General features: G+C 36.1%; 1 protein-coding gene and 2 long non-coding RNA genes across 4 annotated transcripts; all 3 read right to left on the bottom strand.

Annotated features, from left to right (window-relative positions):
• Positions 1–40,250: 40,250 nt before the first annotated feature.
• On the bottom strand, positions 40,251–41,258 carry LOC145795102 (uncharacterized). The gene is made up of 2 exons (XR_014335330.1): positions 40,531–41,258; positions 40,251–40,479 (listed from the first exon to the last, which is right to left on the bottom strand). It is a non-coding gene; the product is annotated as an uncharacterized LOC145795102 (long non-coding RNA).
• A 2,747-nt stretch (positions 41,259–44,005) lies between these two features.
• On the bottom strand, positions 44,006–56,216 carry LOC114268061 (RPM1-interacting protein 4). Of its 2 annotated transcripts, XM_028209162.2 has the most exons (5): positions 56,015–56,213; positions 52,629–52,651; positions 45,646–46,242; positions 44,881–45,072; positions 44,006–44,235 (listed from the first exon to the last, which is right to left on the bottom strand). In XM_028209162.2, the coding sequence occupies exons 1-5, from the start codon at positions 56,091–56,093 to the stop codon at positions 44,203–44,205; spliced, it is 924 nt and encodes a 307-aa protein (XP_028064963.2). In that variant the 5' UTR covers positions 56,094–56,213; the 3' UTR covers positions 44,006–44,202. The 2 variants fall into 2 exon arrangements, with proteins under 2 accessions (XP_028064963.2, XP_028064964.2); XM_028209163.2 differs by lacking the exon at positions 52,629–52,651 and having other exon boundaries at positions 56,015–56,216.
• On the bottom strand, positions 46,494–51,414 carry LOC145795101 (uncharacterized). Its single transcript, XR_014335329.1, has 2 exons — positions 48,223–51,414; positions 46,494–48,180 (listed from the first exon to the last, which is right to left on the bottom strand). It is a non-coding gene; the product is annotated as an uncharacterized LOC145795101 (long non-coding RNA).
• Positions 56,217–72,089: the final 15,873 nt, after the last annotated feature.

Below are 72,089 nucleotides of genomic sequence, written 5' to 3'. Positions count from 1 at the left end.
GCTTTTCATTTCTTTGAGAGTTGTTTCAACTGAGTGTTGTTTAAGCTTGAGAAAAAAACTCTTCCATGCTCAATGATTTAATCTCTTCGGAGGTTCATTACCAAGGCATGGCATCTCTCTCATGTCCAAAACAACTTCTTGTTTGACACTTCTCTCTATTTAGTGGACTTAATTCTCATTTTCGAACTAAAATGACTAAGGAATAGAAAGGTAATTAAAAGAGGTAATCAAATTGGAGTAAAAGTGGAACAAGATAATAAAATCAAGTTTGGGGTTCAATCGGACATTAGTTAACCCATTGAGTCTTGAAGCATTTCATACTCTTTAGTCATGAAAATGGTTCAAGATTTAAGGTCTACCACTTCTCTTGATCAATCCCATAATAGGGAAGAGGTTTGTGGGTCTTTCATTATCATTTATTGAGATTTTGTCCATTGATTCATAAGTCATCACACAATGAGTTTGCGTCCATTGATGGCTTGCAAAATCAAACCTACCCCTCCTTTGATTTGTTTGATGATAAAGAGAGGCAAGTGGACAAATATCCCCTGAAAATACTCTGTTTGTGCTCTGTTTCTTTTCTGTTGCAGCAGGAGAGAACCCAAAACTAGTGGCTGGCCGGCCACCTCTCTGTACGGTCGACCACTTTTATTGGCCAGTCGGCCACTTCTTTTCAGCCAGACAGTGTCTTTTTCCTTACAAAACAGAGCAGAGGTTGGGGTAAAACAGTTCAATTTTTTGACTGCACAATAGAACCATTCTGGCAACAGAACAGAGGCATTTTCAGGTGGAAATCCGCATTCATGCATAAGCCATTCCTCACTTCTTGGGGCCCGTTAAAATTATGTTTAATACTAGTATGTTGTACTTAAAGTAGTGAACTTGTAATACTTAATTACTTAGTTAATTAATTCGGTATTGTAACTAATTAGTTAGTTCAATTCCAAATTGTAATAATAAGCTAGTGTAGTTAATTCATTTTGGTATTGTAATAGTTAGTTAATTCGGTAATTAGCTAGGGCATGTATTCGGACCCTCTTGCATGAGGGCAAAATTGTAATAATGTGTATATCTTCTAATCTCCATTTATTTCTCCCTTTATTTACTTGCTTGTGATGGATAGCGTAGAGCATCATGTTTTAATTAGCATTTTTCATGATTTGCATCCATTTATCTCGCATGCATAGGGTTCAGTTCATCATTCTAACGGCATTGTCATTTATTACTTCCTTGAATACGTGCGCCACCGCATGCTATCAAAATGATTCACATGACATACTAGACAACTGAACCTATTAGTTGCATCTATGCATGTGTTGCATTAGTCATTTGCATTGTTAGGATCATACATTTTTCTAACTATTTCATTTCTTTTGGCTTACCTCGGTTGAATACTAGGTGAGCACTCCTTGCTTTAGCATATCACATGAGTGTGATTGTTGTCATATCAAGCATAATACCATGAGGCTAAGTGCTTAACTGATATATCTCTTGAATGCCTGTGGATGAAGGCTAATTGCTTAAGTTGAGATGATTTGATTAGTGTATATATGAGATCATTTTTTCAAGTGGTACATATTCAAAACAAATTGCAAGCAAGCATGAAATCAAAGTGTTCTAACTTTTCCAAATTAGTCTATACTTGTATGCGTCACGTAGTAAAAATTAGCCTAATAATCGAAACAAGAGCATATAATGTAAATAAGAATCACATCATGATTAATAGAGGCCGATCTTTGATCGGGTGAGTGGGGTGCTCAATTCATGACCTTCCCCTCTCATATCTAAGTTCCCGAACCAAGACACTTTGGTGATGACGGATAAGTAGCATTTGGCATGAGTCTCGGGTTTTCTAAATTTCGCAAAAACATTTAGGTGGCGACTCTGAAATCTAGCAAAGCAGTCTATTTTTGGCATTTTGATTCAAAATCTATTTTTCAAAAGATTTATTGGATTTTGACTCATTTGTGTTTATCTATTTCGCGTTGCACTTGTGAAATCAGATTCAGAACCACGGGAATCCGAACTGTATGGTTATCGTATCCGAAAAGAGCACGAAAAGCAAGCTACAACCAGCTTCAAGGTTCAAAGTGTTATTCAAAGATTGATCTTAGATCTAGCTATCACCAATTGCGGATCGCGGATGATGATATACCAAAGACTGTTTTCCGAACCCGATATGGCCATTACGAATTTGTGGTAATGTCCTTTGGATTAACCAATGCACCGGCTGTGTTCATGAGCTTGACGAATAAGATTTTTACTCCATACTTGAACCAATTCATGGTGGTGTTCATCGATGATGTTCCAGTCAATTCACTGTCTGAAAAAGAACACGAGCAACACTTAAGAGTGGTCCTCCAGGTTTTAAGAGACAACCAGCTGTACGCAAAAGCAAGTAAATGCTAGTTCTGGTTGAAGAAAGTCAAATTTTTGGAACACGTCATGTCTAAGCACGGGATTGAAGTAAACCCATCCATGGTAGAAGCAGTATTAGATTGGAAGCAACCAACCTCAGTATTCGAAGCTCGTAGTTTCTTAGGGTTGGCCAACTATTACCGACGAATTCAAGACTTTTCCAAACTGGCCAAGCTGATGACTCATCTAATGCAAAAAGGGGTAAAATACAATTGGGATAAAGCGTGTGAATGATCCTTTCAAGAACTCAAAAGGAGATTGACTAGTGCCTCAATACTCATCATTCCGGAGTGAGACGTAGGATATACAGTGTATTGCGACGCGTCTAAGGATGGGCTAGGCTGTGTGTTAATGCAAAAAAGGAAGATGATGGCTTACGGCTCTAAGCAACTGAAATCGCATGAAAGGAATTATCCGACACACGATCTAGAGTTGGCAGCGATGGTTTTTGCATTAAAGCAATGGCGTCATTATCTATATGATGAACAATTTCAGATTTTCACAGACCATAAGAGCTTGAAGTATTTGTTCATGCAGAAGGACTTGAACATAAGACAAAGACGGTGGCTAAAATATCTCAAAGATTAGCATTTTAGTCTATCTTGCCATCCTGGCAAAGCTAACGTGGTGGCAGATGCCCTGAGCCGCAAGAACCAGGGAATTATTGCTAGCCTGGCATTCAAGGAATAAAATATGATCAGAACAATTAATGAGTTTAGAGTACAGATGAAAGCTCAGAATGAGAAGGTATACCTTGGTGCTCAAATCGTTACACCCAAATTACTGAACGAGGTAATAGAGTAACAGAAGTATGTTTAGGAGGTGGTGTGCATAAAAGCGTAAATAGCAACCGACGATCCTATACCTGATTAGATGATTCACTCAGATGGAAGTTTGAGACATTATGGCAGAGTGTTTGTGCCATAAGATGAGTTGATTAGAGAAAAAGTTCTGAAAGAGTTCCATCGTTCGGTGTTCCCAGTACAGCCAGGAGGAACGAAAATGTACCAAGACTTAAAATGCCAATACTGGTGGAACGGAATAAAGAAAAATGTGACTCAATTTGTAGCCAAATGTCTTACGTATCAGCAAGTGAAGGCAGAACACCAACGACCTAGAAGGATGCTTCAGCCTTTGCCGATATCAGAATGGAAATGGGAGCATGTAACAATGGACTTCGTCACTGGATTACCTAGATCACCTAGGGGACACGATGCTATATGGGTCATAGTTGATCGTTTGATGAAAACTGTGCACTTTTTGTCATATGAAATCTCAGACACTTTGACATCACTGAGTTATCTCTACATTAAAGAAATTGTCTGACTACACGAAATTCATGTATCAATTGTGTCAGACCAAAACCCACGTTTCACCTCCCGATTTTGGGGGAGCTTACAAGAAGCATTAGGGACCGAATTATGTTTTAGTACTGCCTTTCATCCTCAAACTGACGGACAGTCGAAATGCACCATTCAGACTTTGGAAGACATGCTGAGAGCTTATGTGATGGATTTCAAAGGGAGTTGGGAGCGACACCTGCTGTTGGTGGTGTTCTCATACAACAATAGTTTCCAAGCCAGCATTGACATGGCTTCATTTGAAGCACTGTATGGTCGGCCCTGCAGATCACCAATTTGTTGGACTAAAGTTAGAGAAGCGAGCATGTTGGGCTCAGAGATCATGCAAGAAACTATAGAAAAGGTGAAACTTATTTGACAAAGATTGGTGGCAGCTCAAAATCGTCAGAAGAGTTACGTAGATAAAAGGAAAAGACCTTTAACTTTCGCTATCAGTGATCATGTTTTCATGAAAATTCAGCCCCGCCGAGGGATCATTTTTGGAAAAAAAGGACAATTGTCACCTCGTTATATCAGTACCTTCGAGATACTTCAGAAAATTGGAGAGGTTGCGTACAAATTGGCCTTAACCCCGTAGTTGGCTGGAGTACATGATGTTTTTATGCTGCAGAAGTACATAATGCACCCTTCTCACATTATCAACTGGAAAGAAATCCAACTCAACGAAGACGCTACCTTTAAGGAGGAACCAGTAGCAATTATGGACAGACAAGAAAAGAACTTGTGAGGAAAGACAATTCAACTTCTTACAATACTCTGGTGTCACTATGGTATTGAAGAGTTCACCTGGGAACGTGAAGACGCGATGCAGACAAATTATCCACAACTATTTGAGAAATGATGTATGATTTAATTTCGAGAATGAAATTTATTTAAGGGGGATAGGTTGTAGATACCCTAATTTTTGGTAATTACACGAGAAACCCTGAGCCTTAGTTAATAGCATTTTAGCCCCTAATTTCGTAAAAGTCTGCAAAATGGCCAAATAAAGAATAATTTTCCCGTAGATCATCATAATTAAATCCTACAACACCACTTTATAATTGGAAATACCCTAAAACTTGGTTTTTATTTATTTTACCTCCTCGTTTCTAAATTAAGTCATACATTTTATTTCTTCGTTCTTTCATTTATTATTTATTTCAATATTTATTATTTATTTGAACATGAATATTTACATAGGTATTATAAATATTTTTTGCGAAAAATTGGTTAAGAAAAAAAAATAGCTAGATATTTACAACTTCCTTAGTCATTAAGCTAGAGGACAAAATGTTCTTTTTAACCTAAACTCATTGCCTATAAATTGAGAGTATTGCCTCAATTCCTTGCTCACATTTCAGCAGCCAAGGAGAGGGTGAGAGAAGAAGAGTGTGACTAGAGGGAAGAAGAAAAGAAAAGGAAGAAAAGGTACTGTTGAGTCAAGGTAAGAACACATTTCTCCCTTGTCTTCTCTAATTCTTTCACCCATCTCATCCTATTGTCTAGTATGCCCTCTTATGTTGCATATTTAATGGTAAATATGGTTTTTGGTGTGTATGAAAGTGTGGGTATGATCCAGTGACTTTGTCTTGCAATTTTGTCAAACTATGCACTGCTGCAACTTCTCTCATTTAAAAGAAATATGAAAATTATTTATTCTTCAAATTTGAATTTAATATAGGATATTTAGTGTGTTTAGAGCTTGTGATAATTTTATTAGCCCCTCATTGTGTGTTTTTAAGGCTTGGATATTTTGTTTAAAAATCTGGTCCTAAGTCTCTAAAAAACAGTCCACTTCTTGCAATTTTATAAAATTCCAAAAATATCATCTCATGTTGGTTCTTCTGTCAAAATTTAGAACTATGAGTCCTCTTTCCAACAGAATTTATTTGGATGAAAATATTATAGTAAATTGAGGGGAAAGCTAGTTTTTCCAAAGGATGACAAATCTGGACAGGTGTTTGAACAGAGCTTGTAGATGAATTTCTGGATGTGCTGTGCAAATTCTGAAAATTGGAACTGAAAATAAACATGTTTTTTATTGTTTCTATGCAATTTCAGCCCCCAATATGACCTAGAAGTATTTTTACCAAAGCATTCTTTTTAACTCTGCAGTTTTGAAAAGTGCTAGAAATTGTGTCTTATTGTGTTATTTGTCTCTAAGTATTTCAAAGCATGCCTAATGTTGTTTGTTTGCTTTACCATACTTATGTATGATTATCATGGGCTATATTTTCTCTCTTATATTGTCTCATGCTCTTTTATATTACCAAATGTGACTAACTTACTTATCAAAAGATCTAATAAACAGGTAATGATAAGGGGTTGGCAATGGGTGACGTTCACACTAGTGTTTCGGAATAATTTATACATATGAATTACATGAATTATGATGGGATTAATACCAAATGAGTTAAGTCTTCCGCAAGCTGTCTAAGTGAACCCCTAGGATGACACAAATATATTCAGACTCTACGCGATGGTTTTAGGGTGTAAGCGAGCCCTTTGGTATGGTATGTGCAGAGTATAAGCGAGCCCTGGGCATGATTTGGGTGTAAGCGAGCCCACTTGATTTGTCGTCCCTTTTTACCTCAATTCTATCATTCTGTCACTTATCATGATAAAAGTGAGAAAAACCTTAAGCAGTACAGATTGGACAATAAAGAGGTCAAAAAAGTAGTAAGGAAGACTAAATTAAAAGCTTATGATGACCTATATACTAGACTAGATAGTAAAGAGGGTAAGAAGAGGATATCAAACTTGGTAAGATAAGAGAGAGGAAAACAAGATATTTTAATCAGGTTAAGTGCATCAAATGTGAGAATTCTAAAATGTTGGTGAAGGATGAAGAGATTAAGGAGAGGTGGAAAAACTATTTTGAGAAGTTGCTAAATGAGGAACATAGAGGTAGGTCAAAAGGAAAAGAAATAGTTAGTAATAAAGAAAACCATGATTATAGGTTCTATCATAGGATTAGGAACTTTGAAGCGTAGTTTGCACTTAAGAAGATGGAATTGAATAGGGCTTTAGGACTCGATGATATACCTATTGAAGTGTGAAAATGTTTGGGTAAAAAGGGGATTGTTTGATTGATTAGGTTTTGTAGTAAGATTTTGTTGACTAGGAAAATGCCAAAGGAGTGGAGGAAGTGTATTTTAGTGCCAACATATAAAAATAAAGGAGATATTCAGAATTGCAACAACTATAGAGGAATCAAGTTAATGTGTCACACAATGAAAGTGTGGGAAAGAGTGATGGAACGTCGATTGCGAGATATAACAGAGATGTTAGAGAATCAATTTGGGTTTATGTCTGGTAGGTCAACAATGGAAGCAATCTATCTTTTGAGGAGAGTAATAGAAAAAGTATAGAGAAAAGAAAAGTGACATTCATATGGTTTTTATCGATTTTGAGAAATCATCTGATAGAGTGCCTCGAGATATAATTTGGTGGGTGTTAAAGAAAAAAGGGGTGACAGAAGGTTACATTGATGTGATGAGGGATATGTATGAAAATGTGGTAACCTCTATTAGATCATCTACTGAAGAGACGAGTGAATTTTCAATTACTTTAAGATTGCACCAATAATCAACCTTCACTCCTTATGTTTTTGCTTTAGTTATGAATGAGTTGACGCACAATATTCAAAATGACGTGCCATGGTGTATGCTTTTTACAGATGATATCATGTTAGTGGATGAGACTAGAGAAGGAGTCAACATTAAGTTAGAGATTTTGAGAAAAGTACTTGAATCTAAAGTATTTAGGATAAGTAAAACTAAGACAGAGTATATAGAGTGTAATTTTAGTAATAGTCACAATGGAAGCAGAGAAGAAGCGAAGATTGAGAACCAAGAATTACCTAAGAGTGAACATTTTTGTTATTTAGGATTGATTATCACAACAACTGGGGAGATTGGAGTAGATGTGGTCCATAGAATTAAGGCGGGGTGGTTTAAGTGGAGGAGTGTATCTGAAGTATTGTACGATAAACGAGTAACCATTAGACTAAAAAGGAAGTTCTATAGAACAACCGGCGATGTTGTATGGGACAGAATGTTGGGCAACTAAAACCCAACATGTAGATAAGATGAGTATTGCTGAGATGAAGATGCGAAGGTGGATACGTGGCAAGACTAGAAAAGACAGAGTTAGGAAAAAGTATATTCGAGAATGGGTAGGAGTAGTACTAATATAAGATAAGTTGAGTGATAATAGATTGAGATGGTTTGGTCATATACAACGGAGACCAACAGAGGTAGTAGTGAAGAAATGTGATATAGTGACGATAGATGGTAGTATTAGGAGAAGGGGTAGATCTAGATTGACATGGACTAGTGCAGTAAATAGAGATATGAATCTCTTTAATTTGATTAACGAAATGGCCTTGGATAACGTTGAGTAGAGAAAAAGGATTTATACAATCAATCCCATTTGATGAGACTTAAGGCTTGGTTTGATTTGATTTAGTTTGGTTTGGTTAGATAATAAACATCGCACAAGAAAATTAAACTACAAAAGATAGCTATAAAAAAAATTTAAAAAAAATAATTTGCCTTAATAGTTAATATTACTAATTAATTTTTTTTTTAATCAATCGGTAAAAGAGTAATTACAAGAATGAAAAGTATTATATCATATAGACCACTAGCATAACAATAACTAAAAAGCCAACAATCACTGAGCCTAAGCTTGAGAAGAAACAAACAATTACTACAACCTCTATAATAAGAGATAATAAATGTTACAAATATCAAACTATTTTCCATAGAAGTTACAACATAGTGTTAGCATCATCTTTCAAGTTTCAAGTACCTTCTTTATCCATTTTATTCTTAAATGTGTCTAGTTTATCCCCTTTTAGGTCCCACCATCTAATCCTGTGATGGCCACTATCTTTTCGAGTTTGGTATTGCCCTTTAAAGCATAAATTTAGTACCGAAATCCTATGTTGAGATGCCAGGCTCTCTCCAGGAATCATCTTATAGTCGTTGCATTTTAGACGGTCCACTTTTCTTACTAGAAAGTAATCTATTTGGCTTCTAATTGATCCATTCTTGAAGGTTATCAAATGCTCCTCTCACTTCTTATACATAGTATTGGCCACCACTTGTCAGAAGCCAACGGAAAATCTAAAATACTCTCTCTAGCCTCATTTCTATCACCAAAAGCATACCCACCATGCACCCTCTCATAACCTAACTTATCTACTCCTACATGGTCATTGAAATCACTACCTATAATTAGGTTTTCTCCTACAGGTATCTCTTGTAATACCTTATTCATTTGGTCCCAAAAAACTCTCATAGTCTAATCATCTAATCCTACTTGGGGGGGCGTATGCACTAATAACGTTCATTATATTCTCTCCAATAACTAGTTTAACTTACATAATCCTATCACCTTTCCTAATGGCTGCAACTACATTTTCTGCAAGACCTTTGGCAACTATTATTCCTACCACATTCCTGTATCTATCCTTGCCACTATAATATAGCTTAAAACTAGTATCCTCTATTTCCTGAGCTTTCTCACTTGTCCACTTAGTTTCTTGTACGCAAGCTATACTAACTCTCCACCTAATCATGACATCTATCAATTCTATAGTCTTACTAGTTAAAGTTCTTATATTCCTTGTGGCTATCCTAAACCTATAATCTTGAACTTACTTCTTTATCCGCGCTCATCCAGAACAATGTGAAAACGTTTGCCCATTTTTCAAGGCACTGAGGCGTCGATGCAACACCACTTACTCACTTTTCGAAACACCCGAAAGCAGACGCAACACATCACTCAAGCAGAACGACATTGCATTTAATCGATTCATCATGTCATAAAGGATCCAAGTGGCTTTTTTTACGTGTTGGTTGTCGGCTACCTAACGCACAACCTTCCTACCCAGGCTTGGGACCGGCAGAGTTGATAAGCAACCCCGACAGAGTTTGCGATGTTTATAATCTAGGGCAAAATAATTTTATTTTTTTAATTTTTATGGATCCAAGTTCAGTTGTGTCAATGTAAAAATTTATTAATTTGTTTTAATTTCAACATGAATCCATTGATAGACCTCAACTTAGAGGTGTCGCTTTAGGTCTCACATTACCTTAGGCCGGCTTTGTGGAAGAGAAAGTTAGTTGTACATGTAGACTAATGATAGAGATGATGATTGACTCGCACCTAAAATGATGGTAAACCGGCAATGAACAATCATTGCTTTGATATTGTTATACACAAACTGTAGTCTCTTCGTCGGTTTGTGTAGTTACTGATATTATGTAATTTATTCGCCGATATTATGTCGGAGTTGATTATATACAATTTTTTTAAAAAAGGTGCGTCAATATATATGAATTATTTGATATTTTTTATACTATATTGTTTGATGATTTGTTGTGTATTTGCTTGTTGCTATGCCTATTGGTTGAGCAATCATTTTTATTGTCATTGAACAATCGAAATAGTCAATTTTTACTTTTTAAAATTTTGTTTCATGTTTTCACGTTGCAGTATGAATGTTCATATTGGTATGAATTTATTTTTTTTAAGGCTAGTTGTATGTTAATTGTAAACTATGGACATTCACATTGTATTTTTGTATGAATTTTTTTTAAAAAAAAAGTCATTTATATGTTTGTTATTTTTGTTACTATTGAACAATCGAAATCGTCAATTTTTACTTTTGTTTTATATTTTCACGTTGCAGTGTGATTGTTCACATTGGTATGATTTTAGTTTTTGAAGAGTAATTGCATGTTAATTATAAACTGTGAATATTCACATTATATTTTAATATGAGTTTTATTTTTTTGAAAGTTAATTATAAATTTGTTATTTATTGTGAATATTCACATTGTTTTTAGTATATGTTTTATTTTTACAAAAGTTAGTTGTATATTAGTAGTCATCCTAGCACAAACAACAATGTGTTATTTTGGTCACAAATATAATTTATACATAGAGTTGTAAATGTTCACACACTCATGAAACATTGAGTGTGTCAGAAGTAGAGATTTAAGATTTTGAGAATGTGAGAGATTTTTTCTATGGAATAAAGGAGAGATTTTTTCCCCTAGAATAACGGATATATTTTCTCCATGAAATAAGAGAGAGATTTTCTGCTTGGAATGATGAGATTCTCCCTAGAATGATAAGAGATTTTCTCCATGGAATAATAAAGAGATTTTCTCCATTGAATAACGAATTGTTGTTATTTTTTATTGTATATTAATTTCAAAATAGAACCAAGGGCAGAAAATTAGAAGAGTGATTTGGTCATATTACACCAAACAGGACCTAACGAAATGCTCAAAAAAAATATGGGTTAGATGGAAATAAGTGTTAAGAATGAGATTTACTATTAAAAAAAAAAAACTCTCAATTTTTATCAAACTAGTTTCTACTTTAAAATAAATAACAAATATAAAAAATCAAACATCACAAATTTAACATAATTACACCAATTTTCTAAAATTCTAACTTTGCATAAAAAAATTGACCCACACGCTTAAAGATTAGAGTTGGACATCACCATTAAAAAATTGGTCCACGTGATTAAAACTAAGCTTTTGGTCAATCACTAAGATTGTTTTTTTAATGATCGGATGTTCGGACCAGTTTACACATACCTTAACTAATTTCGAAAAATTGAACTAGAGACTTAGAATGAATATACCTCCAAGTCCTAAGTTGTATTCACTATGCCAACCCCTTAAAATTAGTCACTAAGATATTTACAGATATGATAAGAGAATTATATGAAACAGATGAGAATATTAACCACGAAAACAAAAAAAGAACGCAAAATAAGAGCAAATAAACTCAATAGGACAAAATTTTCACAATGGAAGAAAAATAAACTTTTACCATTGACAATGATTAACCCCTGATGTTCAAATACATATGAGTGGATCTCATTTGATATAATTTTTTTTGTATTTATAAGAGCAAATAAACTCAATAGGAAGTGATTGAGACCCCCTCCAATCACCATCCCACCACCCCCACACACATGTGGCGGGTGGTGATTGGAGGAGAAGGAAAAAAAAAAACTGACTAATCAGAGAAACGGGAGTCAAAGGGGGTGCCTTCTTGAGGGGGTCCAACTCATTTTCCTAAACTCAATATAACAAAGTTTACATGGAAGAAAAATAATTAACTTTTACCTTTGACAATGGTTAAACCCTGATGTCACATGTATATATATGAGTGATCTCATTTAATATAATTATTCTTATATTTATAATTAATTTTTTATTTTTTAGCTAAAAAAAAATTTAAAAAATAAAAAACTGAGCTAGCCCAATTGTACGTTGCTTGTACCACTACAAAATATTAACACTCCATTGTTTGACAAGGTATGTCGCTGACGTTGAAATGTCATCGCCATTTCCGCCCCTATGAATGTGTGTTTTGGCCCCTTCTAGTTGGAACCATCTCAATTAATCTTAAAACTGTTAGGATCAAACACACACCCAGAAAAATATCACACACACACAGAGAACACAATATTTACGTGGTTCGGCCCAATGCCTACATCCACGGACAGAAATGAGAATTTTCACTAAAATGGAGCAAAATACAAAATACAGAGGAGGAGATGAAACTCACTCAACTCACAGCTCTTACTCTCCAATTTCTGATATCTCTCATCCTCTCCCTCCCGTCTCTATTTATACACAAAAGGAGTAGGTGGGAGAGCCTTCATTCTTGACTTGGGTAGCCTCCATTCTTGACCTTTGCTATGGTTGGTGGCTGCCAAGCTTGACTTGGTTGGTTGCCTTCCCATGTTTTTCATGCATGTGGGTTGGAACAACAATTCTCCCCCTCCATACCCATATGCATGACTGACTTCTCACTTGAAGTCCATCCCGGCAATGTCTCTGCAAATTTCGAGTTTGTCTCTCGAGACCACCTTTGTAAGCATGTCAGCTGGATTCTTATTTGTGTGGATCTTGGTCAGTTCCAATAACTGCTTGTCCATCACTTCGCGTATCCAATGATACCGAACATCAATGTGCTTTGTGCGAGAATGGTACATTGAATTCTTGCTCAGGTCTATGGCACTCTGACTATCACAATGTACCGTGAACTTTTCTTGTTTTAATCCCAATTTTTGGAGAAACCGTTTCAACCACAACATTTCTTTCCCGGCTTCCGCTGCGGCAATATACTCTGCCTCAGTTGTGGATAAAGCAACACACTTTTGCAGCTTGGACTGCCAAGACACAGCTCCCCCTGCGAAAGTGAACAGCAATCCTGATGTAGATTTCCTACCATCAAGATCGCCTGCCATATCTGAATCAGTATAGCCTTCCAAGACTGGTTTAGCATCTCTAAAGCACAAACACACTTTTGCTGTACCCTTGAGGTACCTCAGAATCCACTTGACTGCTTCCCAATGCTCTTTTCCTGGATTGGAAAGGAATCTGCTTACAACTCCAACCGCATGAGCAATATCTGGTCGGGTGGACACCATTGCATACATCAAACTCCCTACAGCGGATGAGTAGGGAATCGCCTCCATCTCTTGTCTTTCCTTCGTAGAGGAGGGACAAGAATTCTTGCTCAACTTGAAATGATTAGCCAGCGGAGTACTGACTGGCTTGGCATCTTTCATGTTGAACTTCTCAATCACTCGTTCAACGTACTTCTCCTGTGACAGCCACAACTTCTTGGCTTTCCTGTCACGCACAATATTCATGCCCAAAATTTGCTGTGCAGGGCCTAGGTCCTTCATGTCAAAGGACTGTAATAACTCCTTCTTCAGTGATCTGATTGTTGTGGCATCTTGTCCAACGATCAACATGTCATCAACATAGAGTAGAAGTATGATAAAGTTTCCACCGGGAAATGTCCTGACATAAACACACTGGTCTGCAACAGTTCTCTTGTACTCATGACCTACCATGAATGAGTCAAACTTCTTGTACCACTGTCTCGGCGCTTGTTTGAGGCCGTAGAGACTCTTCTTCAATCTGCAGACTAAGTTTTCTTTCCCTTTGACTTCAAAACCTTCTGGTTGCTCCATGTAAATTTCTTCCTTCAGATCACCATGGAGAAATGCTGTCTTCACATCCATTTGTTCAAGTTCCAAATTCAAACTAGCTGCTAGTCCCAAAACTACTCGAATGGATGTCATTTTTACAACTGGCGAAAAGATTTCATCAAAATCAATACCTTTCTTCTGCCCAAAACCTTTGACAACTAATCGAGCCTTATACTTGACTAGCTTTCCGCTGCCATCTTTCTTCAACTTGAACACCCATTTGTTCTGCAATGCTTTTCGACCCTGGGGAAGTTTCACCAAATCATAAGTCTGATTCTTCTGCAAGGATTGCATCTCTTCTTGCATAGATTGCTGCCAGCTACTCTTCTCCTTATGATTTTGAGTTTCTTGAAAATTTTCTGGCTCCCCCTCATTGGTAAGCAAAATATACTCAGAAGTAGGGTATTTGGTTGACGGCTTAAATTCTCTTGTTGATCTTCGTAACTGTGGACCAACAGTCTCTGGTAGAGGGGGTTGTGGCTCCCCCTGCTCAACACCCTCTACTTCTGGATCTTCTTCTTCTAGAAATCCATCCTGCAACTCTACATTATTGACTGCATGCTGCGGTAACTCTTCTTCATCAGTGGCATGCTGTGATGGTGCAGGGTTTGGAATAATTTCTGAAACATCATCAACTTTGGGTTTGGCTGGTTGCCCAAAGTCTTCAAAGGTCTGGCCTTCTTGAAACACCACATCTCGGCTTCGAATGACCTTTTTGTGTTTCGGATCCCACAATCTGTATCCAAATTCTTCATCTCCATAGCCAATAAAGATGCATGGAGTGGCTTTGTCATCCAGCTTCTGTCTGTGCTCCTTGGATACATGTGCAAATGCTTTGCACCCAAACACTCTCAAGTGAGAGTAAGAAATCTCCCTTCCAGACCATACTTCTTCTGGAATCTGAAAATTTAGTGGAACTGATGGCGATCTGTTGATCAAATAGCAAGCAACACGAACAGCTTCTCCCCAAAATGGCTTTGGTAGCTTTGCCATTTTGAGCATACATCTGACCTTCTCCACAATGGTTCGGTTCATTCTCTCGGCTATACCATTGTGTTGTGGGGTTCCAAGAACAGTCTTCTCATGCCGGATGCCGTGAGTAGCACAGTAGGCTTTAAATTCCTTTGATGTGTACTCGCCTCCATTGTCTGTTCGGAGACATTTCAGCTTCTTTTCAGTCTCCCTTTCCACCATAGCATGGAATGTCTGAAAATGCTGGAACACCTCAGCTTTGGTCTTTAAGACATAAACCCATACCTTCCGTGATGCATCATCAATGAATGTCAGAAAGTATTTTCTACCACCCAAAGATTCCACTTCAATGGGACCGCAAACATCAGAGTATACTCTGCTCAACAACTCTGATTGTCTTCTGGATGATGAATGGAAAGCTACTCTATGATGCTTCCCAAACAAGCAGTTGTCACAAGGATTTAATTTTGCATCTTTGGCAAAGGGAATAAGTGACTTTTTTGCCAAAATCTATAACCCTTTCTCACTCATGTGACCCAGCCTTTTGTGCCACAAATTTGGTGACGTCTCATCTTCTGCTGCATTGAGACTATTTGAATTCACCTCCACATGAGTCTTGTATAGTGTGCCAATTGCCTGTCCTTTGGCTACCACGAGAGATCCCTTTTTCAACTTCCATATGCCTTTGCCAAAGTAGTTCTCATAGCCTTGTCGATCTAAGGCTATCCCTGAAATAAGATTCAGGCGTAAATCGGGAACATGCCTGACATCTTTCAACACCATCGTGCACCCAACTTTGGTTTGGATATGAACATCACCAATTCCCACAATTTTTGAAAAACTGGAGTTACCCATTTTCACTGTACCAAAATCTCCAGCTTGGTACGTACTGAAGAACTCCTTCTGGGATGTAGCGTGGTAGGAAGCTGCTGTATCTACCACCCACTCGGTGTCGTTGTCTGACATATGGAGGCATTCTTCTTCTTCAACAGAGAATAATGCAATATCCTCTGAGACAGAAACTGCAGTGGTCCCATCTTCGGTCTTTGGCTGTCTATTGCCTTGTTGTTGTTCTCCCTTTAAGGCATAGCAATACTTCTTTATGTGACCCTCCTGGCCACAATGGTAACATTTGAACCTTGGCCGGCTCGTTCCTTCTTTGAATTTCCCTCTGTCTTGAGATCTTCCTCTGCTGCGTCCTCTACTTTTGCTTCTTCCCCTGCCCCTGCCTCTGCTTTTATTTTCTGTGACGAGGGCATGGGATTGATCTCCACCCATTTCTTTCTTTCTTGCCTCTTCACTAAATAAGGCATCTGTAACCATGCTCATGGTCAGTTTCCCTTCTGGGGCAGAGTTGCTGAGAGACACCACCAATGTCTCCCAACTGTCTGGCAAAGAACTGAGCAGCAATAGGGCCTGCATCTCATCATCTAACTCCATTTTGACAGTTGTTAGTTGGTTTACCAAATTTTGAAACTCACTGGTATGTTCAGCAACAGAGATACCGCCTTTCAACTTCAAATTCACAAGTCTTCTCATCAGGAGGGCTTTGTTCCGAGCAGTCTTTGACTGGTACATGCCTTCTAACTTTGTCCAGAGAGCATAGGCATCAGTCTCCTGGGCGACATGGTGGAAGACACTGTGATCAATCCATTGTCTGATCTGGCCAATGGTCTTTCGGTTCTTCCGCTTCCAGTCTTCGTCTTTTTCCGTTGGTGGTTTAACGCCATTAAGATCAATGGGGTCAAACAAATCTCGGCAATACAAGACATCTTCCATTCTGGGCTTCCAAATGGCATAATTAGAAGCATTTAACTTTATCATGAAACCTGAAGTCGACGTTGATTCCTCCATAATACAAAAATAATTTCTGTTTGAAAAAAAAAACAGGCTTTGCTGTGAAGTCCGGACTGCTCAAATTAGCCGGAAAAACACTTCGGATTGCCAAAATAAAAACTTCAAATTTTTCAAAACTTATTTGCAAAATCTGACCGTGCGGATGTGTCCGGAATACTCCAAATAGTCGGAAACCACTATTGGATCACCCAAATCGGATCTCAAATGGCTTAGATCAAGCCAAAACAGATTGAATGGTTCAGATCGGCAGAATCTGGTGCGCCTGCGAAGCACCAGATTATTCCTCCGGTTCTGCTGACGTCAGCGGCTCAGTCAGCGGCTTGGTCAGCGGCTTGGTCAACTCGGCTCCGGCTCGGCTTGGTGCGCGCGTGCTGATGGCGCGTGTAAGGCACGCGCTGGTTCCTCAGTCGTCTTCCTCCTTGAACCGCGCGTGGAGCGCGTGTCTGAGAGTGGGATCACGCGCCGGGTGCCTGAACGGCGCGTGTGGGCGTGTGATGAGAGTGGGATTCACGCGCCAACTTCCAGGGCGCGTGGGAGCGCGTGCGGCCTCCGTTTGGTGTCTGTTTTATATTTCTGGACTCCTCTCGTCGAGTCCTTGCTCCTGGTATGCTCAAAATCGGATTTCGAGCAATACGATTTCTGGACAGTTTCGAAACAATACTCTGTTTTTCCGAAAAACGTACAACTTGGCTCTGATACCACTTTGTTAGGATCAAACACACACCCAGAAAAATATCACACACACACAGAGAACACAATATTTACGTGGTTCGGCCCAATGCCTACATCCACGGACAGAAATGAGAATTTTCACTAAAATGGAGCAAAATACAAAATACAGAGGAGGAGATGAAACTCACTCAACTCACAGCTCTTACTCTCCAATTTCTGATATCTCTCATCCTCTCCCTCCCGTCTCTATTTATACACAAAAGGAGTAGGTGGGAGAGCCTTCATTCTTGACTTGGGTAGCCTCCATTCTTGACCTTTGCTATGGTTGGTGGCTGCCAAGCTTGACTTGGTTGGTTGCCTTCCCATGTTTTTCATGCATGTGGGTTGGAACAACAAAAACTAATTCTTGTTAATCAATAGTTTACAGCTGTTATTATTATCAATAATGTTTGGTAGTCCGAATTTTCATGGCCCGAATGACTCGAATGTCTCGACGTTGTTTTTTGGGTAAAACAACGTCATTCTGAGAGTAAAACGACGTCGTTTTGATACATTCGAATCATTCGGGTCACATAAATTTAAGCTACCAAGCATTTTCTATTATTATCATTATTATTATTAGTTGTTATTTACTCATCTTTGGAATCTGGCATTGAAATATGATTAATGGAACAAAATTTGTATTTATTCATATTCACCTTCACCAAACATTGTTTGTATCAAACAGTTCCAATCCTACAACCCAAAATGGCTTTCAATTTTTGCCTATGAAAGTTTCCTGGGAACCAAACATTCTCCAAGCAAGCAACTGCTCATTCAATTCCCTCTCTTCACACACACACACACACACACATATATATATATTGATAACTCGGTATTTGATTCAATAGACCGACTAATCTAAGGGATCAAACTCACCGTTCACTAAAAAGGGTCATCTTTTGGATAAGGATTAACACTTGGATGATGGACGTGGCATGTGCAGGAAAATCACCTTCTTATATGAAGACACCAAGGACACAGCATGAAATGATCGTGCCCGATGTAAGTCATTCGTCTTTGTTTTCAATCTAGTAATTTCCATGAAATTAATCTCGAATTGAGCTACTTTTGTTTGGGTATGGTTGTTTTCTTTTCCAATTTTCAAATTGGGTGTCAAACTTTATAGAATGATGTGTTGATTATTTTTCTATAGTTAAATATTATTCAAATGAACATTTTATTTTAAAATAATAAATCTCACTTTAGCCCCATGGAGCAACTAAATTGACCCAAAAAAAAAACCTCCCTAATTTTGAATTTTCTTCTTCTTGTTTGAACACAAATTAATATCTTCTCTATCCCCACCCACCTCTATTTCAGCACATCTCCACTACCGCCCACCCCCCACAACCCCCCCTTCGCACCCTTAACTCTCCATCTCCTCCCCCAACCTCCAACACAACCCCTAGTTGTGGACACGAAGCTTTCAAGGTTATCATTTAACAATATGGCGGCCTCGTCGATGTTTCCAGGGTTCGTATTACCTGAAGAAGAAGCTCCGAGACTTTGACAAGTGCGCTGAAGTGATTTCAGAGGTTGAAATCTGTAAACACGAGCCCTGGGACTTACCAGGCCTTAATCTGAGATTCAGTCTGTCTCAACACCGCTCTCTCTAGCTGCCATTCGCAACTTTTTTGTGTTGATATCATCATAAATCACAGAGAGAGACCACCACACAGTCCAGTGGAGTGGAAGACTGCAGCTGGGTTTTGCTCGGTGGCTGGGCCAAATCTCCCTGTTTGCATCACAGAGAGAGGAACAACACTGAAGTGCCCTTTACCTGTTCGACAAAATGCCCCAGTGAAACCTTGTCACTGTGCTGTCATAAGATGATTAAGGAGAAAGAGAAAGAGAAAGAGAAGGACAATGAGAGGGACAGAAAGGGTAGTAAGCTATCATTGAAGAAGGGTAAACTAGCCAAGAGTAAATCAAAAAGAAAATCTTCGACTAAGGTATCTTTGAAGGAGTTTGTAAATCAGGTGGATCAACTATCTACTGATGATATGCCTAATGTACTCCCCCGCCGGTCTACACGCATTCGAGGCCCCCCCAAATCTCTTTCACTTGGAGATTTTGTGGGACCGTGGCAAGGGCCCTCAAATGTAAACAAGAGGGGATTGAGGGACGTAGATTCGGAGGATAGCTCAATTGAGTGTGATTGTGATCTTGGTACAACACAGTTTCGCTGGAATGTGGAAATGCATGCCTCACCTGAGCAATCACCAAAGCAGCATCAAACACCTAATGCATGGAACACACCAACTAGAGTGCTAACTGATGTTGAGCAGTGGCCAAAATTGACCACTGTGTCCCCATTGGTGGCAAACGAAATGATGTTGTCAAATAAATTTGGCTCACTTAGTGCTAATCAAAGGAAATAAGTAATGGGTTCCAAGCAACGAGAGAGTGATAAGCCCGTGCGAGCTTGTCGAAATGAGGATTCGGTTGATCTACATATGGAAGATGGTAGTGAAGGTCTGGATACACTTGTTATATCAGGTAAACCTCTACAAGTTGGGAGCTCTTTAATTAAAGAAGAGATTAACAAGGTGTCAAAATTGAAATATAAAATAGGTGCCCATAAGATTGAGAACCAAGTAGATAGCATTTACAATGTCCCTATTGAGATCTCAAAAAAAGGCTTTTCTCATTGGGAAAATGCTTTGGTTGGATACTTCATTAATAAAAGATTCTCTTTCCATTATGTGAAAACTTGGGCGGAGAAACTTTGGGGAAATTTGTTTGAGGACGTGGTCTCCATTGACAATGGTTTTTTTATTTTTAAAGTAAAAGGTGAAGAGGCTATGGACACAATCTTGGAAGATGGCCCCTATTATGTTGGGGCTAGATTGATTGTTATTAAAAAATGACAACCTGGACTAAAACTAACGAAGTGTGAATTTTCAAGTGTGCCGTTGTGGGTGAAGTTGTACAATGTTCCTTTGGAACTTTGGAGTGATGAGGGTTTGGGTTACATAGCTAGCATCTTGGGAACTCCTCTTTATTTGGATGAGCCAACTTTCAAGAGAAGCAGACTTACATTTGCGAGAATTTGTATTGAAGTGCCAGCAAATAAAGAGATCCCTAAGTCTTTCAAAATAAATCTTGGTTATGGTGACCCATATGAGATTCAAGTTGAGGTACCATGGAAGCCCCAAAGGTGTGATGGTTGTAAGACTTTTGGCCATACCATTAATTTGTGCCCTCAAAAGCCAAAGTCTTTGAACCCTCCCTCCTTCAAACATGAGTGGAGAGTCAAGGACACTAAAACACAAATTCCGACTAAATGGGAAGTGGTAAAGAAAAAAGGGAGAGATGGTGGGCAAGGTTCAACGCCATTGATCAACAAAGAGAAAGAGACGCAGTCTTCTATCCCCTCAACATCTAATGCCTTTGATGCCCTTGAATCGTGTGATATGGACGAGTTAGGAAATGGAGATTCAAGTCAAGAGTTGAGAAATAGAGGGAGTCCATCTCCAAGTGATCCTAGTTATGGGGAGACTTCAAAAGAGGATAACAGAAGAAAACTTAAAGCGAAACTTCATGACTTGAAGAATGCTAGAACGAAATTCTGAATCCTTGTTTTGTTGGGAATGTTGTGCTTGTTTTCTATTAGCTTAGTTTGTTTTTTAATGGAGTAGTTTATTTTGTTTATTTTTGTGCTCCCATCAAAAGCTGTGTGTTGAACTTCATTGTATATTTTTCTTTTTTGGTTATAATATGACTTACTTATCCAAAAAAATCATTTAACAATATCGGATCAACGGCATCCCGAAGACAATCGAAGGTCCAAAGAGGGTGTAAATTGGTTTTAGGAGTCGCCATCTGATTATAGGTCCCGAAAAACCATATATATGTGCCTCTAAGAATATGTACTAATCCCGTCATTTATCCAGAGATAATAAGTTCTCGGTGGCCAAGTTACTAAGTAAGAGGTGTTAACCTTTGGCCACCAAGTCTCTCTTAGGGGAGAGTTTGGGTTCCACTCTTAGGAGTAAAATGGAAGGGTAAGATTTTTTTATAAGATGTATCAGTTTGAGTTTTAACTCCCCAAAATATTTACCTAACAACTAACCACTAACTTTAATTGATAAAAAAATTTAAAAAAAAAAAAAAGTTAAGCACCTACTTAGCCTAACAATGTAATTAGTCTCTACTAAGCATGATCTTGTTTCATAATTAAACTAAAAATAAATTCCAACACACACACACATACACACACACACACATATATATATATATATATATATCAAAATGATAAAACTAATTATTATATGATAACAAAAAAGGAGAGCGAAATAGAAGAAAATAGAGGCTATAACAAGTTCAACACGATGAGAGAGAGCGAGATAATGAAACTACTCTATCAATCACAGTAAGAAAGCATGAGAGTGCAAATTCATCATATATGAAGAAAAGTTACAACTACTTGATAAAGAACTAATATATCATTTTAAACACATTCATCATATATGAAGATTTGGGCCCTAAGGGCACATAAATAACGGCTGCTGGGGGTTCCTAATGCTTTACCAAAAATGTAAATATCCAACATTTTATTTTTTGATCAACAAAAAGAAGAGAACTTTATTGATGATGATAAAACATACATTATATATGGGAAATCATCAATAAAGAAAAGATAACAACAAAATACCATCATAGCACTCCAATCTAATCCCAACTAGATTGACACTAAGAGAGACACCCAATCATGTGCTAGCTGAAGTCTAAATATTAGTGAGAAACCAACCAAAAAAAAGAAAAAAAAAAAAAAACACCCCAAAACAGAGGAGTAACATACACTCAACTAACCTTACCTGTTAAATCTACCAAACAGCAGCCACCTATACAAACTGCTAGATAATCTTCATTGTATTAAGAATAAATTATGTTTGTGTACTCAACAACAAACAGAACACACAAGAAATAAATTAGAGAAAGAGTTTCCAAAATCTGTTTAATTACATAAACTAAACAAAAAATGGAAATAGAGAAGGAGAGAACAAAATAAAATAAGAACAGAAAACACTTACAGAAAATATTTTCTTCGAGTGATCAAGTCTAGTGTTTAACAACATCTCCTTAAGACAGATTCGTCCTCTTTCGGGTGCTCACAGAATATGTACGTCTATCTCCCTGGATGAAATGATCTTCAACGAATAGTAGCAGCACTACAAGCTATTCACACAACGAACACATTTTGTATTTATACACTTTCTCACAAAAAATTAATGTAGCAAAATGCAAAGAGCAATAGCAGGAAAACAAGAACAAAAATTGAACGCAAAATCTAAATTAGGGTCTGTCTATTTACAGGTGAAATTGTGGCTTTTCCAAATTTGAATCCAACAGGCAACAAACCTATTTGAACAGGTATGGCACCTGTTTGACACTGTTTGAACAGGTAAGGAACTGTTTGGGTTTGAATATGAACAGATATTGAATCTGTTCGGACACGTATGGAACTGTACAAGAAGGTTTAAAAAGGTGCAAGCCAAATTTGAATTTTCCAACTGAAATTTAAATTCAAACGGTCAGTATTTATTTTTCAAAATAAAAATTAAAAATAAATTCAAATATTTTTTGCCTAAAAAGAATTAGTATTGGGCTGGACAAGCCTAACCTAACCTCACACCACGCACCTGTGCCCAAGCCCAGTCCACCTGACTGTCCAGACAGCGGCGGCGCTCGCGTGTTTGTTTTAGGTCCAATAGGTTTAGTCCACTTTGCCCATAACATCTCCCTCTACAAAACTTGAGTGCCCCTTGGGGCCTACCCTAAGTTCCAAATCCAAGCCTTATAAACCCACACAAAATTTGCCCACCAAAGCAATGTGGGACAAACCTTAACCCATTCTTTTGGAAACTTCACCAACATACTATTTTCATGGAGTTCACTTTAGTTTCAATTTCTCATTCACCCGATAATAGTTTTGAGCAACCAAATTTACGACATGAATCGTTACGCGGCAAAGAACGCGTTGCCACATGGACCCGCCAACTTTGGCACATGGGTCCCACCTATAAATTAGGCCAAAGTTTAGAAAAAATATGTTTTTTCCCAAACCATTTTTCAAACCATTTCTTACACAAACAACAATCTCGAAATCCAAAAATTAGCCCAGATCTCAGATCCTATACTGCTGCCTTGAGCAAGATCTTATTTGTTGAAGGTTGAACACTACATCATTAATAGAAAAATGTACCCCATATGTATTATATTTCAACCATAAAGCAATTCTAACCTTAATCAACTCCCTAAAATCCTTGAAATCTAGTTGAATTTCATGGAACAAACATCATTTCTGAGCTTCCACACAAACCACATGATAGCAAAAGAAATAGAATGCCAGCATTGTTTATCCAACATTTTTTATTAGAAAATTTAAAGAAGACAACATAAGCAAAAACATAAAATTTATACCTATAGCAACGTGATTTAAAGAACACAAAGCACTGACCTTGTTCCTTCAATGAAATGCCTCGGATGTGAATGATTTCTTGAGTGAGAGCTTCCTTGTAGAATGCTTGCACAACTCTAAGAACTCTAACGCTGTGTTTGGTTGGAGAATTTGAGGGATTTGGAAAGGGAAAGGGAAAAGTTAGGTGAAATGTGAATAAAATATACCTACATTTCACCTAGTTTCACACACATTTTTCCTTTCCCTTTCCAAATCCCTCCCTAAATTCCCCAGCCAAATACAGCATAAATGAGATCATATATTCTTGGCATGTTGATATTTTTGCAGTGGAATGTGTATGACATGTAGGTAATGTAGAGGACCAAGAATTCAACATCTCACCAAAATTAGCTCATATGTCAAGAAGATTCTCTCTTTATATTGGGGGTGTTTAGGAAGAAGGTTTTTTAGTTTTTTTTTTTTTTTTGGCTAAAATAACACTAAAAGACAAAATAGTTTAAAATAGGTTATCAAACAAAATATCACATCAAACCCATAATCATTTCACTTTTTCTCTCACAAATATGATATCCAACTCTAAAAAAATCCAACTATCTTTCCAAACACAAAAATTTTAACCTCCTAAAATAGCCAACTAAAATATCAACTTCCCAAACATCCACATTGTCTCTTCCCAATAGGTGCAATAGTGCCTCTATTTGTAGAGAAAAAGGTTTGAAAGGTCGAACAAAGGTCAAATAGAGAAAATATGTTTAGGCAAGGAAAGTATAACAGCTTTCTGGACGAAAATAGTGTGGGAGGCCTCCAGATAGGGCGCGCCAAACTTCTTGTAGGGCGTACGCTGTGTCGGCTATTCCTATACCATTTCAACACATCCCACGCCATAGTGCTTTGAATGGTACCATTTTTTCTTCTACCTTAGTATGACACACACCGTTGTGGATTGGCGTGCATCAAGTCACGTAGCCACGCACCATGATAGTTTTGGGAGGTCTATTTTGGGACCAACTCTGTTTTGGTATTCGGAAAGTCTGAATTAGTCCAATAAAGCCCAAAAGTCTTGTGCAAGCTGATGGGTCGTTGAACACACTAAAATTAAATACTAAACTATACCAAATTCAATCAGAATAATGGCAAGTCCAGGTATCGATCCACAGGGACTATTGTGAAATTAAATTAATTCAATCGCAAAATTCCTAAATTAATTTTGATTAAAATGATAAGATTGATTCTATACCTAAACAGCAATTAAATAAAATTGAAGAATTATATTGACAATCAAAATCTAGGGTTTGAGATATTAATTTTCGGGAAAAAATCCTAAGGTAGAGAATTCACCACTAACCACATGAATGAGACTTAACATCAACCATCAATCGCAATTCGGTTTGAATTATCCAATATTTCACAACTACAAGTTTGAAATATTGATCAAGAGAGTTGTTGCATTCAATATACAGGCACGAATCATCCCGAGTAGTATGAGTCGTTTGCTCTAAACTATGTTAGCAAAACGACCCGTCTCTCATAGCATGACTCGTCTCGTACTTTGAATACAAACACAAAGAATACTAATGTATGGAAAACATTAAACAATCACAGAGAGTAAAATGCTTGAAGAGAAAAACGAAACAATTATTTATAAACTTCTAAAACATCCATACATTCATTCAAACCAAGTTATAATGAAAGCTCGTGAAAAATTCCATTACATGGCTAGGGTTTCATCAAAACCCTAGAAAAGACGACTAGCCACTCATGGAGGAGTGGAAAGAGGAAGAAGATGAAGAAGAAGCCCCCATGGAAGTGTTTTCCAAGCTTTGGTAGTGTCTCCCCCTTTGGAACCCTAGCCTCCCTCTTTTCTGTATTCAATTTTTGAACCCTAACTGTGACTGATTTTCTGTCTTTTATTCGGAGAAAAATAGACCAAAAAGTCCATGCACGCGTCCCTAGGTGGGCCGCTCGTGCGGTGGAACTTGGCCGCACGTGCAGTGGTCTGGTGGACTCGGATTTTTCACGTCTCGCTTGGAGAATCTGATTTTACACCCCCTTTTTCAAGAATGCTATGCACCTCACTCTCCGGCACACACCGTCGGATCACTTGGTCAGAGCAATATTTAAACAACTCCAGATCCTCCCAAAAGTAATACCTGACCTGCGAAAAGAATCGGTCTTTGTCTTGCTTAGACCAATTCTATGGAATTTGCCCAATGGCCAAGTAATTCACAATATGTGCAAACCACGGGGGGCTCGCTTATGACAGCTCAAAGAGTTGTTCGTCCGGAAACGAATCATGCAAAATAAGAGGGTCACTATTATACTCAACAAGGATTCGGGAGAGATGATCCGCCACTACATTCTCGGATCCTTTCTTATCACGGATCTCTAAGTCAAATTCTGGAAGCAACAAAATCCATCTAATCAATCTAGGTTTGGTCTCTTTCTTTGATAATAAATACCGCAAAGCGGCGTAATCAGTGAAGACTATGACCTTGGAACCTAAGAGATATGACCGGAACTTGTTTAAGGCGAAGACCACAGCTAGCAACTCTTTCTCGGTGGTAGTGTAATTCAATTGTGCATCCGAGAGAGTGCGACTAGCATAGTATTTAGCAAATGGTGCCTTATTGACCCTTTGGCCCAACACAGCCCCGATAGCATAATCAGAGACATCACACATGATTTCAAAGGGAAACGACCAATCTGGTGATTTCATGATTGGGCCGGTGGTCAAGGCCATTCTTAGTGTTTCAAATGCCTTTAAGCATGCCTCATCAAAGATAAAGGCGCGTCCTTAACCAGTAGACTACACAAAGGACGTAATATCTTACTAAAGTATTTGATGAACCTATGGTAAAGACCTGCATGCCCTAAGAAAGACCTAATTTGACGCACGGAATTGGGTAGAGGAAGGCCTGCAATGAGGTCAACCTTAGCCTTGTCAACCTCTATACCTCGAGGGGACACAATGTGTCCCAACACTATACCCTCACGAACCATAAAATGGCTCTTTTCCCAACTCAAGATTAGGTTTGCCTCAGTACATCGTTCTAACACTGTAGTCAAGTTCCTAAGGCATTCCTCAAAAGACGGTCCAAACATCGAAAAGTCATCCATAAAAACCTCTAAGAATTTCTCCACCATGTCGGAGAAAATGGCCATCATACACCGTTGAAAGGTCGCCGGTGCATTACATAGCCCGAAGGGCATGCGCCTGTAAGCAAAAGTGCCAAAAGGGCATGTGAATGTGGTCTTTTCCTGGTCAGCGAGGTACAACGGGACTTGATTATACCCCGAGTAGCCATCAAGAAAACAATAGAACCCCTACACCGCTAACCACTCTAGGATTTGGTCAATGAAAGGTAAAAGAAAATGGTCCTTCCTAGTCGAGGAATTTAGTCTCCTATAATCAATGCACACTCGCCACCCAGTAGTGGTTCGTGTGGGGACTAACTCTCCTCCCTCATTCTCAACAACAGTGATGCCCGATTTCTTGGGCACCACTTGTGTAGGACTCACCCGCTTGCTATCTGAGATGGGGTATATGATACCCGCATCCAACAATTTCAAAACCTCCTTCTTCACCACCTCTTTCATGTTAGGATTCAGTCTCCGTTGCATTTCACGAGAAGGTTTGGTGTCCTCCTCTAGGTGTATATAATGCATGCACACGGAGGGATCTATTCCTTTCAAATCAGCCACTGACCACCCTATAGCACTCCGATGTGCCACGAGAACACTCATTAACTGACTCTCCTGCTCCGCAGTCAAGTCAAATGCAATGATAACTGGTAAAGTCTCCTGGGGCCCTAAAAATGCATACTTGAGTGTGGCCGGAAGTGGCTTCAACTCAAGTGTAGTTGGTGTGACCAAAGATGGTGTGGCAGGCTCTCTCGACAGAGGAGGAAGTGACTCAAACTGGGCTTTCCATGGAGGAAAATCTGGTGTAGAAGAAGAATTAAGCAAGACATTCACCTCCTCAACTGACCCATCTATATCAAAATTTTCAAACCCAAAATGAGCTAGACAAGCTTCTAAAGGGTCCTCTACAATAATGGAGGGCAAAGCCTCCTCAACAATCTCATCCACAACATCCACTAATAAGCACTCCTCTCTTTCATGAGGTTGTTGTGATGCTTGGAAAACATTAAGTTTCACTTGCATGTTACCAAATGAAACTTCCATAACTCCGGTCCGACAATTAATGCATGCATTGGCCGTAGCCAAGAAAGGTTGACCCAAAATTACCGGGATTTGTTTCCTCGAACTGGCTACTGGTTCCATATCTAAAACCAAAAAGTCAACAGGGAAGTAGAACCTATCAACCTTAACTAACACATCCTCAATCATGCCTCGTGGCACTTTGAGGGACCGGTCAGCCAACTGAAGAGTAAGAGTAGTGGGCTTCAACTCGCCAAGCCCAAATTCCTCGTACACAGAGTACGGCAACAAATTAACACTAGCCCCTAAATCCAATAAGGCCCTATCAATGAAGTGGTCCCCTATAATGCATGCAATGGTTGGGGCACCTGGGTCCTCAAGCTTAGGAGGTGTGTCATTCAACAAGATGGAGCTTACTTGCTCCGTGAGTAGGACCTTTTGGGACACATGTGTCCTAGATTTACGCTTTTGCGTACAAAGGTCCTTCAGAAATTTGGCATATGATGGTACTTGCTTAATCGCCTCCAACAGGGGGACGTTAATTTTTACCTGTTTAAAGACCTCCATCATTGCCTCCATAGATGTCACCTTCTTATTAAAAGGGGACGGTGTATCAAGGCACTGGGGAAAGGGTGCCTTAGGCACATATGGTGCCTTGGGCTCAAATGAAGTGCTAGGGACTAAGTCATCCCTCTTAAGTGTTTCCCCCTCACCCTTACTCTCACTAGGTGAACCACCGTGGTCACCCTTCCTAACTCTAGTTGCATCAGACGCAACTGACTGAGGCTCTAACTCCCTACCACTTCTCAAAGCAACCACCGCCTGCACTTGCTCATGTTGCTTACCATTCCCACCAGAACTCTCTGTCCCGTATTGTCCCTTAGGGTTGGCCACAGTTTGACTTGGTAATTTTCCCTCATCTCTCCGATTCATGTTGTTATCCATTTGACCCAATTGGGTCTCTATCTTGGCAATAGAGTGAGTGTGGGAGCGAACTATTGGTGCTAACCCCTTAAGTTCTGAGAGAACTTCCAACACCTGAGTCTCAAAGGCAGAGTTGCCCTAAGGAACAGGCAGGGGTTGTGGTTGAGGTTGCCGGTATGGTTGTGGGGGTCTATAAGGTTGCGGTGGCCGGTAAGATGATTGTTTGGCAAAATTATTGAAATTCTGCCTTGGTGGTGGAGGATTGTAAGAAGTGCCTTGTGAAGGGGGTCTCCATGAGAAGTTAGGGTGATTCCTTCATCCCGGATTGTATGTGTTGGAGTATGGATCATTACCCGGGTTGGAGAATCCTTGAGCTGCATTTACATGCTCTTGGACTAACTCCGGAAATTGTGATACCGAAGGGCACTCACTCAAGTCATGAGCAGGGCTTGCACAAATAACACATGCCTCGTGAAATTGAGGCTGATCTTGTTGGGTAGGGGCATGTCCCGTAGCTAATAATTGGTCCATCTTGCGGGACAGTGCCTCTACTTGTAGGGCTAACTCTAGGTTTTGCCCGACCTCATAAATGCCCCCTCTTTTCGGGGCTCCAACTACGGGTTGCCGGACTTGCCGGGCTGTGGAGGCATGGTGAAGGGAATTATCACTTAAGTTCTCAAACAATTGCCATGCCTCGACATCATTTTTAGACATAAATGTCCCACCACAGGACGAATCCACCATTTGGCAGTATGGCTCAGTTAAGCCATAATAAAATGTTTGAACAAGTTGTCAATCAGGCACTTGGTGGTGGAGACACTGTTGGAGAAGGTCTCTAAGTCTTTCCCACGTCTCATGGAATTGCTCGCCATCCATTTGAGCAAAGTTTGTGATGGCTCGCCTAAGTTGGTTGGTTTTACCTATGGGAAAGTACTTCTCCAAAAACCGTTGCTGTAATTGGTCCCAAGTTGTGATTAAGTTAGCAGGTAAAGAATTTAGCCAGTGTTTGGCTTTATCCTTTAACGAGAATGGAAACAATCGCAACATTAAGGCTTCATTTGTGAAATTCTAGATCCTTACTGTCGAGCAAATTTCCAGAAATTCATTCAAATGCTTATAAGGATCATCATGAGTTAGTCCATGGAATGATGGGAGCATTTGTATGGTGCTGGACTTAATCTCATAATGAGCAGCAGTGGTATTGGGTAATTGGATGCATGATGGTGATGTATATGCAGTGGATGTAAAATAATCCTTAAGTGTCCGGTTGGGCACATTCGGGACATTAGGATCTGTCATCTCTAATGGCTCAATGTATGAATATTCAAGCCTAGGAATACGAGCAGAGGTCCTAAGTCTCCTAAGGGTCCTTTCTAGTTCAAGGTCCATACTCCACAATTCAGGGCGACAAGAACGACGCCCGTGCATACACTACCCAAACACACACACAAGTTCCAACTCTGTGCACTAAGAATGAAAGCAAAATACCAAAGGAAGAAATACTCACAGCGGTTTAACGAAAACGCTTTACTCGTCTTGCGGATGCTTGACGTGTAGACGTTGTTTCCAACCTCTGTTTGAGCTTTGACTTTCGTTTTAGCACTTTGGTGCTTTGCTTGTGAGTGTTTGCTTCTGTTTATTCACTTTAGTGCTACGGTTTTTATTTAAGCTCGGCTGCGCTCCGATTGCACTTCAATGATAGCTCCAATTTCAAACGCTCTGCACACTTAGCAACACCAAAAGCATAAACTCCTAAACTAAAAATTAAAGTAAGAATGTAACTTTAAATTAACTAATTTCGCCAGAAGTCCCCGGCAACGGCGCCAAAATTTGGTGGGTCGTTGAACACACCAAAATTAAATACTAAACTATACCAAATTCAATCAGAATAATGGCAAGTCCAGGTATCGATCCACAGGGACTATTGTGAAATTAAATTAATTCAATCGCAAAATTCCTAAATTAATTTTGATTAAAACGATAAGATTGATTCTATACCTAAACAGCAATTAAATAAAATTGAAGAATTATATTGACAATCAAAATCTAGGGTTTGAGATATTAATTTTCGGGAAAAAATTCTAGGGTAGAGAATTCACCACTAACCACATGAATGAGACTTAACATCAACCATCAATCGCAATTCGGTTTGAATTATCCAATATTTCACAACTACAAGTTTGAAATATTGATCAAGAGGGTTGTTGCATTCAATGTACAGGCACGAATCATCCCGAGTAGTATGAGTCATTTGCTCTAAACTATGTTAGCAAAACGACCCGTCTCTCATAGCATGACTCGTCTCGTACTTTGAATACAAACACAAAGAATACTAATGTATGGAAAACATTAAACAATCACAGAGAGTAAAATGCTTGAAGAGAAGAACGAAACAATTATTTATAAACTTCTAAAACATCCATACATTCATTCAAACCAAGTTATAATGAAAGCTCGTGAAAAATTCCATTACATAGCTAGGGTTTCATCAAAACCCTAGAAAAGACGACTAGCCACTCATGGAGGAGTGGAAAGAGGGAGAAGATGAAGAAGAAGCCCCCATGGAAGTGTTTTCCAAGCTTTGGTAGTGTCTCCCCTTTTGGAACCCTAGCCTCCCTCTTTTCTGTATTCAATTTTCGAACCCTAACTGTGACTGATTTTCTGTCTTTTATTCGGAGCAAAATAGACCAAAAAGTCCATGCACGCGTCCCTAGGTGGGCCACTCGTGCGGTGGTGTGGGCCGCTCGTGCGGTGGTGGGCCGCACGTGCGGTGGAACTTGGTCGCACGTGCGGTGGTCTGGTGGACTCGGATTTTTCACGTCTCGCTCGGAGAATCTGATTTCGCGCCCCCTTTTGATTGAATTTTCATATTTCCTGTCAAATCTATACAAGTGCACGAAACACATCATCTCCACCAAATAAATAAAATTAAAAGACAAAAAATGTAACCTAAGTGGCCTCAATGTGGTACCTTTCGACCTACATCACAAGCCTTCCTTAATCAATCTCATTTTCTAAGAAGTAGTTCTTTTTATTTCTTCATCGTTGGCGACATCATGGAGGTACCCGAATCTTATAGTCGAACCAAATGAGGTGTCGACACCAGCCCTTGCTCCCTATAGCCCCCCCCCCCCCAATTTTCTTTACAATCTCTCTCTCTCTCTCTCTATATATATATATATATGTCATTACTATTTTCTATTTGGTTTCCTTTTGTTATTGATAGTTTGTAGCTAGTATTATTATTATATTTTTTCCTCTCTTTATCTTTGGAATATGGCATTGAACTATCACTAAGTGCAACAAAATTTGTATTTTATGCACGTTCACCTTTACTGGACATTGTTTTTATTAAGAAGTTCCAATCCTACAAAATTTTCCTGGGAACTAGACAATCTCCAAGCAACAACTCATTCAATTCCCTCTCTTCAGATATATTAATTTCACACTTTTGGAGCATTTTTTTTGACAGCGCGATCTATTGATCAAGGCATTTTGTGAGGCAACAATAGAACCTTCATATGTGAAGGCACCAAGGATGCAGCCTGAAATAATAATGCCCCATGTAAGTCCATCATCTTAAAGATAAATTGTTCTCATATTTAGTAATGCCTTGAAATGTAATAGTTTGATCTATAGAACCCTACTCTTATTGTACCACATTTTGGTGCATGTGACACCCCACACTTTTGTTCTCATTTCTCATATAGAAATGCTCCGCGCTCTAGATAAAGTAAGTTTGAACCAAATGAAGAATTAGGGCATCTGGGACTACTAAAGCACCTCATCATGTCAAATGCTACAAAGTAACTACATAGATCCCATTTTTTGTGTAAAATAACCTCTAAAGGTGAAAGATGTCGAAACGTAGTCCCTTCCCTCTCTGCCACCGACATAGCCCCATTCCCCTTTCTCTTTGCCACCACCACAAACCTAGCCCTCTCCATCATGAATGTTGCAACTCCCAACCCTCTTCCATGTAAGTTAGGGATGGTGTTGATAAATGGAAAGAAAAGAATAGAGAAAGAGTGAGAGAAGAACGCCATAGGAGACCTTCAACCCACCATTGCCAATCATTGAGCCCTCAAATACATCTCACCCACCCCTACAATCTCTCATTCACCCTAGCCCCCTCTACCTAAACTCTTTCACCCCAACCCCATTTGTAACGTAACCTCTCCTTAACCCTAGCTGTTCAATCACAAAATTAATGTTGCCTCATTGAGTTCTATTTGTGGTGGTTGACTAATGGAGATTTTCTTTGTTTAGCGAATTAGCAACAAGTGAGAATGGTGGTGGTGGCGGTGGATTGTGGTGGGTTGCAGTGATGTGTGTGTATGTGACCAAAGTTGGTGGACCAATGGGTTTAATTTCAATTTCATTAAAAAAGCATGGGGGTGACCAAATTTGATATTTTGAAGTTTGTCAACAAACTTCATATGAATGGAAAGCTAGTGAGGGGCCTCAATTCTTCTTTTATTGCATTAATTCCTAAGGTCTAGATGGCCGTAGGGGTTTTAATGAGTTTGGACCAATAAGCTTGATTGTATGTGTTTACAAGATTTCACAAAGGTTATAACTATGTGGTTGAAATGTGTTTCGAGTGATTTTCAGTTGGCTTATATTGAAATAATTAGTGGAATTTTGATTGGAATGAAATTATTGATCAACGGAAGGGAAGGAATCAAAAAGGTGTGATATTATATATAATTTCCAGAAAGCATATGATAATGTTAATTGGAGGTTTTTGCATAACACGATGATTGGTATGGGATTTGGAAATAAATGGTGTCAATGGATAAGGAGCATATCTCAACATCTTCTTTATCCATCTTGATTAATGGGTACCTTATACATGAGTTTAGCATGGAGATGGGTTTGCATCAAGGTGATCTAGTGTCATCTTTCCTTTTTATACTGTGTTTGGTTAAAGGATTTAAAAAGAGATTTGAAAAGAGAAAAAGAAAAGGTGTTTGAAACGGGATTTAAGAAGAGATTTGAAAAAAAAAAAAAAAAGTGTTTGAAATTAGGTGAAATATAGGCATATTTTATTCATATTTCATTTAGATTTTCTCTTTTCCTTTCTAAATTTCTTTTCAAATCCCCCCAATCAAACACAATATTAACATTTTGATCGAAGTTTGAATTTATCATTTAAGAGAGCTAAAACCTTAACTTGATTGAAAGGGCTAAATTTTGACATGTTGATTTGTATATATCTCAACTTCAATTTATAGATCGCATGATCGTTTTTCGAAAGGCTGATTTGGAAGAGGCAAAGAATATTGATCATTTATTGATATAGCCCTAGACTCAAGAAAAACTTCACACAAGTGCAGTGTGGAGTGGGAGTACAAGATTTATAAAATAAGATAAAAAGAGGGAGCTACAAGGTTATTAAAATCAAGATTCTACGTTAGATCGTTGGAGGTATTTATAAGATTGGATCATAGAATTTAATTGAGAATCGTAAGATCCTACCGAAAAAGACAAATTACATAATAATATAATTTAAATAAACATTTCTTAAAAATATATATATATATAATGAGCGTATATTCTACTAAAAATAAGTGAAGATATTGTGAAAAATATAATACTCTATGTAAAATGTACATATAATATTATACAATAAAAAACTCGATAGTAAAAATTTTGTATTTCATCAAAAAAGAAGGTGAAGAAGAAGAATTCTATAACAAAATACTTTACATTCTACAATAATGCATAAAAAGTGAAGAAAAAATATTTAACAAATGGATATGAAAATAGATTAAGAACTCAAAAGAGCAGTTTAACTGAATGACAAGGTTTATCGTTAACATCCTGGTGAAGTGGATTCGAGTCACAAAAATAATCTCTCCAAAAAATGGGATAAAGTTACAATCATCTTACCATCCTTAGACTCTGCTAAAGCTAAGTTTGTTTTTCCGACTAATTAAATTACCACAATAGTTGAATGTTTGTTTCTTAGTTTATTTTTTTTGGTCTATTTAATTCAATACTACTTAATTTTTATTATTTATTTTGACCACATGAATTGGTATTTAGACAACAAACATAAAATTTACAATAAAATATGTTATATAATACAAAACAAGGCTTATAAATAGGATCGGATTCGGATCGGGATTCCCATTACCAGGATCAAAAAATCCTACCTATAAGAAATTTTTTACACGATCCGGATCAATTGTATTCAAATGGATCGTAAAATCATAGGATCATAAGATCCGGATCAAGATTTTGATAACAATGGGCGGCTAAATTCCTTAATGTTGTGTTTGATTAGGGGATTTGAAGAGGGATTTAGAAAGAGAAATGGAAAAGGTATGTGAAATGTGAATAAAACATACCTATATTTCACCTAGTTTCACACACATTTTTCCTTTTCCTTTTCCTTTCCAAATTCTTCTCTAAATCTCCCAACCAAATATAGCATAACTATAGAGTTGGAGAACTTCCTATTAAATATTTTGGTCTTCCTTTTGGTGCTAATCCGAGAGTTGTAGTAGCAGCATGGAAACTGTTATTAACAAAAAGTTATGGAAAAGGAATTTTCTTTCTTTGGGAGGTTGGCCTACACTCATCAAATCCTCAGTTGCTAATCTACCTAATTAGGGCCGGGCTTTCTTTCGGTCCGCGATTAGAGAGTACTATTGGATCCGTTGGAGCTCATCATGAATCTCGTTTTAATCATCTGAACCGTTCAATGTGTAGAACTCATCGAGTACTATATACTTGTAAAACATCACGTTGATCAAATATCGATAGCTATCTCATTGGATCAGATTTCTGTCAACCATTTATTTTTTCACCATCCATTTTTTTTATACAAAACTAATTTGATCACATAGCTATCGATATCTGATCAATGTGACTTTTTACAAGCATATAATACTCGACAAGTTCTACACATTGAACGATCAGATTATGGAAACGGAATTTGTGAAGTGAATAAGGAAGTGTGGTGGTGGTGGTGGGTAGGAGAGAGAGAGAGAGAGAGAGAGAGAGAGAGAGAGAGAGGGGGGAGGGAGGGGGGGGGGGGTTGGTTGGTTGTTGCTAAGTGGTGGTAAAGCAAAATAAATGAAAAAACCACCTTGTAGAGAAAGTTTTATGTGAGGAATATAATATGAGTCACTATTGTTGGTTGTCGAATTCAAATGTTATAAGAAAAACTTCAACCATTATGTATTGAAGAACATTCTATCAAGTCTTTCAGTCGGCATTCTTCAAGAGAAAAATCGAATGAGTAAAAAACTAATAAGGGTGCATTGAAGAACATTCTATCAAGTCTTTCAGTCGGCATTCTTCAAGAGAGAAATCGAATGAGTAAAAAACTAATAAGGGTGCATTACACTAACGGTCCCTATATTAGTTTGGAACTTGTGTCATTTTAGTTCCTGACTTTTCAATTGTGACACATTTTACTCTAAATTTTGAATCTTCTTCCAAATAAGGACAATTGTAGATACTATTGGATTTTTTAAGGGCAAAATTGTCAATTTGATAAAATATAAATTAATTTGACAAAAATAAATGTCAAAAAATTATTTTTGAATTTTTAAAAATTATTTCTACTTACTAAAGATAAAATTATATAAAATTGATAAATCTTTAGACATTTATTTATTTTTTTTACCAAATTAATTTTTATTATGTATTTGGATGATGATCATCTAAAATTAATTTTTAAAAATTAATCATGTAATTTTTATTAATTTTTATCATCTTTACATAATTTTATTTTTGGTGGGTAGAAATAATTTTTAAAAATTTTAAAATATTTGTTGACATTTATTTTTGTCAAATTAGTTTATATTTTATCAAATTGACGATTTTGCCCTTGAAATTAAGTAATGGTGTGTTCAATTGTCCTTATTTGGAACAAGATTCAAAATTCATAGTCAAATGTGTCACAATTAAAAAGTCAGGGACTAAAGTGATACAATTCCCAAACTATAAGGACTAGTAGTGTAATTTGCCCAATTAAAAATTATTCTAAATATTATATTTTCTTTATTAAAATTAATAAATTAAATTATGTCACTCTATATACGAGTATAATAATCTTATTATTAATGATGCTAAATGTACCTTTGATCGTTTCTAACCATGTCAAGGTTCTCATCTCAAGCTTGAATGTACCCGGTCGAAATGTTGTTATCGTGAGACCAACTGCTATGCCTAAAACAAATTGTGAAGGTACAGAGAGTGCACATATTATGTAATAGTCCAATTTCAGTTGCATGATGTTTTTCAAGAAGCTCTTTTAGCATCCTTTTACTTTATCTCTTATGCTGTGTTTGGTTGGAAGATTTGAGGAGAAATTTGAAAATAAAAAGGAAAAAATTATGTAAAATGTGAATAAAATATACTTACATTTCACCTAGTTTCACACACCTTTACCCTTTTTCCTTTTCAAATCCCTCCCCAAATCCCTCAACCAAACACAACATTAGTGTTGTGTGATCTTCTCAATCAATATCTACAAGAAAATTATATAAGAAGCATGTACACTTTTAAGATGGTGGATTGTCACACTTCTTGGCATGTATCAGATATTCATCCAAATGCATTCTATTATTATTTTTTTAGACCTAGACACGCTTGGGACACTTGGTAATTCAATTTCTTTTAACTTAATTTTGGATATTTCCATATCAGATCATATAAGCCAAATTCCAGTGGGAGAGGATGCAGCAATTCCAGAAGAAGAAGCAATCTGCAATTTTGTTTCAAAGTAATGGGAGAAGAAAACGTGCATAAGACAAATTGTAGATGCAAAAATGCCCTCGTCCATGAACAATGCACAGCTGACTGGTCCCAAGTGAAAGGAAACAACAATTGTGATGTCTGTGGACAAGTGGTTCAAAACTTGCCTGTGATTTTGCTTTGGGCATCAACATATGACAGTGTTGATAGACAAGACTCCAACAAGAAGAGCTTATTTTCACGACTAATTCTCAACAATGCTACTAAGCTCAAAAAAGTTATTAGAAAAGTTGTTAGAAAATGAAGCGAGCAGACCATATTTATTTTGGGTGTGACTCTCGTTACATTAAGTTTGAATCTACACCTCCACACCACACTTTATTTTTGGGTAACTTCACTGACTACTTTTTCAAAATCCCTAGCTTTTTCCATTCTAATATAGCTCAATATTGAAAACCATGCAAAAGTAAAATGGGCTGGAGTTTACTTTTTTCTGACTTTTTCTAATTTTAGATGTTTTTCTTTATGGCAAATACTTGTGTTAGACCATATCTAACAATTTAAGCTTATAAAGTATTTGTTCATTAACATAATACTAAACCAACTAGAGCTTGGACTTGAATCTTATTGTTTACCTTGTAATTCACACATGATACTCACCCATTGGAGGGACTTGAGCCTCTAGTTAAGAAACATATGTAAATACTGGTGCCAGATCCTATAAGAGCTACATTAGTTGTAAACACTTGAACATCACATACAAGCCCTGTTTGATATGTTGGTTGGAGGGGGATTGGGATTGTTATTGTGAAACCTAATTCTATAAACTTCATTACTGGATCAATCAAGTTCAAAACATTCTTAGGACTGCTAGATTACTATGTTATGTTGATTGATTTTCACCTCGTACATCTGCAACACAAATTGATTCTAACAATCGAAAGATCAGCAATCCAGAATGAAATCAACAGCTAAATATTGATGCACATCTTCTTAGCCATATCACAACTACTCTTTTTCCATCAATATTTTTTACTATTCTTCATTACATAGTTATGAAGCCTAGATTGCTCTTGAAATATGATTCACATCACTATATACAATAGTTGAAGAACAAATTACACAACGTCACTAAAAGATCAAACACGATGGAGGTGAATCTGTGCATAATAACAGTTGCTCAACTTTATCTCTTGAACCAATAGTATACCACAAGAAATGGAAATTATTCTCAAAATTATTTTGTTGATTGTATATCTAATTACTCTTATACACCGAACAACAGGTCATTCACTACTAATTTTCAAGGACATAGAGTTCAGTTTCAGGCCAATAACAATGGAGGTAGATTTGGCTACCAATCCAACTCTAGAATTTTTCGTCAAATATGTGGCAAAGATAGTCATATTGCCTTTGATTGCAAGCACAGAAAGGTTCCCGATTTTCTACTAGAGTCTACTTTGCCTGCTTCAACTAGTCATTCCAACTCAAGAGCATATGTTACTAACGACCTAACAACCTGACACCACCAGTAAATTGTTACATTGATTCAGCTGCAACCAATCATGTTACTAATGACCTAACAACCTGCAACTCTATGAATGTTATCAACTATGAAGCACGGGTACTCCAAAAATAGTGCCGTACACGCACCGGCACTACTAAAAAGCAGGGCTTTTGAGTCGGCAGCTTGCCGTCGCAAATAGCGGATTTGCCGACGCAAAAACTTTTTGCGACGGCGTTTCGACGGCAACTCAAGGGACGAAAATGGTGGGGTCGCAAAAAGTTTTTGAGTCGGCAATCTGCCGACGCAAAAAGTTTTAATTTTTTGAGACGGTAGATTGCCGACTCAAAAAGTGGTTAAATGTTTTAAAAAATTTAACTCATAATTTTCTCACTGAGGCTCCCAAGGTTCGAACACACACCCATTTGGACAAGTTGACCTAAGGTCAACACACTACACCCACTTCACCACCACACCTCTTTCAGATATTAAACGAGATATATATTATTTATAGTATATACACTCAATATTAATATAAAAGTATATGTATAAATAAATATATTTATTAAATATAATCAAGTAAATAAATATATATCTTGGTTATAATTTTTTTTTTTTTGCTACGGCATCAGTTGCCGACACAAAAAGGTCTAATTTTTTGCGTCGGCACAAATTTGCCGACGCAAAAGGTCTATGCCGACTCAAAAGGTCTATCTTTTGCGTCGGTAAATTCAACCGACTCAAATAATACTATCAAATATTAATTTTTTGTGTCGGCCAACGGTGCCGACACTAAAGGTTTGGTATTTGAGTCGGCAACTCTGTGCCGTCTCAAAAAGGCTACCTTTTGCGACGGTAAAATTTGCCGACTCAAAAAACCGACTCAAAAGACCCTTTCTTTAGTAGTGCGGGTACTTACCGGGCGCGGGTACGCGTACCGGGTACGGCAAAAACCAGTTCGGTACGTCTGCCTCAGTTGGGTACGTCATGGGTACGGATCGGGTACGGCATGGGTACGCCTTCGGTACGTCTGCCTCAGTTGGGTACGTCATGGGTACGGATCGGGTACGGCATGGGTACGCCTTCGGTACGTTTTGGGTACGTCGGGGGCAGAAATCAAATTTTTTGAAAAATTAAGGGGTACCGAAGCAATATTAAGAAAAAAAATTTAAAAAAAAAAAGAAAAAATGTGCATACCCGTATACGAATGCCCTAAGCTTCACTGGTTTGCATCTCATCCAAGCAAAGATAGAGGCGACTTCGACCATCGTCATTTTCCTCTTCTGCGACTTCGAACAGTGATCGACTTCGACCCTCACCCTCATCTTCAACCCTCACCCTCGTCTGCGACTTCGAAACAGATCGACTTCGACCCTCACTCACCCTCGTCTTCGACTTCGACCTAGAGATTCGACCCTCGTCTTCGACTTCGACCCTCGGCTTCGACTTCGACGCAGAGATCAGATCACCCTCCTCATCACTGTTTTGCCCTAATCTCCTCTTCGACGCAGAGATCAGAGGTATATGTATATCTCTCAATATTTTTTTTTTTTTTCTTGTTTCGTCTTTAGTTATTATTATTAATACTGAAAATGCTAATAAATATTAATAATAAATACTATTAGAGTTGAAAATGCTAATAATCATAAATGGTAATCATAAATATTATTATTAGTTATTAATAATAAAAAATTACTTCATCTTTATTTATTATTATTTTTTTCTTGTTTCTTCTTTAGTTATTAATACTGAAAATGCTAATAAATATTAATAATAAATATTAGAGATGAAAATGTTAATAATCATAAATGGTAATAATCATAAATATTATTATTAGTTATTAATAATAACAAATTTGAGATGAAAATGCTAATAATAAAAAAAATTAGTTATTCCTTAAAAAACAGTTTATGCTTATAGGATGTAATACGCAGTTTAGTTAAATTAGATGTATAAGCTTTTCACCACAGTTTATGCTTATAAAACAATTTAGTTAATAATCAAAAATATTATTTTTTATGCTTATAAGAAAATGAGTTCATCAATTTGTACGTTGGATCTTTCCACCATAATTATAAAAAAATAAAAAAAATAAAAAAATATTGGTGTACCGCAGCCGTACCCGTACCCTACTTTTTTGGGGTTTTGCCGTATCGACGTACCCGTACTCGTATCCGTACCGTACTCGTACCCGCACCCGTGCTTCATAGGTTATCAAGGACCAGATCAGGTTATAGTAGGCAATGGTAATTCATTACCAATTTGTCACAAAGGTAAGGGAATCTTACTTATTTGAGACGTTCTTCTTTATAACAATATTTATCTCAGACCATGTCTTACTATTTATGGTTATAGAGTATTTAGTCGTTAACACACATAATACTAAGCCAAATAGGTCTTGGGGAGGCACACATGCCAGGACACCCCAACTTAATAGTATTTAGTATCGAACAAATTACATTTATTTGGAAACTCATTTCTGAATGAATTTCACTTGTTTGGCAATGTGTTTCCAAATTATTTAACGTTCAATAGTTCATATCTGAACAAAATGTGTATCTTCGGCTCTGTGTTTCCATATATTTTATTTTTCTAACTATGGTGATGGCCAATGGTGCAATCGTGCTACTGTTGTTGTCCACTTGGAATCTCTGCTTTGAGAGTTTGAACGACAATGGGGTTGTTGTAAGGGTGTCTAATGCATGTCTTGAATTTAAATGACTTTAAACTTCTGTGTTGCACCAAATGGGGATCGCAAGGGAATGAAGCAACAAAAAATTTACTCTTATACACCGAAAAATAGGGGATCACAATGAATTTATTGGTTTTTGATATAATTGAATTTACAAAGCATTTGATACTTCTCTCTCTTTGTTATGTGCCCAATCAATAATACAGGATATGTGACAATTTTTCAGGAAAAATAGGGGACAAAGTGACCACATGACCATATGCTATTGGACAGGCACACAACCATGCTGGAATTCTTGACCCACTTGATAATTTTGCTTTCGAGAAGTTTGTTAAGTCTAGTTTACCATGGGGCTGTGAGTAGATGTAATAACAGGGATACATGACTATTTTGTTTGAAAAATAAGAACAAAATATCCCTATGTTCTCTTACTAGTAGAATGGCACACCAACTAAAAGTTAATAATTCAAAAGCAAAAAGCAAAAGCACTCATCACCCAATTTTTAAAAATCAATTTATTTAATTTATTTCTACCTAATAAACTATAATAAGAAGCTGTATCAAATAGTTTGGCATAGACTTCTAAAATAAAACAAAAAAGCAATAAACAACTCAGATAAGTTGCACCAAACAGTCCCAAGAAGGACCACGGGAAGCATTTGAAGACACGTCCATCCAATAATCAATATGCCCTTAAGACTTCTATGTCCAAATTTAGTAAAATAAGCTTCTTTTTTTCTTTTTTTTTTTAAAGGGTGAAATTAGAGTGTTGTATCAATTAAGTGAGGCTTGCAATTGTGTTCAGTAGATCAGATGATCCTTCCTGCTTTCCATCACCAAGAATCAAGAATCAAGATGCTGTGGTATGGTTCTGTATATTTTGTCACAATGACTGACCTGTCATGTTATCCTCTTGAATTGGGTTGTAACTTGTGACTCTTAACTGTGTTCAATAAAATACTTTTCTCATTGAAATTTTATGCCAAATATATATATTTTTTGGTGCTTTATTTGGGAGATGGCATAAATGAAAACTAGAAGATAAAATGATGAAAACACCTTTCTTTTTGAGAAATTATTTAGTAAGTTTGATTTATAGACGTCGTGTATGTTTAATAGTAAAAAGATCCATGACTATATTTTTTGTTTTTTTAGGACAAATTTCACTTTACCCCTTGTAATTTGGCTCATATGCACATAATTTATTGTCATTTGGAATTAAGCACACAACCCCTATTTGGTTTATGAACTAAAGTGTACTGTTACGCTTATTAACATCTCAGAAGAAAATACTTAACATCATTGTATGCAAGTAATCTCATTGTGCAAACCCACAATCATTTTTGTCATTTTTTTGAAAATCAATATTCACATTAACCCTTGTAACCCTGATATTTGAAAATGAGTACACAACTCTCATATCCTAGCATGTGTTTCATACTTGTTAATTAGGATCAAATGTATAACAGTGCACTTTAATCTACAAAATGACAAAGGACTTGTGTGATTATTTCTAAATAATAGGGTGTAATCTATATATGGACCAAATCACAAAACGATAAAATAAAATTTGCTCTTTTTTTTTCATAAACAAAATGGCCACGTGTCCTCTATAAATCAGACCTATCATATAACTTCTTGAGTCCTGAGGCTTGAGGTTTAAAGAGAATAAAGCAAATACTAAAAACACTCACAAAAGCATATCAACAAAAGTCATGAACTGAAGAAATCAAATACTGGGTTTGGTTCTGATATCCAAAGCTGGTTTTCAGGTATCATCCCTAAAACGAACCTTAGTCATTCGACCTAGATAAGCAGCAAATCTGACTGTTGATCAGAAAATGATTAAAATCAACTTAAAAAATCAAGATGGTTTTCTCAAAGGGTCAAACTTACCACTGGCGCTGTTTGGGAACCCAGGTTTGGGGCTAAAATAGCCTCAAACACTAAAAAGGCCTAATAGTCTCAAACAGTGCCTAAGCCACTGACCTATATTAAAAATAAAAATAAAAAGAGTAGCCTAAGCCACTGTTACAACATTAAGATGCAATAATAAAAAATAAAAACATATTTAAGTTGTCGCAACTCATGTGCAAAGGCTAACTATTTGGAAAAATTATTTGTAAGCTAAAAATTGATAATCAGAAAACATCTCACTAGTCAATTTTTTTTCAGCTTAAACTATTTTTGCCTTATAAATTATAAGTAAAAGTTGTTACATTCTGACAACAAGAAAGGAAAAGGAAGGGAGGGGAAAGGCGAGAAAAAGCCCGATGCTTTCCCCTTGAAACTTTGTTTTATTTTTTATTATCACTAAAAGCACACCATAAAGAATTTACTTACTAGAATGTTGAATCTATACGTAAGAGAATCCAAGCTATATTAGAGTATACAGGACCAACGTGCTTTCTATTCACTGATGTACAAATGATTTCATTTTCTGCCCCATGGAAAGCAGCAACAGCTCTGTCACAGAGAGAGAGAGAGAGAGAGAGAGAGAGAGAGAGAGAGATTAGAATAGTAGTCTAGCAGATGAACTACATGAGCGTAACTAATAAAACTATACAAACATAATTTATGTAAGGAATTTTCATAAAGCACGATGTGGTTCATTTTTATCCATTCACCTGAAAATAGAAGGCCTATCACTGTGTTTCATAGTATCAATAACATCACCCCACAACAGTCGGCACTCTAAATGGGTTTTTTTGTAAAAACGTTATATTTACTTAGTATTAATACCCCCTCTGTCCCAAATTATCTGTCCATTTTCGGCATTCGTTCCCTTTAATTGGGTCAATAAATAATGTATTTTTCGTAAAAAAAAACAATTTTTTTTCACAGATTAAAATATCTCAATTAGTTCTTTGAGATAAAATTAATAAATACAAACAGTTTTTTGAGATGTCTGGAATAGTGAAAATGGACCAAAATTTGGGAGAGAGGGTGTATGTGAGAATTTTAAATAGAGGGTTTGCCTCATTGCTATATGACAGAACATTCCTAAATTTCCAGTAAATCAAACACCATATAGTCATGTCTCCACTCTGACAATTCTCGATTTTAACAACTATTGAGGAATTGAAATATTAACAGAAGGTACTAACAAACCTGGGAATCGCCTTTTCCATATTGCTTCTGACCATTGGAATAAGAAGTGTCAGTTGCCATGACAGGAACCTTTCCTGCCCCACTCTGCTTCTCCTCTCGGACTTGGTTGAATATGTGAGAATAACCTTCAGCTGATGCGGGGTCGCTCTCATCCCAATCACCAAATTTGGGAACAGCAGGACTGTGATCAGGCTGCCAAATCAGAACAAACATCACTACTTCAAAATAAAACCATGACAGATTTTCCACAATGATCACTATCCAATAGTGTCCAACTCGGTATTCTAAGTTGTCATTTCATCAATGGTTCAACCTTCCATTGGTCCAATAGATTCCTTAAACTCTAAGGGGTAGGAGGGGAAGGAAACCCAATTCCCATAAATCACCAATAATCATTCATAGTTTTCAATTTAGATGTCTGATTCAATTAATCATCTAAAGCTACACAAACTAGGCCCAAGCGATTTTAAGCAGATTTTAAAAAGCAGTCTTCAGTAGCCAAACGTTTCTCCATGCTTCCCTCTTGTCATCCCTAATCCTCCGTTGAAACATGATAAGAGAAAGTGAACTTGGTACCTTAAAAAAGTGAATAGTATTCCAAGTTTTCTTTTCTTTTCCTACAACTTCTCATAAGTCAATGAAAAAATTATAAGGTAATTCAAATCACCATTTTCCTAGTAAGCTTACATAGTGCACGTATGCGTGAACACTTGTGCAGATTTGAGAATGTAGAGACAATGAGATATCAGAGAAAGAATAAATTACAGTGTCATCGCCTCGATTGACTGATCTCAATCGGGATCTTAGGCCATGGCTGCCTTCAGACGACCCCTTCCTCTCCTGTGAGGGAGAAGAAACCCCACTGCTTTTACCTCCAACCCTCGACTGGTAATGAGGGTGAAGTGGTGAGTGGTCAGTGCAAGAACTGGAACTTTTCCGTGTAACCCTTTTGGGGGTTTCACCAGTTTCATGCCGCAATGGAGGATCTGCTGCTCTACTGAGGTCACCTTCTTCCTGGCTCAGCAGGCATTCATTCGTTGGTCTCAATGCATCTGAGCCCTTTTGTGCCTCTGATTCTACTTTACTGCTTCCAGATCCTACGCCACCATAATTTTGAAGCTCACCTTCTTTCCGGCTTGTCCGGCGCTTAGGCTTTGACTTTACATCTGATGTTCCCATTGCGCCCTTCACTTCAGCCTCTTGTTGAAAAGGAGGTCCTTGAACAGGAGGGGTATTGTCCTGAGGATCATTTGGATTCATCCTCACGCCACCTTTACCTTTTCTTGCTTTATCAAAATATTCCGTATAGGAAACATTTTCTTCACTTTCCCATTTGCCAAACTGTGGTACTTCTGATTGTTGCTGCAAGCACGAGGCAAAAGCTTATTAAACAAATGCATACACGTGACCCCGTTGTAGGATCAACCAACGCACGAGCTCTCATCTCTTTAGTACAATAAATAAATAAGTTCAGGATGCTTTTTTTATCTTCTCTTTTCTTTTCTTTTTTTTGTTTGGGGGGGAGCAGTTGGTCAATACTACTAATGTTGAAATTGAGAAGTCAATAAATTACTGAAGACATAAGCTATTGGAAATAAATGCAAAGTACATAATTTTCTTTTTTCTTTTGCATTTGATATTGTCCTGGTTTTATTCTGTTAAATTGTTGAACCCTAGTGAATTGATTAATAGCTATGCTCCCACATAGAATAAGATCTAAAAGAATCAAAAGAAGCTCATAATGGGTTCTCGTAGAGGAAAACAATAATATGACTTTGACAATAAGCAGATATCAATATTGCAAATGTTGATCAAGTTGCAATAAATTTTAAGCACACAATTTTTTCTGAAGAACCCAACTTTATCTGTAGAAATCAACAAGGCATTGGTATGGGTGCTTTTAGTAAAACTGAAATAAAGAAAAGGGGGGGAATGGAGCAGTTGGGGAAATAATACTATTTAAGGAATTTTTTTTCAAATATATTATTAATGTGTCTCTGCCTGTGCTCGTCATAGTTTGTCCTATGCACATCCTTCCTTGAATATCTTTCAAATCCACCTCACTAAGATCCACCCTTTTGAGACCTGGTCTGTGGAGAGCCTTGTGCTTGGAGAATAGTTTCATTAGAACATATTCTCTACAGTCACAATAAAGTAAATTAGATTTTTTTTTTTCTTTTATGTACTTGTTTACTAATTCCATAGTAGCTAATTCTCATTCCCTATGATAGGGACATAGGAAGGTGAGGTATGAGATGGAATAAGAGACACAACATCTGCACTAACATATGCCCCAACTTCGCGGCCAGCAAGCGGCCCTCATGGTTATGTGCATGGGTCAGCTCTGATACCATTTCTAATGTCCCACTACTTGCTGGCCAAAGTAATCTGTGGTTCTACCAACATAACTCAAAAGTTTAAGCCCAAGTTACTAAGTAGCAAGGTAGTGGTGCTTTATATATCCAAGATCACCCATGCAAACTTCCGATGCGGGACGGAGTGTTACACAACTAGCACTCACTTTAATTTATAGGCTCCTCAATCACTCGAATCTCACAGAATTTCATGTTTCTTGGGCTTAAAAACAAAAGGAGACAAAGATAGAGAAATTACTTGGGAGTTAGTGACAATGAACTTCCAAGTTCTTATTTCTTGTGCTTAAAACAGAGATTGAGAAAGGAGTTTTTTGGAATTAGTGGTTGGGGTGTTATGGTTTTGTTAAGTCTCCTATCAATTCAACTCATTGATACCCCCAGACATGTCAATTCAAACTAACTCAAAGCAATTAATCAATGAATTTAATTACACTTGTTCAAAACAAAATTCAATTACACCCTACTCATTACCATCTCTCTCTTTCACCCTTTCTTTCTAAATTTCCATTTTCACTGATGAGTTTTTGAATGTGTGAATTTTTCATTTATTGGGCTTACAGAAAGAAAGAAGACAGTGAGGGAGAAAGAGATGATGTTGGACAAGCAACAATAACGAAATTGATATCGCATTTTTTTTAGGTTGACCATTGTTTTGATAACATACTATTTTAGATAAAAAGTCAACTTTCTCTCTACTTTTTTGCAAGTCTTTTTGTAAAAAGTCAAAAAGCCAACTAAAATAGCTAATTTCCAAAACAACCTAAATCAGTGAAATTTCCTAACTAAATAAAAAGAACATAGTATGTTAAAATCCACCTACTCTCCACCTACTTCACCCACTTAAACCTACTCCACTAAACCTAACCCACTACACCACTACCACCTCACCTACTCCACTAAACCTAACCCACTACACCACTACCACCTCACCTACTCCACTAAACCTAACCCACTACACCACTACCACCTCCACTTCACCTACTCCTTACCTACTACACACTCACCCTCTTCTATATATAGGAATCATGAATCATTGTAATAGAAATCAATATATCAATCAATAATAATACATACAATTTATTCTCTCTCTTTCTCTATACATTATTTCTTACATGGTATCAGAGCTGGTTTAAAACCTAGTATCTTCGCTTCCCCGGCGGGCGGCAACCTCACCTTAGCCGCCCGCCGGACCTCAACCTATTCCGCTGATAAAATCAACAAAGATTTGTGCAACTGTAGTCCTGTGTGAGGCTGATGGAGAAGAATTCTTCACCTCATATGACGAGACAGTCTGGAACTGGAAACACTGCAACATTCTGCTCTGGAATTCTGCAGCAGCTAGATTATAGCTTGGTTGAGTGCCAAGCTTTGGTTCTTCCACCCACTCTTGAACTTGCCCAGCAAAGTGTGAAGGTTCATGCTTGTGTTGGAGGGACTAGTGTGCGCGAAGATCAGCGCTTTCTCTCCAGTGGGGTTCATGTTGTTGTTGGTACTCCTGGTCGTGTGTTTGACATGTTGCGGAGACAATCACTTCGCCCTGTTTACATCAAAATGTTTGTCTTGGATGAAGCTGATGAAATGCTGTCACGAGGTTTTTAAAAATCAGATCTATGATATTTTCCAGTTGCTGCCACCCAAAATCCAGGTTGGGGTGTTCTCAGTTGCTGCCACCCAAAATCCAGGTTGGGGTGTTCTCTGCCACAATGCCACCAGAGGCTCTTGAAATCACCAGGAAATTCATGAATAAGCCTGGAAAGAGAAAAAGCTCATGCTAGGATTTGCGAAGTGATTCGCTGCAGGAATTTTGGCTTTGGATGAAACCCTTACCATACTCCACTCATTCTCTCCAACTGTTCTAACTTTTTATTTTTATTATTATTATTATTATATCAAATAATCAATGCACTCATGTTCCCCACTAACAGTGTCCACTTTTGACCCAAACCATTTTCAATCCATCATTTCTCCTTCACCTTTTGCACCCCACTCACCGACTCTCTCTCCACTTTATCACATGGGTTTGTCCCTCTCTCTCCTCCATTTGATTTCAAAAATCACTTATTTTTATTTATTTTTTCCAAGTCACTTTTCCTCTTTTTTAAATACCCCACTTTATTTTGAAACAATCGCACTGATGTTTTTTCATATAATCCATCTATAAATATTTTTTATCTATTTTCTTTCTCCCTTGTTTTCTTTCATTTTATTTTTATTTTTTCAACAAAACACTCCCAAAAAAAAAAAAAAAAAAAAAAAAAACAACATTTTACAAACTTGTCATTTCTTCATGCCGGGGATCAACCCCGATCAGCATTTTACACCATAAAAAAAAATAATAATAAAAAAAATAAAAATAAAAAAACACAAAACAAAACAAAACACAACCAACACAAATCGGAACAGTGGGATTTTTCTTCTCGCCTATTCCGCCGGTCTTTTCTTCTTGCCACCGTCTTGGGCGGCCCTTACCGGTGTTGCCTCCGTGTTTCCCACTCCACTGGGCATGATCACTACTCCCTGCTCCTCCACTGCAGCATATGGCGGCCCTCCAAATCGGAACATAAAACTGGCCTTCCGCTTCAGCTCCTTGTTTTCCGCCTTTAGCACGCTTATCTCTGCTCGCGCATCCTTATACATGCGTTGGAGCAGAGCCAGTTGGGCGTTTAACTGCTGCACCTCATTTGTCCTACTCTGCAGCCGGTTCGACAAATTTGTAACCGCAGTCATGGTTTCCACACATGACTTCAAGGTATACTGATTGGCCTCCACATCCGACTGCACCGCCATTTTTTGCTCCACCGACCGCATCGGAAAGTTCAACGGAGCAAAACCAGAGGTGTTTGGTTGAGGTTCACTGGCCACCGCACCAGTTATTTCTCTTGTGGACTCGTTCAGTTCTGGAAAGAGCGTGAGCAGACCACGGGAAGAGGAGGCCATGTTCTGGGTAGCTGGACGGGAAGAAGAGGCCATGTTGCTGAGTGTTTCAGAGACGGGTTGGTTACAGAGTATTACAGAGTTTCTTTCTCAGCAAAGGAAGAGTTGTTTTCAGAGGATTTTCAGAAGTTTTTTTTGTCTGCCTCAGCCTCAGCATCAACCTTGGTTAAATAGCGAGGCAGCCACGCGTAGCGCGCGCCACTTGACGCCAGACGACAAACGGGCGCGCCAGTCAAGGCACTCACGTGCCTCGCCATCATGTCCGGCACATCTTTTTATGACTTGGGCTCGCCTTTTGATGGCACGCCTTTTTATGAATTGGGCACGCCTTTTGATGGCACGCCTTTTGAAAGATTGGGCACAACTTTTGAGGGTGCGACTTTTTAAGGGTCCGACATGACTCTGTAAACTGTCCCGACATTGATTCCGGTTAGCTCCTTTATGGGTCCGACAAGACTCTGTAAACTGTCCCGACATAGATTCCGGTTAGTTTCTACAAGGGTCCGACAAGACTCTGTAAACTGTCCCGACATAAATTCCGGTTAGTTTCTACAAGGGTCCGACAAGACTCTGTAAACTGTCACAACAACTGTCACAACATTGTCTGCTACAACGGTCCGACATGACCCCATAAACTGTCTTCTACACCGTTATGACACCACCATACAGTGTCCTCTACAACGTTATGACACCCCCATACAGTGTCCTCTACAACATTATGACACCCCCATACAGTGTCCTCTACAACGTTATGACACCACCATTAAGTGTCTTCACCAATGGTCTGACACGACCATACAGTGTCTCTTATCCTCTTTTATTTTTATGAATTTTCTTGCTTTGTTACTCTCTCCAAACTCAAGTTGGTTAGTTCCTATCCCCCTTGAGTTTGCGGGGGGCTGTTAAAATCCACCTACTCTCCACCTACTTCACCCACTTAAACCTACTCCACTAAACCTAACCCACTACACCACTACCACCTCACCTACTCCACTAAACCTAACCCACTACACCACTACCACCTCACCTACTCCACTAAACCTAACCCACTACACCACTACCACCTCCACTTCACCTACTCCTTACCTACTACACACTCACCCTCTTCTATATATAGGAATCATGAATCATTGTAATAGAAATCAATATATCAATCAATAATAATACATACAATTTATTCTCTCTCTTTCTCTATACATTATTTCTTACATAGTAGGATGTCTAAAGTAGGTAATTGTTACATAATAGTTTTCCCTCTAACCAATCAGGAAGTGCAGTGCAAAAAATGAATGTCAAACCTTCCTGCACCAGTTGCAACATGTTTGGAGATTATGTAAACAAGTTAGATAAAGCACGACCAAGAATTTCAAATGCTCTTTTCTCAATCTCTTTTTAAGCACAAGAAACAATCACTCGACATTTCATTTTCAAAAGTAATCCCTCTCTCTCTCCCCCAAGAAACACAAAATTTTGAGAGATTCAAGAGATTGAAGAGCCTATAAATTGAGGTGGGTGCTAGTGGCATCTTCTTACATCACTTCTACTATTCTCTTTCGAATGTATTGGCTTAGGAAGTCATTTAGGAAACTCAAACATTCCCAGCCATCTGTAAGCACAGATGTTGCATCTTTTATTCCCTCTCCTACCTCACCTGCCTCTAAACGTCCATTTCACAGACTTTTACAGCTACAAGCCCTTCTTGTTCCTATTTCCCATTCGAAATGGGAATGAGAATTAGCTACTATCAAATAAGTAAAGCATGTACAAAAAATATATATATTTTTTAATTCACTAGTATTAAATTACTGACTGTGGAGAATATGCTCTTACGAAACTATTCTCCAAGCACAAGGCTCTCCACATACAATGTCACAAAAAGGTGAATCTTGGTTTGGTGGACTTGAAAGATAATCAAGGAAGGTTGTGCAAATTCTGTGACCAAGTATTCTACATTAGATAATACGATGAGCACAAACAGAAACTTCGTGAATTTTGTGTTTCTAATGCACGAATAATCTAGAATGGAATATTAGTTTACAGAATGAAAAGTTTTTTTATGTGGTAATGGTTATGTAAATGTGTGGATTATGTAGGAGACTGTTGTGAACAGGTGATTTAGTACTTCAGGTCTGCCCTCTTGGCTGGGTTCACCTTGCCAGGATTGGGTCGTGACACTAAGGCCCACCAAGATTGAAACTTCAGGATAAGATCCATTCCAACCCCCTTACCACTGCCCCATTCAATAACTAAAACTCAACAGGTTTTGAAGAAACAACTACGGTTTCTGATGTGTCCATTGATCAGATGTCTACCAGATTCTCACTCCTGTCCAAGCCCTATTCACTCACACGACCATAGACTACAATGCAACTTACAGAAAATTAACTTCATACCCTCAGGTAACATAAACAGCTAAACTAGTTCTTTCATGTGAATTACCTGTATAATTAAAATTACTGGCTCTGCAAAAGATTTAAAAAAAAATTCAGTGACCATGAGAAACAGATTGAATTCTTTAGTATAAGATTGGAACAATTCAGTAATTGGTCGTCAACAGTGAAATCAACCTGCGTGGTTCAAATAAAAAAAGTTGCACATAGTTTTCAGAACATCTAGATAATTTGGCTAATGGAACCACAACAACAAATAAGAAGGTACTGCATTATTGTACTTCTTAGAGATAGTTAGCACCAACCAATGTGCATGGATCATCATACTGGCACAAACTTAATAGATTGATCACATAATGCCTCTCTTGCTATTCCATCACTAGTATCAAATTTAGAACTTCAAGCTTAATTCCTTGGAATTCTACGAAATTGAGCAAGTATATGGAACAGGATATGTACAACTTAGAGCTAAGAAGCATAGACATGACACAAACACGCAGACGTGAAAATTTTTCAAAAAATGCAAGACACAACACGAGGGGACACATGCAAAACATATAATTTTATATATTATTATATCACATGTCATATTTTTTTAAAATTATATAGTTTGTGCTTCATAGAGCTTCCCCAATGTCAAAGCACTAGTGGTGCCAAAAACTTACAAAAGGGTCCAACAATGCTTTTCATACTCTCCAACACCCTCCGTCAAATGCAACACAATCTTACATGTGGAGATACAAACATAACATGCAAACAAACGTAATGCAAATGGGAAACAAATGCAGATGAAATACTTAAACCCAGGACCTCCCCCAACCTGAGCTCTAATACCATGTTAGAACACCACTATTCCCAAAAACTTTTGCTATTAGGAAATGGGTCAAAAAAATGCATACAAGCTATCCAACACCAAATAAGTATACGGTGTTTGTATTGCATCTAGTGATGTGTGTTAGGCCATCCGTGTGTATGTGAGAAGTCTTGGACAAAACATCAACAACTTGACTAGTTGCATATTATTTTATAAAGACACCTATCATGAGACTTTTCCCCTATAAATATGTATGTTCCCTCTATAAACAAACAAAAGGAGGTTAGAAAAGCTAGCCTGAGCCTAGCTGACAAAGACTCGTCACTGCATTAGACACCCAAAAGACATCAAAGAGCAGGATTCATGCCCTTATGTACAAATCACACAACATATGACTACCTTGAAAAACTGTAAAGTATTGTCTAGAGAATTTTATAGCATTGATTATTCCTTCCCATTAGGGCAGTGTGTGGGGGCCTACTACTTATTTCAATCCTCAAACAAAAACAGTCAATTTTCAATATCTAACAGAGGAGTAGGATCCCTTGTTAGTTGTCACAGGTTATTTGAACTTCATCTAGGTGACTCAGTAATACACATCATGAGTTACCACCTTTACATGATGGCATATTACTGTTATTGTATATACCTTTCCAAATCTAGCAAATCAACAGCCATGACTTTGGTCTACATAACCTATATATAAAGGGAATAGAGCATTTTCCACCTTTCTACTAATAGTAACAACACTACAGCTAAACAAGTATGAACTTGTATATATAAGAATAATGAAATTAATATTGCATCTTTTGAGGGTCAATCAGTCATATTCTGCGGCAAACTCTACTTGAGAAGTGATGGGGTCATGGGACACCATCAAGCAATAAAAAATTATTGAAAAAATATATATTTAAATTGTTCATATTTAATTTAATATTGTTTAATCCCATTAAATAATTAAAGGACACCATTAAATAGGGATTCACACTCATCAAGTTTGAGAAGTTTAAATTATTCTGTTTGGTTAACAATTTTTATTTATTTATTTATTTATTTATTTATAATCTTTAGTGAACTTTTTAAATATTTTGAGCAATTTTTTTTACTTTTTTTGATCCTCTTGATTTGAATACATTTAAAAAGTAAAATATTTAAGAAAAATCATTAAATAAAAAAAATACAAAAATTCAGTATATTTTCATTTTTTGTGTGTTTATTGATTTTTTTTTTATAGATTTTTTGATAAATATTTTATTTTTTAAGTACATCTAGCTTATCTTTTTCTAAAAAATAAAAAATAAAAATAGAAAAAAAAATAAAATAATAAATAAATAAATAGAAATTTAAAGACAACAAAACACAAAAAACAAAAAACCCGAACTGTCTTTAAGAACACAAAACTAAACAGAATGAATGTCCTTTAATTTTATTTATTTTTTTCTTATAAAATTTGTAGAACTTAAACTTGTGAGGTGACCCCATCTACAAAAAAATCCTAGAGTCGCCACTAGTCATATTACCTAACTAAATGGAGAGAACATAGTATGGTGTTTGAAATAAGTAATTATTACATGAAAGTTTCCATCTAACCAATCAGGAAGTGCAGTGCAGCAAATGAATGAGTAAAACTTTCCAGCAACAGTTGCAACATGTTCAGAGATTGTGTAAGCAAGTTAGATAAAGCATAAGCAGGAATGAGTAATGAAAATGAAAATGTGTTTTTCAGTATAGGATACCTCTTTGTTCTAAATTTTGTTATATATATGTCTCATCATCAACCTAGTTTATCAGCACTAAAATTAAATTTTGTTGTATATTTTATCAAGAGTCCATAATTTCAAAGGCCAAGCAACACACTAACCAAGTTAAGAGAAAACTGTAAGGTGTCCGCTGCCCAGCAGAGAAACAAAAACTCTCTCTCTCTCTCTCTCTCTCTCTCTCTCTCTCCTTCCTACCCAGTGTTATTAAAGGCGATAGGCCCACCGAGGCGCCAAGGTCTCTTGGGGCCTAGGCGCAAAGCACAAGGCGAGTGTCTATGATCCATTCTGTGAACTGTTTCTGTGCATGTAGAACTATTGAGAGACATTCAGTCCCAAAGAAAAGGACTATCAACAAATCTGAAAATGCCCAATATTTAGTAGTGCAAAGTTGATTTGCATCAAAGAATTGCTCTATTTTTTCTACTTTTCCAGTAAAGTAAAAGGGCAAATCAGGAGCCCCTAGAAAATATCTTAGAGACGCACACACACCAACAACAACAACAACAAAAAATTTGTTAGAAGAACACATTAGCACAATTACCCAAGTATCAAATCTGCCAAATTTGTCTGTTCCCTTCAGAGAGTTGAACAATATCCAACATTCTGGATCAATCCATCAACAACCAAAATGAAATCCAAAAAAAACCCAGCACTTCAAATCTAACAGTTATACTGTGGAACTTCCAAAAAAAAACACTGAGGAAGATCAAACATATAAAGAACACAAAATCCAGTAAATCTTAAAAATTGAAACCCGTAATAACAATTCAGTGGATTCAAACAAAAGAACACAAAAAGGGCACATTCAACATTTGACAATAGTTGCAAATAAAAGAGGAGAGAAATGGGTAAAGAACTCACTGCCATTGATGTGCTCTGCGCAAAACCCAAAAAATGCCAAAGATGATGAACCTTTCAGTAGATTCACTTTTACCTTCATAAAAATTGGCAAGAGAGAGAGGGGTGACCGGTTGACTGGCGCCACCGGTGAGGATTGACCTCGGTCGTGTTGTTGTCTTCCACAAGACGGTCCTCGAGTAAGTCAAGCATACGTGGCGGTGACGGTAGGTTTTTGGTTTACATGTCGTTAAAAGCACTAAATTATGGAGTTGTTTGGCACGTCTTAAATAAGTATATTTTTTATTTTTTTATTAAAAAATTGAAAAAAAAAATATGAATGTTTGGATTAATTTTTTGAATTTTTATAAAAAAATATGTATTAAAAAATTGTATAAATTAGTGTGTAAGAGAACATTAGGATCGAGAGTTGTGTAGTCATAATTTTTGACTTTTGATAATAATGATAAATTTTAACTTTTTAAATAACTTTTTAACTTTTTGACTTTTTTTTAACTTGCCAAACTTAACTGCGTATTTGGGTAGAAAGGTTAAAAGTTAGGTTTTTAGTTTTTTAATATATTATTTTTTATTTTTTTGTATATTTTTTTAAAAATGTTAAGAAATTTTAAATATTTTATTAAATATTCTACCAAATATCTCACATGATATGAGATTCACATCATGTGAGTCCCACACACATTTAGCAAAACATTTAGTAAAGCATTTGGAGTCCCTGGTATTATTCTTAAAAAATAAAAAAATAAAAAAAAAAAGGTTAACTTTTAACATACTTCTTAAAATAGGCAAAAGTGTGAAGTCATTTTTTTGTGTTGTTGTGCGTTTTTTATTCCAAATTTAAAATATTAGTTTGGTTTAAATTTTTTTAAATTATTAATTCATATTTTTATATTTTTATTGAGTTTTTAAAATATTTTAATAAATTATATGTTTAAAAAGTATAAAATTTGTACAAAAATCTTTTAAAAATTAATTGAATATAACAAAATATGAAAATGTATTGAATTTTCAATTTTTTTTTTTTGTATTTTTTATATTTTGAATTTTTATTTAAAATTAAAATTATTATATATTTTTTAAATGTATCTAAATTAGGTGTATTGAAAAAAAGAATTATGTAAAATATTAAAAAATTTAATAAAAAAATACAAAAACAAAAAATTCAATTTTTTGAAAAACAGAAATAATCAAACTATTTTTAATTTTTTGCTTACATACTTTTTATAAAATTTATATCTTTTTAATCTTTTTTTAAAACAATATTCATATTGAATATATCAACTTTTAGAGAAAATAAAAAATTAGGCTTTACTCTACCAGACTAGACCAACTAGAAATTTTATTAAAAAAAATTACAGTATAATTTTAGATTTTTTTTTAACTTTTTAAATCTTTCTACACAAGATGGTCTACAAAAATTGACATATATATATATAAAAAAAAAAAACAGAGAGAGAGAGAGAGAAAATTACAACACATTGGTTTTCTTTAAAAATATATTTACCAAAACATTAAAAAATATATATATAATTTTAATTAGTAATATTTATAAATTTTATTATTTATGTGTAATTTATTTTCTAACTTTACACTAAACAGTAATTCTTCCAAAAAACAATAGAGATTAAAAAATAAAAAAATACTTGAGACTCCCACCATTTTTTACCCCCATAATTCCTAATTAATTTGTGGTCACACGTTATATTTTTTTTTTTCTTTCTCCACTCTCTCTCCTTCCCGGCTCACAAATGTGTGGGGATGCTGGGGTCGGATCATTTCTCTTAAAAAAATATGAGAAAAATAAAAAAAATTGTCACTGTTGAGGTTGATGTCAAACTTGTCCAAGTTGGTTATGTGTCTCAATCAAGTGAGAGAGAGAGATAGGCTACATGAGTTTTTTTTAGAAAAATACTTGGGAGCACTAATTAGTGCTCCCACTAATTAGGTGGCAGTGGGTCTCGCCATTAATGATGTGATGTTTTGGTTTTGGAGTTGTGTTTTTTTTTTTTTTTTTTTTACTTTTTTAATGCACTAGTGCTATTAGTGGTGATGTTTTTAGTGGGATGAATCATTGTTATTTTTTTTATTATTATTAATGTTTTGTCAAGGATATTATGCCTCCGTTTGGGAAGTGGGTTGGCTTTTTGGCTTTTTTGACTATTTTAGCCTGGGCTTAAAAGCTTGGTTTGGGAAGGACTTTTTGGCTTTTTGGCTTTTTGGCTTTTTTGAGGTTTTTTGTGGGAGAAGAATGTAATGATTATGGGTTGGATGTGATGTTTTGTTTGTTATGGCTAAAATAACTTATTTTATCTTTTATAGCTAAAATAGCCAAAAAAGCCCAACTTGCAACTTGCCAAACAGAGGGTATATATTTCATTAAATAATTAAACTCATAACTTAAAAAAAAATTTACTACCACTTCTCATATTCTCATCCCTTAACATTTTGCGTTTACAGTGATCCTTGTACTCATCTTAACCATTGTATTTACAAGTCTTCATTCATTATATACGTGATCAGACTATCTTCTTATATTCCTTCTCAACGTAGGCCCATTTATAAATTAGTTATTTTAAGCGAGTTTTTATTTTTATTTTATTTTGCTTTAAATATATTCCTTTTTATTTATAATAAGGATTAATAATGAAGTGTATTTTAAGCAAAGTGGAATAAGAATAGTAACTCTCTATTTTAATTATTTTTTAATTTTTACAAAAAGATAAATAGAGACGCAAAGACAGCGATATCACAATTTATAGTAACTTTTTGACTAAAAACTCTACTCTCCAAATGAGACCTTATTTTCAATTGATAAAACTTGTATTATTTCATGAATATATATCATTTTTAATTTTGTTTTCCTTAATCTTATCATATATCTCGTTTGGCAAGATAATTGGAATTAATTTAACCCACTAAAAAATGAAATAGGTTAAAATATCAATAAAACAAAATATCGCATTCAAATGATAATTATTTTATTTTTTCTCTCACAAAATTATAAAAAAAGTCAAAAATTTATTTCGAATGAAACTTTTTTTAATCAGGCTAAAATAATTAAAAAATCAAACTAAAAAAATTCTTCCCAAAAGAAGGCTATCTCAACTAATCTCATTTTCATGGTGTATAGAGAATGAATTTGCTCACACAGTTTTTTTTAGTGTGAACAATGCATAACATGTGATTGAACCACGGATCTCATATCGAAAATGTATAATGACCCAACCCAAAATGCTTGTTCTTGCTATTATCAACCAATCAAAATGTGTGTTACGTGTGAACAAAATTCAACTCTTTGTGAATATTTGTCAGACTTGCACAAAAAAAAATATTTCACCTATAATATAATTACTTTACAATGTGTTTAGATTTGGATAGAAATTTAGAACTGTAAAAAAATAAAATATAAGACAAATATAAATGAAATCGTAGTTAAATTTTTTTTAACATGCCGTTTGTTTTGGCGGAATATATTTTTTAAAATATATTTTCTATATTTTTTGGTGTTTAGTATAATGAAAAATAAAAATCAACGAAAAACATTTTTTATGACGAATGGAAAACAAGACTACTTGGGCAGAAAATAATTTTTATTTTTTGGAAAGCCAAAAATATTTTTCAGACTAAAATTTTACTAATATTACCACACCATCATCACCACTCTTCCCTCCGCCACCATCACCACGGCCACTGCCACCATATCGGTCTCCATCATGGTCGCCGTTGCTCCACCACCATGCCACCACCTCCACCTCTATCTTCATTCCACCACCATCACCAAACAAAGAAAAATATTTTCTCTATCAAAAATTTTCTAGAAAAAAATTTCATAAAAAATGTTTTCTGTTAAAAAGTATTTTATATCCAAACAAATGAAACGTAAATCTCTACCCAAATTCATCCATCAACCAAACACAATTTAAAAGACTATCCCCTTATTTGTAATTCAACAATGTTTGGTAGCTCAAAATTTTGTGACTCAAATAACTCAAATGACTCAAAACGACGTCAAAACGTCATTTTGAGTGTAAAACGACGTCATTTTAACAAATTTTAACAAATTTAAACCATTTAAACCATAAAATTTTAAATTACTAAACATTTTCCATTCTAATTTCACCAAGAATATGTGAACATGACTGGCGGCGGAAGAGTATTTGACCTGTCGACGGAGGGGGAAAGAAAATTATTAAGATAAGGCTAGGCTCTACTTCTTCTACTGGTGCCTTTAAATAAACAATCCCCAAATCCAAACCTAAATCTGACTCCATAGAATTAGAAGATTATAATTTTATCAATGAGGCCAAGTTTGACATGGGACTAAAAAGTTAAAAAGTTATTCAAAAAGTTAAAAAGTTATTATTATTTATCAAAAGTCAAAAATTACGACTGCATAATTCTTAATTCTAATTTTTTCTTACACACTAATTTATACAATTTTTTAATACACATTTTTTCATAAAAAGTCAAAAAATTAACCCAAACAACTATATTTTTTTCCTTTACTTTTTAATCCAAAAAGTCAAAAATGCACTTATTTAGGACATCCCAAACAACCCCTAATTTTAATATTATGATAAATCATATAGTATTTTATTTTAGGTAGTAGCTCTGGTCCAGTCCAAGATCGGACTGAACCGTGCTGTTGGGCCCATGGGGCTCACCACGGATCTCGTTTTGATAATCCGAACTATTCAATGTGTAGAACTCGTTGAGTACTATATGCTTGTAAAAAATTATGTTGATTGGATATCGATAGTTATGTAAACAAAATAGTTTTTTATCAACCGTTAATTGTTTTATCGTCAATTTTTTTATACAAAATTGATTTGATCACATAGCTATTGATATCCGATCAACGTGATTTTTTACAAACATGTAGTACTCGACGAATTCTACACATTAAACAGTTTAAATTATCAAAAAAGACTCAAAAAATAAACTACATAAATCGAACTAAACAGGTCTAATCTTAATCTCAACTTGAGACAAGTTAGATCCTTTATTTTAATAAAATGCCATTTGTATCTTTTTGCTTCCATCGGGAAGGAGGATGATATATTCATGACGCACAAGTTGGCTTAGGTGTGGTGTGGCCTCGTGTCGTGGTCATTTTATATCATTTTGACCTTGTGTCATAATTATTTGAAGAGAAGTAGTCAAAAATTTCAATTTAATGAGGGTATTAGGCTACATAGGTTTTTTTTTTTTTTTTTTTTTTTTTTTTTTTGGGAGTACACTCTTTGTAAAACATCGTTGTGGGAAGTACATTTTATTATTTTGAAGGAAATTTTATTTTAATTTTATCCCTTAATCTATTTATTAGATTTTTTTTTGGATAAATTATATTGACACCCCCTGAGGTTTATCTTCATTATAGTTTCTCCCCTCACCTTTTAAAAATTACATCACCCTCCCTAAAGTTTAAAGTTTCATTACAGATTATCCACTGAGATGTAAAGTTTCATAACAGTTCCCCCCTCACCGTAATGATCAGCATACATAAAATTAAATTAATAGGGGGGTCAGTGTAATTTTCTAAATGTGAGAGGGAAACTGTAATAAATATAAATCTCAAGGGGTATCAATGTAATTTACCCCTTTTTTATTTAATTTTTTTGATTATCTCTTCAAATATTGTTTTATCAATTTAATTTTTTTAACTATCTGTTTAATTTTTTTGACTATCTGTTCAAATATTTTCTTATCTGTTGAATTTTTTTAACTTATATGTTGAAATCTTTTCTTATATGTTCAGATTTGTATTTTTATTTGTTCAATTGCAATCTATTCAAATCTGTTTTCCAAATACAAAGGAAGAAAAATCATTTACACCCAATCAATTGACCTCAAACACAATAAGCCATAAACATCCTGATTAATGCTCGTTTTCCATAGCATTCAAGAAAAGAATCCCATATCCATCCATAGTATAAAACCATTCCACAAATTAGAGTCACAAAAATTCAAAGCAATGATTCATTTGATATTACCAAGAACAAAATAAGATCCACTCATGTATACAACATGCATACATACATATATATATATATACACAATGCATAAATAGTCAATTCTACAAATGATACAGTTCTAGCGAATGTGACACCTCAAAAATAAAGATACCAAACTACACATTATATGTATCATTAAACATGTGAAAGCCTAATTAATCTCAATCTTTCGATATTAGAAACATTTCCAAAACTATATTTCATTCTAAATGTACTTTGAGTTTTACAAAATAGCATCACAAGCATTGATACATTCATCGATCTTAGAATATGAATCAATAACATGTGACCCATAAGGAACAACATTAAACAAATAAAAGTTCATGTTTGCCACTTCGATGACTATGTATGGGAGCACCCCCGAAGTAAAAAATGCAATCAAATTATTTGATTGCTTAAGTAGTGATTTGTGCGCTCGAGCAGTGAATAGGAGCATCTAATATCTCTACCTGCAAACTGAATTTGTGGGATGGATGTTTCATTGCTCGAGCAATGAAATGTGCGCTCGAGTGGTCGGTTTATATGTTTTGCACCGCCTTTGCTCACACCGCTCAAGCAGTGAAATGTGTGCTCGACCAATCTTCATGATCCTGTTTACTATAATGTGCACCATTTGTTATTTTTAGGGTTTAAGCCGTCCAAATTCTGAGAAAGTAGAGCTACCAAGGTTTTCTATATTGGATGCTATTTTTATAAGTTTTTCCTTGATGATTTGAGAGTGATCGGTGGATCTACGAGTTTCATATTGATATCATCAAGGGGTTTGTCTTTATTCTTTTATTCATAAAGGAGATGTGTTCTTCGGTGGATTCCGGGAAACTTAGGCCTGAAACTTTGTTAGATTCTGAAGTGGCTCATCATCGTGGATTCGACATCAGCGTTGTGGATTCAATGTTGGGCAAGACAATTCCGAAGGAAGATGGTAGTGAAAGAGGCATATCGGGGTCAGTTCAATTTGGGTTTGGATTCGAAAGATAATTAAGGATACACTTGTGTAATTCCTTTTTATCTTCTTAGCAGATTGTTTAGTGGCTTTGGCCCGTGGTTTCTTATCACAATTAAAGGTGCTCCAATTGTAATTTTATTCCACATTAAATCATTTTGTCGATTTGTTATTGATTGTTTGATGGGGATTGGTATTCATTGTTTAAAATTGAAATATGATCACGAATCAATATCTCTGGGTTTTTAGATTTTCACAAGAGTTACAGCGAAGACCAAACAACTGCACTGCATACAACATGATATTAAAACTAAAAGAAAAAAAAATATAACAACCCAAGTCTAAACATCTTGCTAGGCAACGCATCGGACAATGATCGCTTCAGTCATTATTGTGGAAGAAAGACGGTTACAGACTTTCTTGAGCTCTAATGCCAACAATAGCATGTTTCATCATAAGCTCTGCTGCTTCTCACTCAAATCCTTCAGCAACGAATCGATCTCTCTCACTGAAGAAAATGACGACAAAATTTCAAGATTCTCTACGAAACAAAAAAACAAAGTTTTCAAATCTGAAAAGAGAACGTGCGTAGCTGTTGGTGACATCAACGATCCCTCTGAAGGAAGCGCCAAACAAGACTCCAACGACATGTTTCTTAGTGTCGCAAGTGACTATGTTGTAGTGATTGACGATGCTGAGAAGAACCAGAGGATGAACCAGAGGATCTCAGATCTAAGACGGTAGCGGCAGGAGATCGGCGGTGAAGGGAGATCGGCGAAGGAGGGAGATAGAGAGAGAGAGAGAAAAAAAAAAGTGTAACAACCCCGACCTATAATTAACGTATAATCCATGATTAAGAATGGTTAATAAGTATCCAAGATGAAATCGCTTGATTAATTATGTGTTATGTGTGTGAATTATATTGTATCTGTCCATGGTAGAAATATTTGTTTGTCTTTCTGTTTTGATCTGCGAATTGAAGGCCTTATTGACATCCGATCACGAAATTGACTTGAATTATGTGTTAGTTGGAATTTTTAGAACATTATGGTAGGTTTAATTGAAATTCGATTTGGAACGAAATAATTAGAATAATTAATGCTCAATTAAGCCTAATTAATGAATTCATTAATCCAAGCCTATATAAGGTACTAGTGGACCCTTGTATACACTTTACACTCCTATTTCTTCCTCCTTAAGCTTCCAACTTGAGAGAGAGAGAGAGAGAGAGAGAGAGAGAGAGAGAGAGTTAGAGTGATAGAGAGTTGAATTCAATAAGGAAATGAAGGAATTGCTAGGGAATTGAAGGGCAATTGGAGAATTGAGTTGGAACTCACTAAGAATTCAAGGAATTGAGAACTTTAGGCAAGATTTTCATTCCTTAAGCTTATATTTGACTCCTCCATACAAGAATTAAAGAAAAGTTAGAGATGTAGAACAATGATTGAGCTAGAATTGATGAATTGAAACCATACCATGCATGCATGCACTTTCATCACATTTTTGGGTTGAATTTCAAGTAATTCTCACATGCATGTACCAAGTCTATCTTAGTTTTGAGAATTCATCTTGTTTTCTATCAACTTGCCTCATTTGATCATGATTTGGAAGCTTTGAAGTCAAGAACTTCTATGCATGTCATGTTTTCCACATTTCAAGTTTGAGTTTAAGCAATTCACATGTTTTTGGGTCTTGATTTTACGAAATTACTTTCATTTCAAGAAGTTTTATACGTTATATATGTGTTTTCTCAAATTAATTAGGCCCAAAAAGATGTGTTTTGAGAGGTTAAAGTTGGGTTTTGAAGCTTGGAGGTGAATTTGAAAATTCTAGAATTTGACCTCACTGCTCGAGCGACAGATACTATGCTCGAACAACCACCTTTGTTTTTGCACCTCCGCTCAAGAGGCCAAATGTTGGCTTGAGCATAAATTGCATGCTCCCAGAAGTTTCCATGTTTTGCAGACCGCTCGAGCTACAAGAGTTACGCTCAAGCGAAGACCTCAGTCTCAGGCTCGAGCGACCATCGAGCGTGCATCGAGCGGAAAAATCAAACAACCAGTATTTTTGCAAAGTTTACAGACCGCTCAAGCAACCGAAGTTGGGCTCGAGTGACCACTCACATTTTTGAGCCTCTGCTCGAGCGAAGGAAGTTACGCTTGAGCAAGACCCCTATTTTCAACAAATTTGACTAAGTGTTGAACAACATGTTTTGGCACCCTCATTGCATCCTAGGCATTCCTAGGTCTAGATTAAGACATAATAATGAGGATAAGGGCTAGAAACATACTAAGAATGAAATGAAATAAGTTATGTATGATCCAAGCGTGTGTGTCAGTATATGTATCTGTTATATTTGTGTAGGTCACGCACCGTGAGTTATTGATCCATTGGTTTGCTATCAAGCTATCTATGAAGTTATCTGTAAGTAATAACTTAGTAAAACTATATTCGATATGAAATAATTTCAGAACATTATGATATGATATGAGCTATTTTTTTGAATAATAGAAAAGAATGTGTTGTGATTACATGAATGATGATCCACTTCTTTGAAATGTTTATGTGGTATCCATAGCAGAGGCCCTTGCCTAGGGAAAATAATATTGTGGCTTATGGTCACGAGGCCCTCACCTGGGGAAAACAATACCGTGGCCCAGGCCCTCACCTAGGGGAGACAATACCGTGGCCCATATATGAGATATGTTACCCGGTACCGAAGGTTCCAATATGGAACTTAATATGCTTGACCAAAGAGATATGTTTAATGCTAAGGGATACACCACATATGATATGAATATGCTTGTGCTTCTGTTCAATAAAAGATTTGAAAGTTATATCTGTGACAGACATCATTCGTTAAACCCTTTTACTCTGTTATTATTTACTGGGCTCCAGCTCACTATATTATATATGTATGTAGGTGACCAGACGCGTGACCAGGCTCAGAATTGAGGACCTGAAGTTTTAATTTGTCAGCTAGCTGTTGTGCTTCCCGAGGAGATTCCCTTTTATAGCTCACACATGTTTGAGACTTTGTTTTCTTTTAGAAGTTAAACAAGTTTCATGTTTATGTGTATATCTGTAATGAATGTGGCATGGACTACTATAACGCCCTCAAAATATAACATGAAACAATCATTCATAAGATCATTAATCATAATAGAAAAGTTATATTTTCATTCATTAGAATCTTTTTTACAAAAGATATTACATATTAGTAACAAAATAAATGTCCTACGGATTTACAGTTTTCCAAGTCATCACTTGGTTACAACAAAAGAAAAGTTCTAATTCCTTTACATATAAAGCCCTCGGCTTGGACCTACATTTAACACAAAATGAAAACAACAAAATGGAGCCTTCAACTCCTAAACCTGCCAAGCTAAGCCCTTGGAGGCAGCATATCACCCGTACCTGAAAATTGGTGTCCCAAGTAGAGTGAGCCAATGCCCAGTAGAGATATGCTAAACAGTATATAAGAATTAACTAAAACATTAGCATCTGATAAATGTTTAACACTTGAAAACCAACTTGCACTCTTTCCATAACCAATCAACATTGACATCCATATTTCAATCCACTTCTATTTATTTATCCAAATCAATTCAAAATGAGACTATAACTCATATCATCAACACTTCAATTATCAACATCATTCAAATGTATATAAGATTTAGGGACTTTCACCCTGGACACTCCGGCCAACTTAATTATCAATGGAGTCCATTCCATATCCCCTTCCAAACAATGGAGTACATCCCCTATTTCCTTCCAAACAATAAAGTACATCCCATTTCTCCTCCCAAACAAAGATACATATGCAATGTATTTAAACACGTTGTCATATACAATGACCAATTAAATCACATATTCAATGCGTTAATCCAACCGTCATATTCAATGACATAATCTAATTGATTAGTTTCAATTTACATAATCATCAAGCAGTTTCTACAACAATCATGGCTATCCTCCACCGATAGCCCAAAACAGTTATTTCTAAACAGATAAATTATTAACTTTTCCATAGGTGAGTGATTTATCAATCTAACTACACCATTTAATCGCAATTTCTCCCAATTTCATAATTCCCATACCAATTTCATATTTCCACATTGGTTTCACTACTTAAACAAATAATTTATATAACGCAAATTAAGGCATTCTCTCCCTTTTCTCAAATGTTGCTCCCAAGGCCAAATTTCACCCATATTACACAAACAACCCCATTTTCAAGACCTCACATACACATATGGAGTCCAAAGTAGAAATCCCTCTTTTAAAATTTTCAAACTCAAACCCCACTTCATTCAAACTTCCCAAATCCCACCATTTATACAAAATTACCAATATCTATGTTAAAACACATATAGAAGAGTAGAATATCCCTACCTCAAGAAGAGAAGATGAGCCAAGCAAGAGATTAACTCCAAAGATGACGAAACCAACTTCTACTCGAATGAAAATGGAGATCTTGAAGAGCTCAATCTTTTTATCAAAGGAATGAGTGTGAGGAGATCACTAGATCTAGGTCAAAATTTAGAGAGAGAGAGAGAGTATTTTAAAGAGAGAGGCTTTCAACTTAGGGTTTTGGAAAGTTTTAGAGAGGGAAAGGACAGAAAAAGTGGTTTAAAAAGTCACTTTCGTGATCTGATATACGCACAGTCCGCTCGAGCGGGAAGTTTGACGCTTGAGCGTCAGATACATAAATTAGACCTGCTCGAGCGCAATAAAGGCCGCTCGAGCGCCAAGACACAACAGCAAGGCACTACTCGCTTGAGCGCAATGAGACCCGCTCGAGCGTAGAATACACTCGCCTAGTATTTTACGGACTTCAAACAGTCGCTCGAGTGCCAGAGGGGCCGCTCGAGCTTCGACCCGCTTGAGCATAAGAAACTCCGCTCAAGCGTGAAAAACACTTCTGCAGTATTTTTGCAGACGCACAAAGTACTGAATGATTGTAAACCCCGCTTGAATGTAAGAAGGCCCGCTCGAGCGAAAGACCAAAATTCAAGGCGACAAGGTTCTAGACCAAGTAACAACCAACTTGTTCTAAACACACCCAAAACATTCAAAAACCCAAATTCAAAGGGTAAAAAGAGAAAAAGACATAAACAACAACATTAAACCACAAGACTCGAGTTCGGAATGCCATAAAAGCCGGGTCAAAAACCTGGATCGCTATAACTACTGTATGTGTGGCGTCACACCTATGTATATAAAGTTTTTGGACTTACTATCTCATGTATGTCTACACAACTCAATGGACTACACATTTTCTATATTTGCTTCCGCAGCCTCTTACATTTTATGATATTCAGGTCAGAGGCCTTTGGTAATCCAAGGATTATTGGCCGGTTACGACGTTAAACCTATAGGAGCGGGTTTGGGTCATGACAAAAAGGAATAGAGAAAGTATGTTTCGAAAAGCCCTACTATAGGTATATATATGTATATATAGGTAGTTTGGATATTTTGCACTAGTATATTTTTATGGACAAAATACTTTAGAGTAGACTTTTGAACAAATAAAATCCAAATTTGAATTTATGGAATGAATGCCCTTATTTCAATATTAACTTACATGACTGGCCTTGAGTTATTCTCTTGAGTTATTCAAAACCCTAGGTGAATTTTTTGAACTTAATAACCATTTATACATAATTAGGAGTGTTTGGGGAAAATGGTTAAAAGTTGGCTTTTAGCTTTTAACCAAGCTTTTTAGCTTTTTTGGAAAGTGATTTGGGAAGTTGGTAAAAAACTATTTTTTCTCTTTTTGGGTTAATATTTATTTATAAAGTCACATCAAAATAAATAGTAATTTCACACTTTGTGTTTTGCAAACCTCCTAAATAGTGTTCCAGCTTTTGTAGCTATCTCAAGCTGCGTTTTTGGCTGCAAACTGCAGCTTTTATTTGGGTTTCTAAAAGACCACATAGTGGTAATCTCTAATAGAATTTTAGATACAATTTTATATACAAAAATAAAGTTGAGAGAAAGTTTCATCAAATTGAAGTTTCAAAGCCCCAAAAGAATTTTTATGGCCTGAACTTTCTATTTTAACCTAATTGTTCGTGACGAAATTCCATCGATCTCTATCACATTTAACGATTAAATATTCAAATCAAATTTCGATAATTTTATTGTCTTCTTCTATTAAATTGGAGATATTCTACAATTAAATTTTAGTATAGCATTGTCAAACCTTCAAGCCATTGCCTTATAAAATTGTCATTTTCTTCGTGCTATGTGGAAAAGATTTTGCCGTTCGATTAAAGAATAAATTGTTAAGCTCTCAAGTCAAGTTCCTTTGTTATTAGGGTGCTCGGGCCATGAGTCTAAAATTACATTTTCTTTGGTCAAAGGTCCAGGCGCAGAAATAGTTTGTCCAGGATGCCTCTATTTACACCACCTTTCATCTCAAAGCACACCATTAATTAGTTTATTTTTTATTGCAATATTAACCTAATGTGAAATGACCACAAAGGACAATGGTCTATGATACACACCTTACGTAAAATTACCATAAAGGACAATAATGAATACAATACACACCTCTCTTCTCAAACATTACTTACGTATCTTCTCTCTCAAGAATCCAAAAATCCTGAAACAAAAACCAAAAACCCTTAAAGAAACAACCAAAAATATACGTATTATTGAAGATTTTGATTGGACTGAATGATGGATGCATCTAGCAATAGTGGTTTGGAACAATGGAGCAAGGAAAATGTTAGTTTTTCATTTATTTATTTATTTCGTTTTCATGTACTTGCTGAGTGGTAAACCGTTTGTATTTGTTCGGATACCCAGATTTGAGCAATGCACTCATGTTCAACTATCTACAACCGAACAAGTTCTAATTGTTCAATTTTCTAGTGTCCAGCATAGTCCACATGTTCAGTTAATAAGTTCCGAACTTATAGCATTTGTTCGGTTTTCAACAATCAAACTTTTGAATTTAGCTCAACTATGTGTTTCGAAACACTTATAACAATTTTTTTTTTGGGTTTTTCCAAAACTGTGCATCCATGGAATGCAATAATGTTGGATTTGATTCCCTTGTTGACTACACAAGTCAATTTATTACTAAAGAGGTAGTCTCATGTCGAAAATTAGTATTTTTTTTTTCTTTTTCGCATGTTTAATGACTTTGGCTGTGTTACATGGACTCGCCGGTTTAGGGCAGAGTACCCGTGTCGACATGACACGACACGACACAGGTGCAGGTGTGAGATATGTGTCGGATTCGACATGATTTTCTCGGACACGGCTGACATGAGAGGAGAAAGAAGGAGGGTGAGAAACTTATAGTCGACCAATGGTAGTCGAAGGTCGCAAGCCTTTGTAGTTGGATTGGAGGTCGCAAGCCTCTGCTCTGTCATCGCAAGCCTTTCGTCAGAGGTCGCAAGCCTTCCGCCGAAGAACTGACAGAGATGAGAAAATGAACTGAGAGAGACATGATAGAGAGAGATGAGATGAGAAGTTTTCAAATTTGAGAGAAAGATTGTAAATAGAGTCCGTAGGGATATGTTCCTGCTTCACATGGCTCGAGATAGTTGGACTTGGACAGTGTGTATAAATTATAATTATGATAAGAGGGAATGGACATATACATAATATATATATGATTATAGTTATTCATATTTAAAAATTAGATAAAGTTATGTTAGAAATCTTAAATATTTTTTATTAAAATTCTTACATGAGTATGTGACCTACACACACGTGGATTTGTGTGGGTCCCACACTTATTTATGTAAGAGTTTTGGTAGAAAATTTGATAAATTATCTGGAGTCTATAACATTTTTCAATTATATATATTTTTTACATATATTTAAAAGATGATTAGTTAATAATTAAATATTTTTTAATTATCAACCAATCATCTTCCTCATATATCACTAGATTTAGAAAATAAATCAAATTTTTTTATTTTTTTATTAAATCTTTTATTTCTTATTTCTATGATATTTTTGACCTACAAAATAAGATAATGTGAATAAAAAATAAAATATTAATTAAAAATTTCTATTCATGCATAAAATTATATATGAAAATTTTGTGGTAATATCATTATTATAAATAAATGCATAATAGGTTTTTATTTTGAAGTGAATGGAACACTTGTTAAGGAATAATAAGGATAAAAGAAATATGTTAATTCTGAAAAAATTATTATTAAATTTAATATTTTTTTAATTTAATACACTTTTTATATTTTTGAAACTATATTTTTTTTACACTTTTTCAATATTAGCAAGTGCCATGGGAACATTAATATTTATCTAATAAAATTATGCATAAAATTTTTATTTATAGCATTACTAATCTATTAAGTATTTTTAATATATTTTATTTTTTAATTTTATGTTGTGATTTTTTTAAAAGAAAAAAAGGAAAATTTTATTTAAAAAGAGTTATGCTAGGAACCCAAATATTCTATTAAACCTCTTGCATGGGTGTGGGACCCACACACATGTGGATTTGTGTGAATCTCACCCCATGTGAGAGGTTTGGTCAAATATTTAGTAGAATATTTAGGATACATAGCATTACTCATTTAAAAATGATGGTCTTATGAGGTCTGCACGTGACTCGGTATAATTGGGAAGTGTGTATAATCATAATAGATGGGTATACCGGTAATGTGTGTACATTTTATTTTTTGATATTATCTTTATTTTGTGTCTTCTTCAATATAATTCAATGGTAATAAAGTAAAATTATTATATATATAGAAAATAAATACAATAATATTTTTTGTTTAGGGTTGATTTGAGAATATCAAAAATCAGTCAAAAAGTTATAAATAAAATCAAAAAATTAAACTAAAAAATGAACTCGTATTTCTTTTTTTTTCTTTATTTTTTTATATATTTTTTGATAAAAAATTAAAAAGTTATTTCAAACATACAAATTTTGTTACCTTATATTTTAACTAAAAAATTTAAAAATTGTTGAAATAGTTTATTCTCAAGCCAATATTACTTTTTGCTTATTTTTGGGGAAAAAAAAATAATCTTGTCACCATTTTTAATTTATTCTTTTAAAAAATATCAATATTAAACAATATCCCAAGAACATTTAATATGTAATTTTTTGACCATTTATAAA

Source organism: Camellia sinensis, chromosome 7 (genome assembly GCF_055761805.1).
Source record: "Camellia sinensis isolate YWXY chromosome 7, ASM5576180v1, whole genome shotgun sequence".
Lineage (NCBI taxonomy): Eukaryota > Viridiplantae > Streptophyta > Magnoliopsida > Ericales > Theaceae > Camellia > Camellia sinensis.
The sequence above is the reverse complement of the archived record's forward strand: the minus strand, read 5'-3'. Positions and strand labels throughout refer to the sequence as shown.

Coding starts and splice junctions, on each gene's coding strand:
- LOC114268061 (XM_028209162.2), bottom strand. CDS start 56,093: ATGAAGGTAAAAGTGAATCTACTGAAAGGTTCATCATCTTTGGCATTT. Junction 52,652..56,014: donor CGCAGAGCACATCAATGGCA/GTGAGTTCTTTA, acceptor AATCTTTTGCAG/AGCCAGTAATTTTAATTATA. Junction 45,073..45,645: donor TCAATCGAGGCGATGACACT/GTAATTTATTCT, acceptor CTGATTTGGCAG/CCTGATCACAGTCCTGCTGT.